The sequence below is a fragment of the Dicentrarchus labrax genome, unplaced genomic scaffold (assembly GCF_905237075.1).
Source record: "Dicentrarchus labrax unplaced genomic scaffold, dlabrax2021, whole genome shotgun sequence".
NCBI lineage: Eukaryota > Metazoa > Chordata > Actinopteri > Moronidae > Dicentrarchus > Dicentrarchus labrax.
In genome coordinates, this window is record NW_026136713.1 from 2,283,390 (window position 1) to 2,355,478 (window position 72,089).

At 41.1% G+C, this 72,089-nt stretch overlaps 3 long non-coding RNA genes across 3 annotated transcripts; all 3 read left to right on the plus strand.

The window, feature by feature from the left end:
• Positions 1–259: 259 nt before the first annotated feature.
• Positions 260–1,321, plus strand: LOC127375286 (uncharacterized). Its single transcript, XR_007887357.1, has 2 exons — positions 260–543; positions 1,248–1,321. It is a non-coding gene; the product is annotated as an uncharacterized LOC127375286 (long non-coding RNA).
• A 41,647-nt stretch (positions 1,322–42,968) lies between these two features.
• LOC127375281 (uncharacterized) lies at positions 42,969–46,936 on the plus strand. The gene is made up of 2 exons (XR_007887347.1): positions 42,969–43,121; positions 43,424–46,936. It is a non-coding gene; the product is annotated as an uncharacterized LOC127375281 (long non-coding RNA).
• Positions 46,937–47,523: 587 nt separating this feature from the next.
• On the plus strand, positions 47,524–50,057 carry LOC127375289 (uncharacterized). The gene is made up of 2 exons (XR_007887361.1): positions 47,524–48,495; positions 49,762–50,057. It is a non-coding gene; the product is annotated as an uncharacterized LOC127375289 (long non-coding RNA).
• The last annotated feature ends 22,032 nt before the right edge of the window (positions 50,058–72,089 follow it).

A 72,089-nucleotide genomic window follows, 5' to 3' on the forward strand; every position in this document is an offset into this window, starting at 1 on the left:
ATGCACTTTATCAATTCTTATTTCCTTATGTATTTGTCAATTTTATTTATATTATTATATATTATTATATTATATCATTTAATGATTGTTGAATATGTGTGAATTTTATCTTAATGAGTTTTTTTAATTTACCGTTATTTTTATTAATGTTTCCTGCGGAAATCACTTTGCTTTACGTCACCTTTTCTGTACCTCCTAAGCTTCCGTAGCTCCGACTGACCCTCACAGTGCCGCCGTGCATGTTGAGGGTAAGTTGTGTGGAGAAATGCTGCTGCGCTATTTTATTGTTTTCTTTGGAAAATGAACCGTTTATGTTGTACACGCTAATACAATATGGTTACCGTTAATGCTGCTACGTTATCCAGCTGTTTTGTGCTGTTTTGACTGTTAATATAAGTTTTGTAGAAGTTTTCAACTCACTTTCTGGGCGCCATTTGTAACGCAGCAGACCGCCCGTGTCTTGTAAACAAAGTACCACTTCAGACACCGTAGTATCCATTTCTTAGTGTAAACGCTGTTATTTTGCCTGTTTAGGGAACAGAGGTGCAGAAAAGGACCAGAAGGCAATTAATGTGTATTACTGTCTTCTGCAGGTATGTGCTTTTCCTTGCTAAATGTGATAATTTAGTTGTCTCTGTTTAGTCGTTCTTATCCACACACTGTTTAAATTTGCCCACCAGGAGTCACTGTTATCCCTTTTTATATTGTGTCTCATGGTTTTGAGGGACTTGTTGTTTAAAGTTATATGTTTCCTGTATTTAAAAGCTTTTGGCAAGTAATGTGACACTGAGCTGAGTATATACTGTAATATTAAATGAATGTATTTGTATGTAACTTAAGAAAAAAAAGGATGAAACCTGACTGCGCGTGCATGTTGGGGGAACAGAGGTGCAGAAAAGGACCAGAAGGCAATTAATGTGTATTACTGTCTTCTGCAGGTATGTGCTTTTCCTTGCTAAATGTGATAATTTAGTTGTCTCTGTTTAGTCGTTCTTATCCACACACTGTTTAAATTTGCCCACCAGGAGTCACTGTTATCCCTTTTTTATATTGTGTCTCATGGTTTTGAGGAGACTTGTTGTTTAAAGTTATATGTTTCCCTGTCAATTTAAAAAGCTTTTGGCAAGTAATGTGCACACTGAGCTGAGTATATACTGTAATATTAAATGAATGTATTTGTATGTAACTTGAGAAAAAAAAAGGAATGAAACCTGACAGTGCCGCCGTGCATGTTGAGGGGAACAGAGGTGCAGAAAAGGACCAGAAGGCAATTAATGTGTATTACTGTCTTCTGCAGGAGCAAATAAATGCTGGAAAACAAGTCACTGAGTCGTCTCTTTACATGCCCTACCCACATCCGTTACACAGGCATATAATATGTTCAACTTCACTGGGCTGTGTAGACTGTAGGTCACTGCTCACTGCTGTACCTGGAAAGACAAGCATAAAACACAGTGTTGGTTCTCATAGTTAAGGTATAAACACTAACATTATGTGATAGATAGAGGTTTTTATAGCAGTATTTACCTGAGGAAAACGTCACAGAAAGCTGTAATCCTGATTGTTGTTGTTGTTCATTTCTCTGTGATTTCAGGTCAGACTCCCGCTCTAACATGTCCGCTGGTGAAGTTTTGGGTTTAGAAGCAGTTATTGAATTAATATTGACGGTAGAAATGCAGCTAAACTCAGTAGCAGTGAGGAGCTACCTGCCGGGGCCGGAGCGTCATCCGCGTCATAATGCCGACCAATCAGAGCAGACTGGGCTTTTCGGAAGGGGGGCCTTAAAGAGACAGGAGCTAAAACAGATCGATTTAGACAGAGGTGTTCAGCTATAGGCTTTATAAGAAAAATAATGTGTTTTTTGAAGATTAAAACATCTAAACCTATTGCAGTAGAGCCACAAAATACAATTATGAACCTGAAAAGGAGCATAATATGTCTCCTTTAACTCTCTTTCGGCCTGCTCATCTATCTTTATCTGCCCCGATCTTGCTGATCTTGTTACACTTTTCTCATCACGTTCCTTTCTTTATATTGCTGCTACAAACGTAACAACATTATTTTCCATTTCCAGCCTCTGCCTCTAATAGGTAGGTCAATTGTATCAATCTGTATCAAGTATTTATGAAAATGTTTTCAACCTCTCCAGAATTAAGACACTGATGCATGTGCTCCAAATTAATTTTTTTATGCTGGAATGAACAGGTTTACATGCCATTGTATGACCATGACTAAAGGAAAGTGTTTCTAGTTGTTCTGAAGAGAAAAAAAGTTAAAAAGTTAAACTGTCAGATATAGCCCTAAGGCCTGCTACATGCTTCTAACCCCGGGCTCCACAAACATGCGCATGCACCCGCAAACCTCATCAACTGTGTAATCAGGGAAAACACGTGGACAGCAAAGTTTCACTCTGAAGTCGAGGATCTATTTTCAGAAATTCAATTCAATTTTAATTAGTGTGTAATCACCTGGAAATAAGAACTGATGTGTATTTCCTACCTTAGAATGAGATGTTTTACAGTAGTAGTACAGTAGCCCAGAAGGGACAAACCAAACAATTCCTCACAGAGTTTCGCGTCCGCTGTAGATTCACCTATATGCTTGAAAGACTGCGCTGTATTCAAGTGGTTGCAATCTGCAACTTCACCACTAGATGCCTCTGAATCCTACACACTGGTCCTTTAAGCCTAATTTATAGACATGTCCACTAGATGTAATATGATGAGCAAGAAAGTCTGCATGAGGATGCGGTGGAGTGGATGGATGGTTCAGTCAAACACAGGACTTTCACCCAAGAGACCGCTGTTTATGTCCCATTGGAAACCAAGTTACATAGCTATGTTTACTTATGTAAATTACTTAAGTTATGTACCTTACTGTCTTTTCCTAAAACTTAATCAAGTAGTTGTTGTACCTAATCTTAACCAAACACAATGTTTTACAGCTTCACACCCAAAGGATAATTCCAACTAGGATTTTCACTAAACAACGACAAATCATGTCTACTTACCAGCTTTACTGAGAGTTTTCAGCTATATGATGCATTTTGTGTAAAGCATTCCTAAATACTCCACTTGCTTTGGCACATATTACATCTCCCAGAGTTCCTTACCACTCAGACAGGTTTAAGTGCTTGCTGGAAGGAGCTGGGAAAACTGACTTGAAGGAGACCAAAGTACCTTAATGTAACTGTTTAAATGGTTAGGATTCAAGGTTATTATATTAGGATCATTTGAGATGAGCCAGGCATGTGCAGAATTGATCACCGGTGATTTCCACACAATACATGCCAATTAGATATGTGTCCAACTTGATGCCAACTTGCTCTGACGTCGTGCACATGTGGGCAATGATAAACTCACAAGCGAGATCGACGCAGCCACAGCTTTTAAAGCCACGCTCTCCACTGACTGCAAGACCCAGGGCATAATGGAAAACGCCTGGCTCAAACTGTTTTTGTGTTAGTTTTGATCACAAACACCACGATTTCCAAATTAGGGCCTGTGCAGCGAAGGTTTTCTTAACCAAAGTGAATTGCATGCTCTGGTCCTCATGACAGGCGGCACACATGTCAATGGTGGCAAAAGTGGACGTATCATATGGGTCTGGCACAAAAAAAGCCTGTTGGACCCAAACCCAACAGCAAGTCAGCCATTTTGGATATAACGGCCATCTTTGGCAATTTGGACGCGTAATTTTTTAACGAACTACTTCTAGAGAATTGATCGGATCTACAACAAATTTGATCAGCTTACTCTAAACACCATCACAATGAAAAGTTATGAAAAGGGTTAGGGTTAGGGGCGTGTCTGTAGCATGAGAAACTTCAGTGTACACTGTAAAAAAAAACCTTGTTTTTACGGGAAAACGCTGGCAGCTGTGGTTACCAGAGAATTCCTGTAAAAAATACAGCAGCACAGTAGATAACTTTACTGACGAAATATGTAAATTGATTTACAGTGAATGAAATTACATCTGAATCACATTAAAAAACTGTTAATTCTACAAAAAAGTGTGTTCATTTCGCATAACGGTGTTGTATATACATAGACCATTTCCTGTATTTTTTACATGTAATAACTGCTTATTGTGCATCAATAAATTATACAATTAACAGGGAAATATCAAACAAAAAACAAATTTAAACTGGTATATCAACAGTAAAACTTTGCATTTTAAATGGAGCTGTTCTGTATATTATACTGTTAGATTCGAGTTACCCCCGTATAGGTGGTACTGGACCAGCTCTCCGTTATAAAGGGTCCGAGCCTCTTGCCTATATAGTATTACCATATTAGGTTAAAAAGACTATTTAAGCTGGTGGCGAGGAGACACGCCGAGCTTCTAACTGCCTTCGTCCGAACGCCTACCCTCCTCACTCTAGTGCAGCACCTGACCGAATAGCCCTAGAGCCAAGTACCACACTAGTCAGGTTTTCGTTAGCAAGTTAATATTATTTTATCAATATAAACCAGTAGGCTAAGTATTACATTACAAGACTAAAAGAAACACAAGGCATACAAGGATTAGGAGTGAACAGAGTATTAGGTCTACTTTACATATATCAATAGTTTTCATTTCTTTTAGCCTATACTCTACAATAGGCTACAAATAGCCTAAATTCTAAAAACAAGAGGAGGGTTTTCAGGAGGGCTATAAGGGCTGGCTTGAGACCAATGGGGGTGTCGGTGAGAACACAGGGTGTCCAGTACAAGTTCCAAAGTTCAAAAAGGTTTTTATTTTCAAGGGTTGTGATTGAGTAATTGACATGGGCTAATTGGAGATGATTGAACTGAGTGGGAAAATGAATGGGGAGAGAAGGGGCATGGCTCTGGGCTGCAAGGTGAGGAGGGAAACAAAAATCTTCCAAACAAATGTTATTATAATTGTAGCCTATATGAATAGGCCTATAGGCAACTTCTCGGGTCCACGATGACTTTTTTTTTGTAATTACCTCAATTTGCATTGTTTCATCAATCATGTTAAAAGTACAGCAGAAACTTGTAAAGTGACTTACATATTTTTTTGTATTTTTCAAAACAACTGACTAAAACTATAGGTTTTACAATATTTGCATGTCAAATTAACAAAATTGTTTTGTTATGAGTATTAGTGTTTCTCAGTTTTTGTTACCAATATTTGTTGTTTTCACAAATAAATTTGATTATAAGCACGTGTTGTTGTTGTAAATATAACAAAAACATTCTGTTTAATAGTTTACAAAAGTTCACTGTGATTTAAACAAAAAATATGTTTTGGGGTTTACAATACTTTTCTGTAGGGATTTTACATAGTTTTTATGTAAATTTCACGGTCATTTTTTACAGTGTACTTTATCCAATGCGCACCAAAACTCAAACATCATGTTGCCCTGAACACATCTACATGCCAATATTCAGTCATAGTCATAGCGCTACCTACTGGTAACAGGACGTAAGCCTTGTACGGTATCTGACATGCATAGACTGCAAGGGCCGTTCATTGCTGCTTAAAATGTGATTTCAATATTTAACTCTAGATTGTAGCTGTTTCATCGCTAACGTTCAAATGAAGGTTTAATTTGTTAATAAACATATCTTGTGTGGTTGATAATAATAAAGTTTATATATATCCGAATGTGGTCTACAAACTACAGATGACAGCCTACAGATTATCGAACAGGATGCAAACATTTCTGTGACTTTCTATATATTCTTTAAAGGGAAAGTTATAGAATGAAAGTTTGACATAGTTCCCTTTATCCTACTTGTAAAAATTAAATAAAAATGTTTTAATGAGTCATAAAAATAAAAAATAAATACTAATTTGTGTGATGAATTGTTGAGAAAGAATTTAGCAGTCTCACAGCCTGAGGAAAGAAGGTGTCTTTATATCTAGTTGTACAGCACTGGTTGCCACACCTTTAAACAAACTTTTTATGTTAAAGACTTTTTTTTAATTCTGTTAAGTTTAAAGCCTTTATTCTATATAGATATCTATATAATATGTGATATATTTTATATGTACATATAACGGAATGTTTTCAGCTGAAACTTGGATTTTGTGACTTGGAATTGAGTTACCCTGCTGAGTGAAAAAAAAAACCTTCCTGATTAATAACTTTTTACTAGGTATTTTGTTTTTACAGTACATATAAAAAATACAAAATTAAATCACTTAAAATTAATAAAGCTACTTGATCAAGAATATTATTTTTGACTTAAATTAAGTTAGTTTAACCTAAACATTTTGATCAGTTTCAACATTTTTTGCACTTAAATTAACTTATCTGTTTTTACAATGTGTAAATAATAATAATAATTCACTGATTCATTTCAAACTGAAATACCAATCACAAACTGACTCAAACAGGATTTCTGCAGAGACATTGGACTCCTCTCAGTGCTCTGTGGGGCATAGAGACAAGACAGTTAGAGAGCAGGAAGATAAATCAAAGTTACTGAATCATAAGGACCCCGAACACCTGCATCAACACGAGCCGGAGAGCTCCAGAGAACACCCAGCTCTAGATTGTACAATCATTTGGAGCCTATTTGGAACCATTTAGGAAATTTGCATTACACTGGTTTTTAGTGCTTTCCCACAACTTCAAAGTGTCAACACAACTCACAGAACTTGTCTATCACCAGCTAATCCATATTGGCTTTTTTATTTTTTGTCCATGCAGTGCTTGCGTTTTATTCTGTTGCTTTTTGCCAAAATATTCTGCTGATTTTCTCTCTCGCAACACAACGAGAACATGTCACATGTGGTGGTCCACAGGGGACGCTGGTCACATTCATGCTTGAATATATGATAACGGAAAAAACTAAATGTGACCTCTTTGTAAAAAATGAGGCAGGTGAAATGCAAAAAAAAAAAAACAGGCTACTCATAATTATCAGGGGCATTATTTGCCCTCTCATTTTTAATTTCACTGGCATTTTACGGACTTTCAAGGGCAGATTCAATCACCCAAACCACCTTCAGAGTGGGTTAGAGACACATTTGGCTACATTAACAACAAAGTGTAAATGTTATCACTCCAACCCGTATATACTGTCATAACTGCATGGTTCAGAAAAATTTGTTTGTAAAAATGAATCCAAATTATCAGCCAAAATTACAAAGTTGGGATTCGGCAGAGAGGAGTGCCATCCACATTATTTGAAAGGATACTGATGTGCCAATATCTCCTTGAACAAATGGAGCGTGGATGGAGCTGAGGCTGGCTGAATGAAGCCTTGTTACTGTAAAAGGGGTAGCAAACAGGTACCACATGGAAAGAAAACACAATCAGTAGAAGCTGCTAACCTTAAACCAACCAAAGCCACCACAAAACTAGGAAAACAGGGCACACCAAAACAAAGCCAAAACAGCTACACCAAAAAAGAAGCAGCGAGGTAGACTGTGGTTAGTATCATTCTCCACCAGTGAACACAATACAGATCATTAAAAGTTACCTAGCACACTGCTAACCATCTTGGAATGGGAATGGTCTGTGAGAAGAACAGGTGAGAAAAAAATCACAAATTCATCCAAATAATGTATTTGTATTCAAAGCACAACACATATATACAGCCGAGGTATGTAATTAACACGAGAGGTTTGCCAGGAAACAGCCTGTTGAGGGATGAGATTTGAGATTTTAAACAAGGGAACCTTTAGAACACAGAGACAGGAAATAAATGAAGAGGTGGCAAGTGCAGCAGCTCTGCTTTTGTTCTTTCTGACTGCTCGCTGAGATGCATCAGTGCTTGATGGGAGCCATTTATGGGACTGTTAACTTTGTCAGCTAAACAATGACTCCTCCTTAATTGACAGAATCCATTGTGGTTACATCTATCCCTCTCTCTCTCCATCTTTGTTTATGTCTCTCTATCTGTCTCACTCAGTCCCTCCCGCCCCTGCAGGGTGCCGTGTTCCCAACTGTGTGTGAGATCTACCATTAGACTTTGTCAGGAGTGTGTGTGTGTGTGTGTGTGTGTGTGTGTGTGTGTGTGTAGGTATAAATAGATCCTCTTACCAAGCTGAATTGATTAATTGCATGTTGAGGCCCAAAGAGTGGCGTTTTGAGAGGCCACTGCTGGAAGAGAAAAGAGCCATTAGGATTTCACTTTCATGTTCATTGACTCACTTGGGGTGGGTGCAAATCCAACACAAAAGAAAAATCACGGATAAACGTACACATTCGCACACATGCATGCTCACACAATGTAATGGAGATGCCTGGCAACTGCAGCACTGAGAGGTTTGGAGAGAGGAAATAAAAGAGGCCACCTGCCTCAATTAGTTTGAGGATGGAGGGGTAGATGGAGGGAGGCAGTGAGTGTGTGAGGGAGAGATGAAAAGAGAGAGAGAGTGGGTGGAGAGAGGCTGGAGGGAGACAGAGATTGAGTGAGAGAGCTCCAGCGGAACAGAGAGACAGAGGCGGGGGGGGGATGAGGTAAAGGGAGATGTTTGTGGGCGGTAGAGAGCGTACACAGGGAGCGGCTGATTGGGTCTCTTGAAGGCCGATACTGTTGGCTCCAGATTTGGAGCGAAGCCACTGATTTCCAGTAGTGTGATACTCCATGCCATTTTCTTTCCTCTCTGTTATTCGATCTGACTGAGAGCCATGGTGAAAGCGGAAAAAAACCTCATTCACATTCACAGCTAACCTGTTACTTGACCTTGTTTATCAATCAGTGCTTGTTGTTGTTAATGTTTTCCTGAGAACATACAGTATTTCCCTAATGCAGAACACCTGAATATGAATGTAAGGAACATTTTAGCTATGTTGCTATGGCAACAGCAAAGCATGCAGTAGATGCAGTGACCAGCGGCTACTTTAAACTTGCTATATTTTTGTTTCAATTTGTCATTATTTTCGGCTTTATTGCTGAAACCTCAATGAATGATGTCTAGTTGTATTTGATTTAAAATTATTTAAAACTACGTATTTGATTTTTCACCCAGAATTGTTCATATCAACTCCATCAGGAGATTTTGACTATGGCAACAGCATGCAGCCTGCCATCAGAACGCATTCTGCTTCTGAGGGCTGATTATGTATTACAGCTTATTACAGACAGCTATGGCAGGGCCTCACTGATTACTGTACAAAAGCACAACTTCATAACCTTACTCAGTGATTTCGGTGAAACTGGATTATATTTTATAGAGGAAATATGTTCTGGTTTTGCCTCTGATGACCTCCAGCTGCTCAGCTTAAACTCTCTTTGATTTACAGAGTTTCCTGAAGGACAGATAGCTTTAACTACTTGCTAAAGTCACTGACCGCTAGTTAACTGCTGCTAACTGTATCTGCCGTTAGTAGGCACCAGGATCGAACAGTCGGACAGGGAATAACGGTATAGCACCATGGTCATTCACAGAGTTTCCTGATGGAAAGATTGATAAGTAGCAAACCGCTAACTGCAGTTAGCAGCTGTTTCTTTTCATAAGAAGATGAAACCACATTGTCATCACTATCTAGTAGCTGTAGGTCGGACAGAACCAGAGGAATCATACTGGCACTATTGTCCCTGCACAAAAGCAAACCAAGATATTGTAACATAGGACTAGAAAGAGAAAGGGGGACAAAAGAGAGAGAAAGACACACAACTGTGGTTTTGTTGTTAGCACACAAGAGCTACAGGTATTCTGGCTCTGCCTCCTTCAGATGGTTTGCTTTTTAATAACTGCCAGTTTGACTCTGCTGCAGACTCCCTACTGGGCGAGCTATATTCAAAATTATACACCTATACACCTGCTCCTCCTCTTTTTCACACACACACATACACACACAGATTAAAGCAGTTAAGTGACAGCACTGTGTTACAGAGAGGCAGCGAGGGAGTTAAAGTAAGAAGATAGAGAGATGGAGGGTAGGATCCAATGTCGGGGGGGGGGGCTTTTCTTTTCTTTGTTTGCTTACTTGCTTCTATCCTTGTGAGAACCAGTTTGAGCTGGAGACTCTCACAATGAGGACATTTTGCCAGTTCTCATTTTTTGGTGGGTCAAATGCGGGATTAAGTCTGTGGTTGTTTGTAGACAGCGGAGCTGTACATATGAGGCCTTGTCTCCTTCCCTTCAGAAGAAGCCATTTGCTGCCATTCACAGGAAAAACAGCTTCTACAGGGAGAACATCCATTGCAGTAAACAAGCACCGACATTTCTTTTGTCAAACTTTCTGTTTAATTCTGCCTTCATTGTGTCAGAGTTAAGTTTTCCATATCAGCGCACACATTCAGGGACTTCTCATTAGACCACAGAACATCCCAGGCTCTTTGATGAGTAAAGCCAGAGGGAGTGCAGTTTACAATGTAACTATTTAAAAATGTAGTGTGCAAGTGAGTGTGCTACAAAATGGTTTGGGAAATGTAAACTACATAGACATAACTCTAATACGTTACACTTCCACTCGCATCAGTGCTCATTTAGGGACATACAATATTGTTCATCAGCCTAACAGTGGCCCAACCCAACAGACGCATGCAACGATTGCTTATTTTGTCCTGTGTGGTCGTAACAATTTCCATCTGGTTGTCTGTGGCCGACAGAATCTGGCATGTGGAACGGTGAAGTCAGTTTCTGGCACAACCTCCCAAATCACCTCTGTGGGTCATGAAAGTCATGAAAGACGAGCTATGATTGGTCAGGGTGCAATGTCTATGCCATGTCTTCCTTACCATGCGAGACGGTACAAAATCAAGAGGTCATGTGAGAAGGCTTCAATCTATTTGTGGCTGAACTACAGTGATACTGGACAAATCAGCTTCCTTTGAGAAAGTACTGGCAGCCAGCAGGGCTGGTTAAAAAAACACAAGGTTGGTTAAATAACAGTGGTGGCTTCCATAGAGATTAGCGTAGATGCTGCTTGCATCAATTATATCAGAACTGGAGGGTATTTCTTCAAAGAACAGCACTGAAGGCTTTTCTCAATGGAAAAGATCTTCTCACTCTTCTTTCATCTGGCTTGGTAGAGTTTGACTATGTTAAATGGTTTGTTGATCTGATTGGTTGAAGTTGGATGGTGATAGATGGATGGTTCATCCAATCACCTGCCCAGAATTTTCTGAAAATGCCTTCTCTTTTCCAAACATTTTCCAGTGACAACCTTCCAGATGGTTCTGTGTAACAGTCCCTCTGGGGCAGTCAGGTAATGCCTGTCTGTCAAGTCCTGGCAAGTATTTATGACTCTATGATGAGCTACTGGATGGTACTCATCTTTAAAGGCAAAGCCTGCATCAATCAAACTTTTTACAGTTGATTCTTGGTGCCTTCAACTGGAAGAAAATGACACATTTTTCTATTGTTTTGTAGAAGTTAGCATCAGTAGCCATAGCCACACTGACTAGATAAGAGGCCTTTCGCCATGTGATTTGTACTGTAATTGGCACAGTAGTTGGACCATGGCTGACAACGTTTGCACAGTTAACAGTCCACAAAAACAAAGTCTGCATTTAAAGTACAGTTCAAGTCCCCAGAAATCTTGCTCTGTCCATTATATTGTTGTTTTGAGAACTGACTTGTGTGAATGTATCCCAGCATACATTGCATATCAATTGAGTTCTGTAGAATTTTATCAAATCCAAATCCAGAATCTTTTTGAATGGTAAATGGTGAATGGACTGCACTTATATAGTGCCTTTGTACTCTAATGACCACTCAAAGCCCTTTATACATATCACATTCACCCACATCCAGAGGCTGCCACGCAAGGCGCTCATCAGAAATGGTTACTAAATCTAAAGGATGGAATTTTTCTGTATTATTTGCTAATAAAAATGAGCAAGAGGTAAATAGTTTAATACAGGCTTGTATCCATGTCGCGTTGTTCAGTTGTTCTCATTGAGAAGAGAGCATATACCTACACATCCAGAAAAAGCACAGCACCTAGCGTCTTTTTTCAGAAAACTTTTTGTACAGCCACTACACAACAATGACCTCTCATCACAAAATGTCCCGCCAAAGTTCCTAAACACAAGAATCAAGTGAATAAAGGTGATTAAATGTTTTCAACAGAAGGTCCCCACAAATACTGTAAGAGAAAAGTATTTGTGTGTGTGTGTGTGTGTGTGTGTGTGTGTGTTTCTTGTCCAACTCTTTCTAGTGTCAGTCCTATTAATGGGCCAGAGGGTTTAAGGGTTAGGGGAGAGTTGAGACGCCCGGATCAAGCAATCAAGACTGGGCAAGAGTGAAACACAGGCCTCCTGTTCTCTGCTGCACAGCTGGTCAATGGGCTCTGGGAATTGGAGTTGATTTACACAAACACACACACACACACACACACACACACACACACACACACAGTGGGGGCTTTGGTCACAAGCCTAATTCACACAGGGACATGGACTCTGCGTCCCTATCTCTAACTGAGACATATTACCCTTTGTTCCACAACTTAAAGATGCCATAGCATATACACCCACTGACCTCAGGAGCCTCCAGCTATCTGCAGCAGTTCCCAAACCCCAGGAATAAGTTGGGTCTTTAAGGGTGTTCCAGGGGCCCTTGAGAGGGATCCAAAGAGGCTACAGCTAAAACAGTTAATTTAATTTCACAGAAATATAATTCATGAGGACTAATCACAAATTAGAGAAAAACTGAAACTGACTATTGTAGTCTAGGATGTATTATCACCTTTTCCACTGGTCCATGTTTATTTGTTGGTTTGATTTACATTTTGAGACTGATGTAGGCCATACTCTGTATGCTTTCATTTCCCTTATGCTAAACGTGAGCTCCTTAATGAGTAATTTACCAAGAAGAAAATTGACGCCCCATGGTGGAAGTAATTATTATGCAGACAGTAGAACGATATTATTAGAAACGAGGATTATACTTCATACTTGGTGAATTGGCATGGACGAGGGCCCTTCAAATGAAACTGGAATGAGGGGAATTAATCACTGAGAAGTGTCTGAGCTTAATATCAATTATCAGAAATTAAATGTTTCAATTTATGCATCAGACCCAATTTAGGCCCATTTCAGCACTGGCTTCTCTGCAGTTGTCACTGTCAAAATTAGTGCGATCTTTGGTATTATCATCGATGTTACCACCATCATCATCACTGGCACCATCTTTCTACACCACGTTCATCATTGTCATCCTTGTGTAGGACCTTGCCTCTTGCTAATAGTCAAATTTCAGATAGCCAACTCACGTTTGAAATGTTTATTACAGCAGTATAGCATAGTTCAATTTTGGCGTCTAGACTCCGACCTCATCACTCCCCGCAGATATGTTACATAGAGATATTGGGGAGTGATGCACAAATACCTTAACCCTCAGTCGGAGCCTACAGGTGGATGCTGGGGTGGTGGTGGGGCTTACAGAGCAGCAGCAGCAGCAATACGGCTGCAGGGCAACAGCAACAGAGCAGAGGGACAGCTGGGAAATTATGCAGTTTAAATAGACCGCCAGATTGGAAGGGAGCGCTTGGTTAGTGATTATGGAATAAGGCATGTCATGTGTGTAATCAGCGCAGCTCGAGTTGACTGCCTGAACTAGCTCGCAGGCTTCGCTCCATTAGTGTTAGTAATTCCTTGTGATTCTGATTTCATATTGATGATAATTCATTCGAGTCTCTGTGATTATTACTATCACTGTAATTATCATTATAATCCTCTTCGAGATATTTGGCAGATGATTTTGGGGACTCATAAACAGCATTGTTTGTCATTACACTGAACTGCATAAATTAAATCTGATCCTGGGAGCTTTTTAAACAGCCAGCACTGTAAATCTATAACTTGACCATTTCCATGCCCCGAATATACCAGAAAATGTAAAAGATTTCCTGTTTCCTGCAATTGTATATTTTATACTTTTTCACAGCAGCCATGAAATTTTGACATGAAATAAGGTAAACACAAGTGTTATTAATGATATAATTTATAATGTTGTTTTATTTAGTGTTTAGTTTAGAACCTTAATTACTATGATTGGTAACACCTGAGTTTATCCTACCATTTCAAGTGAAAATGGCTACTGTGAAAAAGGTCTACTGAATAATCTTGATGTTATCTTTAAGTCAGAGTAAATCAGGTTTTACAGCAAAAAAATAATTCTGTAGAAATTAGATTTTCGAGACGATGCACCTTCCCAGTATTTGCTTGTGGTGCTAAAGTTTCACTGTTAAATATCCAGGATGAATACCCAAAGGCAAAAAAGGTTGGACACAAAGGTTTTTCTAGGAGGCTGACATGTCTCAATTTCAGCAATTAATTATACATATACAGTACATATTGTCACAATGAATCACAACCTGTATAACAAGTATAAATTACTGTATTAGTATAATTTTATAACATGTTGGTATAATATTAATATATGAATTGTATAATGTTAGTATATAAATATATCATTCCCTACAGTATAATAGTATACTATAAAGGCTACCACTAGTATAATATTAATTCTAGTTGGACAATACAGCAGTTTCAGAAATATACAACAAACATTTATCTTCTTTTTAGGTTTTGGTCCTTCATTGAGAAAACTGTGTAAAAAGTGACATTCACAAGCACACACACATGTTTCAGCAAAAGGCACCAGATATAGTTAAATATCTAGCTAGCAAAACCTAATCCTTCCTTTTCTTATCTCTATTATCTTCTGTCTCACGGCTTCAGACTAACAATTTAACTTTATTGAAGATCTTTAGGGGAGGATGTGGGCTGCTGCCTAATGATGGTGGGCTGACAGGGCATCTCCCTTGCTCTTCTTTTTGTATAATGGATGCTCAAGCAGCCCACAGAGCAGATGACCCATTCTGAGTAGCCCAAGCCTTCTGGCATTTACCCAAATTCCAGATGACTGATGCTTCACTGTCAAAAAATCTATCATAAGTAGTGAAAGCGTTATGAAGATTCAAGAGATTTTTTAGTATTTTATTTTTTGCAAACAAGATTACGTTTGATTAAAAATAGAAGATGAACTTTAAGAAATAAATCATTAGGTAACTTAAATCAATCATCAATCATAAATTATTACAACTTAAAAAGTAAAACTAGAGATTTCCTTCCTTTTTTCCAAATGGTTTGGGCAACCATAAAACACCCAGTATTACTATTTACACTTCTCTTATCATGATTATTGTTTCTTTGTTTCATGAATATTCCATCTTTATCTGTAGCATGAATTAACATTTTCCTCTCCTTCTTTTCCTCTCCAGCAGCTGAAATTCCAGATTCATAGAAATGTACAATTTACATAGAATTTTATGATGACAAATGTACAACACACATTTACCATATAAATGCATTATTATGATATATTTGCTAATGATCTTCTCAGATGCTTTTAAATATAATGTAGATATTAATTATGTAAGATGGAAGTATATTGATCCAAATAGATGGTTGACTGAATTTCAATGAATATTGATTATGGGAAATCTGGCAATACAGAAGATGAAAGTCCTGAGAGTGTCTTGTGGAATATGACAAAGAAATTTTGAAAGTGGTAGGTTATATGTTGATATTAAAAATGAATACTTTGTATTTTCTGAAGTTAGCACCAGAGGAGTCCCATCTTTTAGCATAGTGGTTCCTTGGTTCCTTGAGGGACCAGGTTGGCATAGCTAATCATTGTCAAAACTTTATTTTGGATTAGTAAAATCTTGCATTAACAAAATTAGTGGGGCATGTGTATTACAATACTCAATATGAAGACAAACTAAGCTGTAATAAAAAGTTAAAATTGAGCAGTGATTTTATCAATAAACTCTATTTAAGATACCAACCGACTTAATAGACTTTTTTGTAATGCGCAACCTCAGTTGCACTTTGTGTTAACTGCTAATTAGCATTTATTGGCATACTAGCCCACTAAACTAAGATGATGAGAATGAACATATCTGCTAAACATCTTTTTTTACGGTTTTAACCAATCCCAATTTGAGATGGCAGGGTTTTATTTTCTCTGTGCATTTTTTATTGTATTGTATTATATTGAACTGTATTTTATTGTGTACACATTGAGCTCTGTGTGTTGTACTAAGAAAGATGTAAATTTGATGAGTGAACTGTTGCAGGGTTTCCACTGCTGCAGTTGGCAGTCCTCTGTGTTGGGAAGCAGCAGGCTCTCATGTTGCCATGAAACATTTATTCAGATTAAATTCACGTCTCTTGTCGGTTCATCAGCCCCCTGATTTGGTTCATTCACTTTCCCATCCATCTGTCCGTCCACTGGACTGCATTTTCATCACATCATTACATATGACACAGCACCTCTTCCACCGTACCACCACTGCTATTACTACCATTTTCCTCCATCACATTCAATCATATTCCATTACATCCCATTGCTGACCCTGTGTAGCCGAGTTCCACTTTCCTCTTCTTGCCAGCTGAAATGCCACCCATGGTCCCCCTGTGGGTGCATTATCCCTCCAAGAATAGGACACACAGCTGTTGGCACAGACTCTACATCGTTTTGAATATGTCTCTCTATCTGTCCCTCTTACCTTTCCTACATCCCATTTTTTTCAGTGAGCTGTGGGACACCATATTGTGCTGCATCATAACGATGACGGATATGTTATCAGGTCATCAGATTTGGTTTGTTCCTGAGAGATGAGACCCACAAGAAAGAGGGGGAGGACACACACAAACACAGCCTCCACAATAAGCTCCTGCTGCTGGACTGCTACTGCATTTGTGTGTGTCTGGAAACAAGCATACATTCAGACAATGCAGTATTTAGTAAAATGTATCTGCTGTTCTTCATGACATCATGTCAGAGAGATGGGTAAAACATTTAAAGCCCTGACATGCGCGCATATACACACGCATTTCCCTCAACGTCCTCTCGCATGGCACTTTCAGAGCATACATAATCAAGGATGACTTGACATTGCTTGGAGGAGTAGTGTGCATGTATGCTTGTGTGTGACTTTTCAAGAGAGACACAATTTGAGGAGGGCAGAACAACATACCGATCCTAAAGATCCTAAAAAGTAAGTAGCCCTTAAATACATTCTTCATGTCTTAAGGAGTGTGGGACTATAATACCGGCGGGATAAATGACTCTTGCGCCCGATGCAAATCTAAAATGGGTTGGTCTGAAGTAGCTACATTACTCATAGGTGTAGTTTGGGTGTAACGTGCAATAAACCAATCAGAGCGTCATCTCACATTCCCTTTAAAAGCAGGCGCGCTTGTTCCATGGCGGATTGCTATTATAATGGCAGATTTGCCAGGCGCACGCCAGGAGCGGTTCACAGCCGAGGAGACCAACGTTCTCGTCAGGGCCGCAAAAGACCGAGAAGTGGCATTGTATGGGGATGGGAGAAACCCACCCAAATTAGCTTTGGTTAAACAGGCATGGGAGGAAATTGCCACAATTGTTTCTACGGCTGGCATCCCAGGACATTGCACCAGTGCCGCAAGCACTACAACGACATCAGAAGACGGGGGAAGTCCAAGCTTGCTGGCAACAATCGGACACGCCGTATAAATGGAGGTGGATCTGCCTCTACTCAGGACCTGACGCCAGCATTTCGGGGCTTGGAAATCGGCACCCAACCCAATACACTAGCTGTCCAACCCCAAGGTACACTTACAAATCAAGTTCACATACATAGAGATTTCTCATGAAAATCTCTTTAATCATTATTGACATGAAATAAATGTAACGCAGCTTCGCAGGAAGAAGACCCTGGCCTTGGGAGCAGTGCGCACAGGCCAGCTGAGGAGGGAGCAGTGCAAACACCAAGGTGCAGAGGATCCAGACCCACTACACGCCAGGGCAGTGTCGTCAGACCGGAGGACCACCCGTTCCTGCAGGTCCAGCAAACCGGGTTTGACATGCTGGAGCGGGAGCTGTCTGGGATGCAACAAAGTATTAATGCCCGTCTTGACCGGGTGGCAATGTTGCTGCGGCCTCTCAGGCAGCAGATAGGTTACAGCTGCATTAAAAAAGTGTCAGGAAGAATAGGGGTTTGGTACTTCCTCAGTTGGGGAAGAAGAGGGACAGGAGGGGGGACTATAGGGTTTAGTTTGATTTTATTTTTCATTTCCATGTATACATCTATATTCAATGTACAAGAGATGGAAGTGTATCTCCTAGATGAGACAGCGGCCAGCTGCTCTAACTGGTTACATCATTATTTTATGGGAGAAATAGAAGGGAAATGACAGCTGCAGTTCTTAGATACTTGATCAATGATTTGACAGAACACAAGAAGGTACTTAATTTTCTGAGAAACCATAAGATAGACATAGCTCTACTACAGGAGACCCACCTAACGGATGCAGAGCATGCCAAACTGATACGTCAATGGCAGGGGCAGATCTTTTATTCCTCCTTCACATCCCAATCTCGAGGTGTGGCCACGTTAATTGGTAAAAATGTGCCTCTACAGGTGGATAATGTTGAGAGAGACAAACAGGGAAGATACCTGATACTTAAAGGCTCCATAGCAGGTGAATCTATCACACTAGTTAACGTTTATGGCCCAAATTATGATTGCCCTCAATTCTTCCAGAGTTTGTTTTTCACATATATTTGCCCTGCCAGTGAACTCATTATAGGTGGAGATATGAATTTAGTTTTGGATCCACCCAAAGATAGGTCATCCTCAAACTCCAAAACTCGTTCTCAGGCAGCTAAGACACTCAAAAAAGAAATGGCAGATTTCAAACTTGTAGATATATGGAGAGAAAGACATAAATTACTGCGCGAGTATTCTTTCTACTCGCATGCTCATAAAAGCTATTCTAGAATTGATATTTTTCTTACTCATGCTGACAGAATCCATCTTATATCCTCATGTGAATATTTGGCCATGACTCACTCGGACCACGCCCCTCTCATGCTCCTGATGGCTCAAAAGACCACCACGTAATAGCAGACTATGGCGATTCCCCACACACCTGCTTATTGATACAGATTATATTACACTTATTAGAAACAAGATAGACAGTTTTCTTAGCATTAACAAAGGGCCCGCCTCACCCACCGCTGTTTGGGAATCCTTAAAAGCCTACTTGAGAGGTGAAACCATAAGTTATGCATCATGGGGAAAAAAAACAATATATGCTGAAAACCAATACACTTGAATCAGAGATTAGGAAACTTGAAAAGGAACATTCTCAGACTCAAAGTGAAACGACTTCTCATCTGCTAAATAACAAAAGGACTGAATACAACACGCTAACCACTTGGGTGGTTGAAAATGCCATGGCCAGAACTAAACAACAGTACTATGAATAAAAGTGGTAAGTTATTAGCCTGGCAGATCCGAAAAGAGGAAAGCTCAAGATGCATTCCCTAATTTAAAACCAAAGATGATGCCACGATAATCCATAATCCCAGATTTATTAATGAAACCTTTAAGGATTTCAATCTAGACTTATACTCCTCTCAGGGTGTAGATACTTACAAAATGAATAACTTCTTGGGGAGTCTGGCCGTTCTGGGGATGGCGGCGGAGACACGGGACAGTCTAGAGGCAGACATTACTAAGCAGGAAGTTTTAGATGCAATTGGGAAGCTTTCAGCAGGAAAATCGCCAGGGCCAGATGGATTTCCTATGGATTTTTATAAAGCCTTTACATCTAGCCTAATCTCACCGATGATGGAAATGTTTAAGCATGCAATTGAAATCCACCAATTACCTAAAACTTTAGAACAGGCTCTGATTACTTACCAGGCAAAGACCCAAAACTCTGTGGCTCCTATAGGCCCATAGCCCTCTTGTCATCAGAATATAAGCTATTTACCAAGGTTATAGCTACCAGACTGGAGAAAGTGATCCCTAGTCTTATAAATAAAGACCAGACTGGCTTCATTCAAAACCGCTTTTCCTCAGATAACATTCGTAGGTTTCTTGATATTATTCACTGTGCCGAACAAATTAACATGAGACGACCACCCACCTAGAGCCGAAGGATCTGTCCTAGGTTTCTGCCTTTTAACAGGCAGTTTTTCCTTGCCCTTGTCGCCAAGTGCTTGCTGGTAGTGTTGGGTCTCTGTAAATAATGTTATAAGGAGTACGGTCTAGACCTGCTCTATTTTGAAAAGTGTCCTGAGATAACTTCTGTTATGATATGGCGCTATACAAATAAAATTGAATTGAATGGAATTGAATCCAGTTTTGTTGAGACATTTCAGCCTGAACCAAAGTGAGAGACAGAGAGACATCACCATCCCCGGAGCCACACCATGGGTATCGTAATAAAATGAGACGGGATAGAGGGAGAAAGCAGAAGGAAAAGCGAGGAGAGCAAAGGGAGGGAGTGGCAGATACAAATTCATGCTGACCCCCCAGGCACTTTGAGAGAAAAATTACATTGGTGAACCATTTTCCCCACTTTTCCCCTCATTCATTACAGCTCTCTGCAGGATAACAACAAATGAATGGCTGCTGTAGGAAATCTATGTTCCACTAAGTGTGTCAACATGGCCCCCACTATTCAACGGCCAATCCTTCTCTCTATAGCCATGCACCGAGCCAAAATACACCATAATGCACTTCATTTCACCCAGTGTAATCCTCATCGGCAATCGTTAACCGCTACAGAGAAATGAATTTTCCACAATGATCGAGTTATGAGGCAGATATTTCTCAAGTGCAAACACACGGCTGTGCACAACATTAGCCTGCTGATATATGTGGCCATAGTGCTCTTTTATGGCCTTTACTAGGATTTCAATATCCTCCAGTTACTACATCCTCTTTCTGTTATGGGGGTTTCTCACTGACTACAGCCGATCAATATTGTGTTATTGTTATTCTTTTTCAATCAAATGTCAGAGCAATCATCTTTACAGTGTGGAGCATTTGTTTGGTTAACAGTATGTGTAAATGCACACAGCAGGCAGATTACCTCACAGGCTTTGAGACCGAGGACAAAACAAGTATTCACAGGAGAACTCTCCAGAGTTATACTGTCCTGTCACAGAGGCCAAATTCAGAAATGTGTTTTTACCTTCTCTCCTGCACAGTTGCTTAGACTAATGAGAGTATGATTGGCAGGACATCTATGTTACTACTTTTGAGAAGAGGGCAATTTTTCTTCACCCTCTTCCATCATGGAATGTGTATTATGATGGTACGTGAATCTTGCATTTGTGTGGGATGTGTATACTGAAGTGATTGAAAAAAAAGTGACATTACAGTGACATTGCACATACTGCACATACTTTCTGGGTGTATATAAATGAAGCGAAGCCTGCAAGCTAGTGCAGGCAGTCAACTCGAGCTATATACACACATGACATGCCTTATTCCATAATCACTAACCAAGCGCACCCTTTCAATCTGGCGGTCTATTTAAGCTGCAAAATTTCCCAGCTCTCCCTCTGCTGTGTCAATGCTGCTTTTATCTTTGAGGTCAGAGCCTAGATGCCAAAATCTAAATATGCTATAATACTTTAATAAACATTTCAAACGTGAGTTGTCTGACTGTATATACAGTTGGTTTTTTTTTATCACAGCTCACTATGGCTGTTCCTGACTGCTCCATTACTCCTTGACAGAGTTGAAACTGATCCAATGACAGAAAATAAACACAACTTTCACAAAAAATATCCTGTTCTGTTGATTTTTGATGAACAATCACAGTCAGCGCACAACATCTGTAACAAATATGTTGTCAAGCATTACACATGGCAATGTTTCCTGTGAATCCCTTGTATGTTTGAAGCAATTTGAATCCAGCATGGGAATGGTGGACCCTGACACTAACACAGTAAACTACTACAATAAAGAAAGGTAATATAAACACATGTGTATGAGCCATGTCTTGATTTGCGTTATGGGTATGTGCAGTGCTAATAAATGGCCATTGTAGTTTTGTGTGCAAATGTAGCAGCATACATGTGCTATCTGTCATTCAGTGCTGCTGTTGTGTATTTAGCGCCACAGGTGGCCGTTATGAGGCGGGCCAGTATAAAAGCCACCACCCTCTGTCGTCACTGGTGCGTCACTCCCGGGTCATAGGTTGTTGACCCGAGGTATGGCTGCCCGCTGTTTCACCACATTGGTCGCTCTGTCCTTTCTGTGTGCTCACGGCATTTGTGTTTGTTTGTAGGGCAGCTGCTCCGTGTGTCCCGTATGTGCGGCGTAGTTTGTGCGTGGTAAGTGTCCTCCCTTTCTTGCCATTGTAGCTGATACTGTCTGAGGGCTAACGTTAGTGTGGTCACAGGTAAATGCCAGCAGTGGCCGGTCCCCTCTCTCCCTCCCTCCTCCGGTGCGAATGGGTGGGTGTCACTAAACAGGTATGTGTGTCAGTATAGTAATCAACCGCAGTATTTACGGTTAAACGTAGTGACGCTAATGGTATGTTTTCTATCATTAGAGTGTAACGTGCGATCAGCTGATTGGGGTGGCAGCTGCTTTGTCCTATTTTAAACACTGCTGCTTTGCTTTGCCTAGTGTCGACGCTGCTTGTCTGAGACGGTCTCCACGCCGCTTGGCTGCGGGGCTGCTCTTGCTCCACTCTGTTTGGCTTCATCTGGCGGTCGCTGCGGCCTGGCGACTACGGCCCACGCCGTGCCCCGGAGCAGCTCTGTCAGACTCACGCCTGTGTGTTTTAACTGGGGCCTGGCCTCCATGTGTGCGTGTGTGGATGAGTGTTAGGTTATTTGAGTAATCCTGTTATTTTGGATTGATTACTTATTTAAATTTGTTTTGTTTTCTTTAGATTATTTTTCATTTCTTAAATCAAATCAAATCAAATCAAGTTTATTTGTATAGCCCTTTACAATAGCCGAAAGGTACCCAAAGTGCTTTACAACAGAGCCATGAAACAGTACATAACACATATATAACATACAAATACAATTTAAAGTGCTGCAGCACTGCAGGGTATTAAAAGCCTTCCAGAAATGCACAGAAAGGAGCAGATAAAAAGAGTATACCTAAGAGACAGTACTGTCCTATTCAGAATTAAAAGCTAATCTAAAAAAAGTGGGTCTTAAGCTTCGATTTAAAAAGGCCGAGATCAGTAGTGGTACGAATGTCAGGGGGCAGTTTGTTCCACAGTCTAGGAGCAGCGACAGCAAAAGAACGATCGCCCCACTGTTTAAGTCTGGACCTAGGGACTTCTAACAGAAGCTGACCTGAAGAGCGCAAGGCTCTGCCACAATTGCGAAAAGTTAAAATCTCTGACAAGTAAGAGGGGGCCGAGCCGTTAATGGTGTTAAAAACAAACAACAAAAGTTTAAAATCAATTCTAAAACGGACTGGAAGCCAGTGGAGTGACGACAGCACAGGAGTAATATGTTCGCGTCTGGACGTGTTAGTTAAAAATCGGGCTGCAGCGTTCTGCACAAGTTGGAGACGAGAAATTGAGGACTGACTGAGGCCGACGTAAAGGGCATTACAGTAGTCCAGTCTTGAGCTGATAAAAGCATGGATTGCCTTCTCAAGATCCTGCCGACTGAGAAAAGACTTCACTTTGGCCAAAAGACGGAGCTGAAAAAAGCTCGTACTGACAACCGAGCTAATCTGTTTGTCAAATTTGAGCCCAGTATCAAATGTTACCCCAAGATTTTTGACATGTGATTTAAAAAGAGGGGCCAGAGTGCCAGAATTTGTGGTGAGAGCATTCGACTTAGCTGGTGAACCAAACAAAATGCATTCAGTTTTGCTGTCATTTAGGTGCAAAAAGTTCTGTGACAGCCACTGTTTTATATCTGTGATGCAGTCCAGCAGTTTAGTAAGTGCAGTGTTTTCGTTTGGTGTCATGGGCAAATATATCTGCAAATCATCGGCATAAAAGTGAAAAGACAGGTTGTGTTTTTTTATAATTGATCCCAGAGGTAGCATATACAATGAAAACAGAATAGGGCCGAGAATAGATCCCTGTGGCACCCCACAGGGCAGCGATGCATTTGAGGAGCAGTGGTCACCAATTGAGACAGAGAAACTCCTGTTTGCCAGGTATGACCTAAACCACTGGAGAGCGGTGCCACGGATGCCAACGTGCTGCTCTAAGCGAGATACAAGGACTGCATGGTCGACTGTATCAAAGGCTGCTGTGAGGTCCAGCAGCACAAGCACAGCAGGATTCCCAGCATCCACAGACAAGGCAATATCATTGTGCACCTTTAACAGTGCTGACTCGGTGCTATGTCGGGATCTAAAACCAGACTGAAATTTATCAAGAATAGAATTGATCTCCAAAAATGTCTGTAATTGAATAAAAACAACTTTTTCTAAAACCTTGGAAAGAAAAGGCAAGTGGGAGACAGGTCTAAAATTGGAGAGCACAGAGGGGTCAAGATGCGGTTTTTTTTAGGAGGGGCCTAACCATAGCGTGTTTGAAGGCAGCTGGAACAGACCCTGAGCTAAGACAAGTGTTTATAAAAACAAGCAGACTTGACCCAACAGAACTCAGAACCTCCTTCAAAAACTTGGCTGGAATAATATCTAAGGGACAGTTTGTGGGTTTCATGCCACTAACCACCTTAGTAAAAGAAGACAGAGAAATGGTCTCAAACCGCTCGAAGGCAGCAGTCTGTGCCGGAGGAGCACAGACATCATCAAGAGACATATTCATATTACAGATATTCTGCCTGACAGATGCCACTTTATCAGTGAAAAAAAAACACAAACTCTTCACAGGTTGCAGTGGAGGCATCAGACAGGACAGTAGGGCGTGGATTAACGACAGAATCAATAGTATTAAATAGCAGTCTTGGATGATGAGAGCTGTTAGCTATAATGGAAGACAAATATTTTGACTTGGCTTCCTTTAGAGCTCTCTGATAGGCAGCCAAACTGTCCCTTAACCAGCCCAGGGATACATGTAGTTTATCCTTTTTCCACCGCCGTTCAGCCTGTCTGCATTGTTGTCTGAGCAGACGGGTGTGATCATTTAACCAGGGGTCTGACTTGGTTTTGGTAGTTTTATGCTGAAAAGGGGCAACAGAGTCAAGAATCGCAGAACATGTTGAATAGAAAGTGGAGAGTAGGCTGTCCGGACAAAGTGGAGGAACCAGCCCACAGTCATCAAGCAGCTGAGAGTTTCTGAAGGCAGCAGCAAACTCCTCAGCCGTTGATGGAGTAAAGATGCGGCGTCTGCGAGCTGGGGAAACTGGCTTATTGGCAGGTGGGGGGGCAGCAAAGTCGAAAACAACAGGGAGGTGATCCGAGATAGCAGTGTCGATTATTTCTCTGAGGGAAACTGAAAGCCCATGAGAAATGACAAGGTCAAGAGTGTGCCCATGCTCATGTGTTGGTGCATTAACAGATTGAATGAGATCAAAAGAACCTAGAAGGCCTTTGAATTCATTGGCCAGTTGATTTGCTGCACAACAAACATGAATATTAAAGTCTCCACAGATCAACAGTTTATCAAACTTTGGGATAAACTCAGACAAAAACTCAGAGAACTCTTGGAGAAAGTCCTTATTAAATCTGGGTGGGCGATAAACTGTGGCACACAGCACAGGGCGGGTAAAGTCGATCACGAGCAGCTGCAATTCGAAGCTGGAGTAATTATTAGCGGTTATCATCCGGCATCTGAAGCTCTCCTTAAATATAGCGGCCAGACCGCCCCCGCGACCGGCAGCTCGCGGGGTGCTGAAGAAGGAACAGCCGGGAGGGAGGAGCTCCGAAAAGGCGCTGTTCTCACCTGGTTTCAACCAGGTCTCTGTCAACAGGAGGAAATCCAGATCATGTGTTGTAAAAAAGTCATTTAAAATAAATGTCTTATTTGTAAGAGATCTGGTATTTATCAGGGCCGTGTGAACTGAGCATCGGTCAGTCTGGCAAGAGAAGCGACTGAGCGAGCGAAGATTTCCCGGCACACAGCCCCGCTGGGAGATCCGCACTGGCCGACAACACGGGAGCAGTGTCCCGGTGTCCTGAAGAACCGGCCGGAGCCACCGATATCTGTACTCCGTGGAACTCCGCAAATCGTAGCCACTGTAGTCTGTGAAGGATCCAGCTGGTAGACGACAGGGATCGTGGAGGGAGGAAGCCAGAGACATTTTCAGTTTAATGAGGACTCCCCCTCGCTTCCCGCGTTTTCTGCGGCGACTGTTACGAGGTAACCAGCAGGAAAGACGCCGTAGATGTAGCGGTATAGACTCCAGGAAAGGCGGAAGCGTCTTTGAGTGTCCAGCAAAGCCGCAAATTGGCAGTTTTTCCAGAGATTCACGAATATTAAGAAGTGTCAGGCGATCATACACCTGCAGCGGTGACACACTCCGTACAACAAACAGCAGATACAGGAAAAACAGTAGCACTTTCAGCAGAGGGAGACGGTCAGCCAAACACAGGGGCGCCATCTTAGGAAAATGCTGGTAGTATTGTGGGCAGTTATTGATATTGGTTAAGATTATTCGCACTTTTGTTTTGTGATTGGCCCATTCATTTGTTTATTTCTCTTTTTAGTTGCTGGAGACTGGTGGTGGCGGCGCTGGTGACCTGGTGGTGGTATCCCCTTCTGTCTGCTGTGTCCGGGGAAGCAGGTTTCACTTCACTGAGTGTGTGTCACATATGTCGGGTGTTTTTGAGTTGATTTCTTATTTTGGGTGAATCCCCCCCCTGCACTAAGCCCCTGTCCATACACTCGGCTCCAGCCCCCCCTCCTTTTTGTTTGATTCCCCTGTTTTGATTTTCTTTTGTATGAATGAAATTGAAATATTTTTAACTAATTATTTAACAATAAAATTGTATATTTTTCTATAAATACCTGAACCACATCTCTCACCTTACTGAGTAAACTTACCTGTGTACTTTCCAAATTAATTCTCTGGCTGAAATTCCCAGGGTGGCGTTGTCGGTTCCTTTCCCTAATTTGGTTGTTGGTCAAATTATTAGGTTTATTTTCACCTTATCCTCGCCACAACACACACATAGCATAAACGTTTTAAACTGTGCACAATAAAAGTAGAAGAGAATGCGCAACTGTGCAACTCACAGACTGACAAAAAACTGGTTGTGAAAGAGACTGAATTTGATGGGGCTGCAATGGGGGAACCAGAAGCAGGCATTGCGAACACCGCTCTATTTAATTAACACTCAAAGCTTTGTTCGACAATTTACAAAAGGAAAGAAAAGCTGAATTACACAAAGATTTTTTTTACCAATGTAAGTTAATGGTTGTCATTCAATTTAAAAGTCGCCCTGTTGATGATGGTGACAATGATAAAGAGGAGGTTGTTGTTGAGCTTCACAGCATTTCAAATGTGTCAAATACATCTAGCAAAGTAACAAAAGAGTGGTAAATCATCTTATACTTCATCCGCACATGTCAAAGCAGAGGCAGACAAGACTGGAGTTGGAGGAGCAGGCAGAGAATTTAAGGAGGAAAAAGGAGCAGCTTGAGCTGGACACTAAAATAGCAGCTTCTACTGCTAAGCTCGCTGTACATCAGGCTTGTAACGGCAGCAATGTTTCAAATGCAAAATTGGATGGACTCTTATTTTAAAACTGGTGCTCAACAGAAAGACATGCCTCTCATGCATCTCTCAACCCATGCAAGAAAAAATATGAGCTTCAATATAGGCAGGCTGCACAGCACTTAAAGCACCCATGTAACAACAATAAGCCGGATGATACTAACACTCAACAAGATATGCAAACGCTACCCAAGACAACTTTGGACTCTCTGGAGCAGCATAAAAACTCAAAAGTCATACAATCCTATCTACCTCTACAAAGCAACACTCAAGCACCAGGAGATCTCTACAGCTTGTTGCAATGAAAAAATGAAATAACAACACTCCTTGTTCAAATGCAAACCTCCCAGTTTCTACCTCACAGGGAAATTCAATTTTTTGATGGAGCTCCTCTACAGTTCAAATCATTTATGAAGGCTTTTGAGCATTGCATGGAAGCAAAAACAAACTATAAAGGGGACTGTTTGTATTATCTCAAGCAGTTTACTAGGGGACAACAAGGAGATCTTGTATGCAGCTGTCTTCATATAACTCCGAAGAGAGGTTATTCTATTGCCAAACAGCTACTCAAGGAACATTTTGGAAATGGACCAGCAGTCCACATGGAAACACATGGCCATGTGTAAAGTCTGAGGACATTAAAGGACTTCAAGCATATGCATTCTGCTTACGAATGTTCGAATGCAATGCAGAATCAACAATACTGGAAGAGCTAAATATGCCGGCAAATATGAAAATTGTGATTCAGAATCTTCCATATAAGCTCAGAGAAAAATGGACAATAAAAGCATGGGAAATCTTGAACAAAGACAACAGGGCAGAATTGCTTCTGATCCAGTCTTTGGTGACATACAGGATACTCCCCCACAAAAAGGAGGAATCCAGATTTCTTGTCTGTATTATGCATGTGGCCATACATTGGATCAATGTCCACAACTGGAAAAGAAGGCACACAGGAAAAAATTAAACTTTTTAAGGGAGAAAGGTCTTTGTTTCAATTGCTTGTGCACAGGGCATGTAAGCAAATATTGCAACAGCTGAATTACTTGCAAACAATGCAACCAAACTAATCCCAGCATTTTGCATATTGCAAAAAAGGAAAGGGTTGTCCACGGAAAGACTGAACTGCCAAAGAAAAAATGTGAGAGTTGCACAACTACTTGTGGTCATACAGGGGCTGGCAATGGCATTCTTCCGATTTTGCCTGTTCATATGAAATGCACAAAAGGAAATAATGTAGTTATCCTGGATCCAGGAAGCACAGGTACCTTCTGTTCTGAAAAATTGGGGAACAGATTGAACACTGAAGGGCGAAGAGCTAAAATTAATTTATGCACCATGGGTTATAATAAGACGGTACCAAGCTGCATCATTAATGGCCTAGAAATCTCAGAACTTGAACTATGAGCTTCCTGATGTGTTTACTCAGAAAGAGATGCCTGTGTCAACAGACAACATTAACAGTGAAGAGTAGTTGGCTGTATCTCAAAGGTATTGAGATTCCTCATATAAAGGCTGATTTTGACTTGTTAATTGGCACCAATACCTCCAAGTTGATGGAACCTTGATAGATTATTAACAGTCATGGAACTGGACCATAGGCTGTCAGAACCTTACTGGGGTGGGGGATTAACGGTCCATTTAAAGGAAACAGCGTCAAGCAGAGCGGGAGTGGCTACCCTGAATTTATGGTTAACAGGACTATTGTCGACAGGCTACAGGAAGTGTCACAATATTAGTTTGAACCATGTGAGGGAAAGGTATGGTATATATCTCACCATGGAGAGTATAATTCTAGGAAGGGAACCACACGAGTTGTATTTGTCTGTGGAGCAGGCTTTAAAGCTGTCTCTGTTCTGCAAGGCCCAAATCTGACCAGCTCATTGGTAGGAGTCCTTATGCGGTTCAGACAAGAATCTGTGGCAATAATGGCTGATACAAGCCATGTTCCACCAAGTCAAGGTGGCGGAAGAACATGTGAACTTTACCTTACGTACCTTACCTCTGTTCTCTCTATGTCTCTCTCTGTCTCTCTCTCCCTCTCTCTCTTTCTCTCTCTTCCCAACTGGTCTGTCCAAGGTTTCTGCCTCTTAAAAGGAGGTTTTTCCTTGCTGCCTTTGCCAAGTGCTTGCTCATGGTGGTACTGTTGGGTCTCTGTAAATATTGCTATAAGGAGTTCGGTCTAGACCTGCTCTATTTGAAAAGTGTCCTGAAATCAAATCCAGCAGAGGACCCCAAACTTCCTTTTCCCTGGCTGGGGGATCCCGAGGAGTTCCCAGGCCAGTGTGGAGATATAATCTCTCCACCTGGCCCTCGGTCTGCCCCGTGGCCTCCTTCCAGCTGGACGTGCCAGGAACACCTCCATCGGGAGGCGCCCTGGAGGCATCCTCACCAGATGCCCAAACCAACTCAGCTGGCTCCTTTGTACGTAAAGGAGAAGCGGCTCTACTCCGAATCCCTGGCGGATGACCTTGTTTCTCACCCTATCCCTAATGGAGACGCCGGCCACCCTCCTGAGGAAACCCATCTTGTTCTTTCGGTCATGACCCATTGCTCATGACCATAGGTGAGGGTAGGAACAAAGATCGACCGGTAGATCGAGAGCTTCGCCCTTCGGCTCAACTCTCTTTTCATAACAACAGTGCGATAAAGGGACCGCAATACCACACCTGTTGCCCTGATTCTCCGACCAATCTCCTGCTCCATTCTACCCTTGCTCGTGAACAACACCCCGAGGTACTTGAACTCCTTCACTTGGGGTAAGGACTCACTCCCTACCCGGAGTAGACAATCCACCGGTTTCCTGCTGAGAACCATGGCCTCGGATTTAGAGGTGCTGATCCTCATACCAGCTGCTTGACACTTAGCTGTGAACCGATCCAGTGAGTGCTAAAGTTCACAGGTCGATGATGTCATCAGGACCACATCATCCGCAAAAAGCAGCAATGTAATCCTCTGCCCACCGAACTGCAACCCCTCCCCCAGGATTGGTGACAAAGCGCAGCCCTGGCGGAGGCCAACACCCACCGGAAACAAGTCTGACTTACAACCAAGAATCCGGACACAACTCTCGCTTTGGAAATACAGGGATTGGATGGCCCTGAGAAGTGACCCCCTCACCCCATATATCCCAGCACTTCCAACAGGATATTCTGGGGAACCCGGTCATATGCCTTCTTCAAATGCACAAAGCACATGTAGACCGGATGGGCATATTCCCAGGCCCCTTCCAAGACACCTGCGAGAGTGAAAAGTTGGTCTGTCTGTCACGATCAGGACGGAACCTGCACTGTTCCTCTTTGATCAGAGGTTCGAAAATCAACTGAACCCTCCTTTTCCAGCTCCTTAGAGTAAACTTTCTCAGGGAGGCTGAGTAGAGTGATGCCTCTTTAGTTTGCACACACCCTCTGGTTCCCCTTATAGGGGAACCTTCACCCCAGTCCGCCACTCCCTGACTTCCATGCAATGTTGAAAAGGTGTGTCAACCAAGACAGCCCCTCAACACCCAGAGCCTTCAGCATTTCTGGGCGAATCTTATCAATCCCTGGGGCTTTGCCACTGTGGAGCTGTTTGACTACCTCGTAGGGAAATTGATGTAGATCCCCCATTATCCTCCAGCCCTGCCTGTATCACAGATGGCGGGTTTGTTGGACTAGTTGGGTTCAGGAGTTCCCCAAAGTGTTCCTTCCACCGCCCAATTACCTCCTCAGTTGAGGTCAGCAGCAACCCATCCCCGCTGTACACAGCTTGAATGGTTCCCCGCTTCCCCCTCCTTAGGTGTCGGATGGTTTTCCAGAAGCGCCTGGGTGCCGTCTGAAAGTCCTTCTCCATGACTTCTTCAAACTCCTCCCACACCCGCTGTTTTGCTTCCCTCACAGCTGCGGCTGCAGTCCTTCGGGCCTGTCGGTACCCTGCAACCGCCTCGGAAGTCTCCCGGGATAACATATCCCTGAAGGCCTCCTTCTTCAGTCGGACGGTTTCCCTGACCACCCGTGTCCACCACCGTGTTGGAGGGTTGACGCCCCTTGAGGCACCCTTAAGACCACAGCTCAAAGCCGCAGCATTCAGCAATACAAGCTTTGAACACCAACCACTCTGGTTCAATGTCCCCAGCCTCCACAGAGATGCCGGAGAAGCTCCACCAGAGGTGGGATTTGAAGGTATCTCGGACAGGGGCCTCCTCTAGACGTTCCCAGTTCACCCGTACTACACGTTTGGGTTTAACAGGTCTGTCAAGTGGCTTCCCACGCCACCTAACCTAACTCACCACCAGATGTTGATCAGTTGACTCCGCCCCTCTCTTTCCAATCCAATCCAATCCAACTTTATTTGTTAAGCACTTTAAAACAACCAAAGTTGACCAAAGTGCTGTACAGGAGAATAAATAAGACATCATAAATAAAAGACATAACAGCTCACATGAGGCGCAAAATTACATATAATTCAACAATAAAATGAAAAGACATAAAACATGAGTAAAAATAATAACCATGCAATAAAAAGCAATCAAAATAAGAAATTAAATCAAGTAAATAAAGTCGACATCTTACTAGGTGTGAAAGGCCACAGAGAAGAGATGGGTTTTAAGACTGGTTTTAAAAACAGACAGAGAAGAGGCCTGTTTAACGTTCAGAGGCAGATCATTCCATAATTTAGGAGCAGACACAGCAAAGGCACGGTCCCCTCTGAGCTTCCGCTTAGTTTTAGACACACTCAGGAGCAGCTGATCAACTGACCTGAGGGGGCGGACGGGTATATAGGGGTGTAGAAGCTCAGATAGGTAGGGCGGGGCAAGACCATTCAGGGATTTAAAAGCAAATAAAATAATTTTAAAATGGATCCTAAATTGAATAGGCAGCCAGTGGAGTGAGGCTAAAATGGGGGAAATGTGCTCATGTTTACGTGTGCCAGTTAAAAGACGTGCAGCAGCATTCTGTACCATCTGGAGACAGGCGATGGAGGACACACTAACCCCCACATACAGTGCATTACAGTAATCCAGCCGAGTGGTAACAAAGGCGTGGATTACCATCTCAAAGTGCTGCCTTGATAGAATTGGCTTTATTTTGGCCAGCTGCCTCAAATGGAAAAAGCTTGATTTGACAACAGCCTTGATCTGACTGTCAAACTTAAGCTCAGGGTCCACTTTAACCCCTAGGTTTGTGATGCTAGGTTTAATATACTGGGCCAAGGAACCCAGATCTACAGGGGGGGTCCCAGTGGTGCCACCAAAAACCATCACTTCTGTCTTTTTATCATTGAAATTTAAAAAGTTCAGAGCCATCCAGGCCTTTATGTCGTTGAGGCACTTAAGTAGCAGTCTGACAGAGTATTCATTTTTCTTTTTAAGAGGCACATAAATCTGACTGTCGTCTGCATAACAGTGGAATGAAAAGCCGTGCTTCCTAAGTATGGAACCAAGTGAGAGCAAATAGAGAGAGAAAAGGAGAGGGCCAAGAACTGAGCCCTGTGGGACCCCACACGAGAGAGGAGCAGAGGAGGATACAGAGTCACCTAGGCTGACACAGAAAGTTCGATCAGCCAAGTACAACCTGAACCACGCCAGTGCTATGCCCCTGATGCCCACCCACTGCTTCAAACGTGAGATCAGTATTTCATGATCCACTGTGTCAAGTACAGCAGTTAAATCTAAAAGCACAAGGATAACACAGTCACCAGAGTCAGTAGCTAAAAAGATATCATTGAAAACTCTTCAGAGATATGATTCTGTGCTGTGCACGGTTTTAAAACCGGATTGGAAAACCTCTAGAATATTATGTTCTTCCAGAAAGGCCATTAATTGACTGTGCACAATCTTCTCCAGGATTTTTGAAAGGAAAGGCAGTCTGGAGATGAAATTAGCAAGAACTGCAGGATCTAGAGCAGGTTTTTTAATCAGAGGTTGTACAACTGCATGTTTAAAATTTTCAGGGACCACACCTGAGGTCAGACTGCTATTTATGACTGCAATAACAGATGGTCCTACAGTGGGGAAAACCTCCTTAAATAGTCGAGGGGGGACGGCATCATTTGGAGAACCTGAGGGCTTCAAATGACCAACAACCTCCTGTAAAAAGGAAAAAGTCACAGGCTCAAACTGCTCAAAAACAGCAGAGCAGGGGACAGAGATTGAGGGGTCATAAACTGAAGGTGAGATTTGAGCCCTAACTGAAGTGACCTTATCAATAAAAAAGTGAAGGAAGTTTTCACACACAGCAGGGGACGCCTCCATACAGGCAGTCTGTGGTGCATTCAGAAGTGAGTCAATAGTGTTAAACAAAACATGAGGCCTGTGACAGTTTGACAGGATAATATCTGAGAAATGTTTTCTTTTAGCATCTTTCACAGTTTTTTGATAATGACGCCAGCAGTCCCTTAACATTTGAAAAGACACCTGCAGTTTGTCCTTCTTCCACTTGCGCTCAGCTCTACGGCACTCACGTCTGACAGCATGAGTCGTGTCATTTAGCCAGGGCTCAGATTTAGTTTTAGGCTGCCTGGATTTTAATGGAGCCATAGTGTCTAAAACAGTTTGGCAGGTGGTGTGAAACCATGAGCTAAGCTCCTCTGTACTGCATATAGACTCAGGAAAGACGGAGTTCTGACTGAAAGCAACCGAGAACTGAACAGCAGTGGAAGGGTTAATAACGCGACAGCGTCGAGCAGCAGCGCGAGGTTTAACTGTATGACAGGCAAGAGCAGCCTCAAATAATACAGGCATATGGTCAGAAAACACTGCGTCACATATCTCTAGGTTAAAAACGGGCAAACCATATGATAAGACAAGATCAAGTGTGTGTCCGTGTTCTTGTGTGGGTCCAGACACAGATTGCACAAGATTAAAAGAATCAATGAGGTTTAAAAAACCCTTTGCCATTGGCTTATCAGGACAACACACATGAACATTAACAATAAGAACACGGTCATATTTAGGCATGATTTCAGCCAGGAAATCAGAGAAGTAATTTAAAAAGTCCTTATTGTACTTGGGAGGCCGATAGACCACAGCACACAACACTGTGTGAGAGCAACCAAGCTCAAATAAGCTCAGTTCAAAGCTGGTGAAAGAGGATGACAGCAATAGCTGCTTACATTTACAATGACTCTTATAGACGGTCGCTATTCCTCCTCCTTGGCCCGACATCCGCGGGGAGTTAAAGTAGCAGCAATCATGGGGTAAAGGTTCAGTTAAAGTGCTGGATTCACCAACACTCAGCCATGTCTCAGTCACACAGAAGAAATCCAATCCTCGGGACGTGAAGAAGTCCTTTAACACAAAAGTCTTGTTCGCTAGTGATCCTGCACTTACCAGGCCAATCCTGGCAGGAACCGGCAGGGCTGCGGTGTTGGCTTACCGGGGAGCCCGACACAGAGGCTGTAAGTTGTGGTGATTCACCCCGTGCCAGTGGGGATGAGGAGAGCAGGGGGTGACGTTGGAGTCCGGTATCTGCTCGATGATTGCAGGGATGCAGGGTTTAAGCCTCCTCTTCTTCATCCTCCGTTTAACCCCCGCTCTGCAGCCTCGCCGTCTCCTCCTCAGCTCATCCGGTATGGAGGGTCTCTCTCCAGTCAGGATGCTCGGGTACCTCAGGGCGATCATCTGGTTGCGGGTGTAAACACTGCGACTCTCCGTCGCCATGGAGACCAGCGTAAACAAAAAATAAAAAGTGCTCAAAAACGCAGAAAAAAGTATTTAGGCGACGCAAAAAAAGTAATAAGAAAGTAAGAAAACAGTTAAAAATAGCAAAAAAAACACAGGCTAAAAACACTGAAAACACACTAAAACTACAACAATGATAGGAGCTGCAATGAGAGGCTGCCGTTGTCGCCGGCGCCATTCTGGAACCTCTCTTAACCCAAGTGTAATACATGTGGCCTCAGGTCTGATGATACAATCACAAAATCGATCATAGACTTTTGGCCTGGGTTGCTCTGGTACCACGTACACTTATAAGCATCCATATGTACGAACATGGTGTTCTTTATGGACAATCCATGACTAGCACAGAGGTCCAGTAACAAAACACCACTCGGGTTAAAATGGGGGAGGCCGTTCCTCCCAGTCACGCCCCTCCAAGTGTCTCCATAATTGCCCACATGTGCCTCCCAGGAGAACTGCGGAGTCCCCTACTGGAGCCCTATACAGGACTTCACGATTAAAAGTTGTGCTATTTGTGACGATACATCGAACAACGCGTCTGTGGCTTGCCGTTGAATTTTTAACATTGCAGCATGAAACAGAAAGTTGTGATAACTTTAGTGTTCTTTGTCCAATCTCCACAAAACTTTGAGGGCCTATTTATCGCTACTTGTCTTGTTTTTATGTGCATATATTTGGTGTTGAGGTTATCCAAAATTAATGGAAAGTAATAGTTACATTACTTTAATATTGTGATGCTTGGATTAGATTACTGACTACTAGGGGTGTAACAAAAACCGATTTGAATCAGAAAATTGATTTTGATTTAAAAGATGCGAGTGCATCGGTACACGGACTAATAAATCGGTCTTAATGTAGCTTGAACCGGCCGATGGCCCGATTAAACAGTTATAAATCGGCTTATGCTGCTGATGCAGCAGCAGCTGCTGAAAACTGCATCTCTCTCTGACCGTCTGTTGCTCCCTCCCTTAAAACTCTCGCGAGACTTGTTGCAGTTACGTCAGCGCTGTGAGTTTGTGAAAGTTTAAAAAATGACTGACTCAGGCAGGATTCACAACGCTCCGGCAATAACTGCCTCAATAACCCGGTTCATTGTTAAAGACATGAGACCATACTCTGTCATGGAGAATGATGGCTTTCGGGACATGATAAAAACATTAGAGCCCCGATACACCATACTGACTCGACAGCATTTCACTAACAAGTGCGTACCAGAGTTGTACAACAAAGTTAAGGATGAAGTCAAAGTAGACAAAGTGTCTACTTTCAACAAGAAATCCATTGCATCATACCCTCTCGAATTGAGCTGTGCCACATCGAATCGAAATCCTTCTGAATCGAACTGAATCGACAACAATGCTATCTTTTACACTAAAGTATGTAGATATATTACTGACAGATCCATCCAAGTGAACAGTGAACAGTAAACAGCATTTGGCACTGTTGAATGGTGCACTGGGAGAACTGAGGGGTTTGCAGCTAAGATATGGAGTGGTCTTGACTTCTGCCAGTCAGTTTCATTCCAAAGCCTGCAGGCACACCTCAAGTGCCTTGACCGGGGTGTCTTTACAGTATGTGTGTGTGTCTTCTGAGTTGATATTGTTTTTGCTGACAGAAATGTTCCTAACATGAATACAGTACGAGCAACACACTAAAGTATTTTATTGTTAAATGACACGTTTTTCCCCTTATGCACTCATCTCCTAAAGTACCAATTCACATTCATTACCTTTAATTCGCTCACATGTTGGATATATATTTATGAGATACAACAGCATCCAGCATTTAGGATGGATGAGGTTACACAGGGTTGTATGAGAGAGAAAGAGAGAGAGAGAGCGCCAGAGAGAGAGAGAGAGAAAGAGACTAAGAATGTGTGAGAGGGAGAGAGAGAGAGAGGAGGGGGGGAGAGACTAAGAATGTGTGAGAGGGAGAGAGACAGAGAGAGACTAAGAATGTGTGAGAGGGAGAGAGACAGAGAGAGACTAAGAATGTGTGAGAGGGAGAGAGTCAGATAGAGAAAGTGGTTTTAAAATGGACGCATCAAGCTGCTCCAAGCCACAGAGAAAGAGAGGAAAGGTCACCACCATCCTTTTAAATTACACTTTGCCTAGTGGGTAGCGCTCACTTTGTGTGACCACAGAGTTCAGTGGAGTGGGCAGAAGGTTCACATTCGGGTTGGAGAGTGTTCAATCTCAACCTCTATTCCTGTCTCTTTCTTTCACTTCGTCTTTTATCTTTGTTGTGACGTATGCTTGGTCTCTGATGTGATTACAGTGGAAGAATACATTCATAATCCCTCACATGCCATCCGTATCGCCCTCAGTGCACATTCCTCACTAACAATTCGTTTCAAATATGCTACACTGGGATGACAGGATGGATACTAATGCTACTAATATGCTATTGTTTCCCGGGAGGTTAATATTGCAGCCATCAAATAAATATCAGTGTTATCAGCAATTATAAAATAAAAAAGCATTTTGGACAGAGAAAGAAAGTGCTATAAATAAGACGCGGCTTTTTTTTTAAACTAACAATATATACCAGTGGTTCCCAACCTGGGGGTCATTAAGTTTAGATAGTTTAAACTGTTTGTATGATTGTTACTCACTGACAGAAATGGGCTCCCATCAGGAAAAAGGTTGAAAACCACTGATATATGCAGTATGCACTATATATACATATATGTGTGCGGTGCCATCTGTTTCTCTTTTAGTCCACAGTCCCCACCATGTAGCCCAGTGATTTGCACTTTGTAGTGGACACCTCTATGGCCAAATGACTGATGGCAGTTCCATATTATCCTTTTAATTATGCACATTGATTCCCTCGGCGGCTTCTGCCTTGTTTACTCCCTGGCTGTAATGCATTTGTGTCCGCTGCTGCATTGATGAATGTATCCTAATCTTAATCTGTGCACGGCAACATCCATTTGACTAATGCAGGACTCTGGGATAAATCACTTGGGTCCTGCTCCAAGCCAGCTGACTACTGTCTCCCTCTCTCTTCAAGTCTGCCAAATACTTGTTCGCTCTCTGTCGACTACTTTCTTCCATATCCCTCTCTGTCTCAACTACTCCTTCTGTCTCTGCAAAACTTCACTTGCTCTCCCTCAAACTTTGACTCTTCCCATTTTATTTTGCATGCTCTTGCTCTCCCTGTAGCTTTTCATTTTTTGGTTCATTTGCATAGTACTTTAAAGTGATAGAGTCTCTCTGTCAGCAGAACTACATCCAAATTTCAACTCTGTGTCTGTTGCTAAACATAAAACAAATATTCAGGCACAAAGGTGTTTGTTATCTACCTTGGCACTGTTGAGTGTTGACTGGCCACTGGCCAAAAATGTGCTTATTCAACCAAGCAGAAAACAAATTCACATATTCTCAAGGTGCCTTGTTCCTTAATTCAGCACCATCATTACAAGACAGCACAACACTGTATGGTTAATTCATATTTCAGTTGCTTGCATATGGTTTAGAAGTTCAGCCTGCTCATCTGCCTGCTTCTGTTACACTGAATGTATCATTCAGTCCTCAAATAAGAGAGTCCAAGTCCAAGGGGAGGGAGCTCCAAAGTTTAGAAGCCACGACCTCAGTCTTAATATTGAGTCTGGAGAGAGGAATAATCAATAAGCACTGGATCAAACGACCTCAGAGACCTGCTGGTGATAGCATTACAGTAGCCAGACCATGATTGCAAGAATTTTTAAATGGATTCTGAATTTAATGGGAAGTTACTGTAAAGAAATCAAGATAGGTGTCAAATGAGACTTCTTAAAAGCTTTGCAGCAGCATTCTGAACCACTTAGAAAAACAATAGGAAGTCTTGCCTTGACAATTAAAGAGGGAGTTACATTAGTCTAGACATTGCCTGGTCAATGGTGACAACTAGATTTTGTGGTTTTACAGAAGAGAAAAAAGAACCGAGACATTTCGTGACCTTAGGGACAACGCTGGCATGGGGCAGAAATACAATCTGCTGTTTAATCAGTATTAAGCTGTATGGTAGAGTTTAGACGGTAATGTAACACAGACATTTTGAGGCCTTAATGTATGTATCTTGAGCTAATGGAAGTATAAAGAAGTAAAAAATAGTAGGACCCAGGACAGAACCTTGGGGCACACCCAGTGCTGTAGTACTCAAGTCCCATCTCTGACTCAAGATGTTTTTTCTATTGTCTCTGACTTGTCTTGGACTCGTTGGCCATTGGTCCAAGTCCAGCTATATATGTTTTTTTAAAGTAATTTCCTCCTTCAAAACTAAACCAGTGATCAGTCTTCAGAAACAAGTATTGGTTTGATTCAAACTCCGTCTTGAACAAGCATTGACATTGGCCACCTGGAAACCATGGTAAGCAATCAATGTCACTTGAAATCGTATGCCTAGCTGCCAAAACTCCTCTCCCTGGCAATGGTAAAAGTATTTATTTTCCTGTATTTGACTGTTTTTCCTCATTTAAACTCTGTCTTGACTTGGTCTCAAACCTCCGTGGATTTGACTTGGATTCAAACCTCCTTGAACTACTCAGTCTTGACCTGGTCTTGGACTTGACAAAAGTAGTTTTGACTACAGCACTGGGCACACCACAATAAAGAGCTGAAGAGGAGGAGGTATTCCTCTGAAGGTCATTAGGTCTTTGAAGCTTTGACATCCATTACCAACATGCCAAAATGTGAGCAGGCAAACAGATGTTGACACACTTGTGTTTCACTTCCTAAATAGCTTGCTGTGTCAGTTGAGCAAGCAACATTTTGCTTGATTTTAAATTGGTTGATTTGATATTATAGCTATTCAGCAGACTAGACATCCAATAGAAAGAAGGAGGTGCAGCATGTCTGGGGGACACTGCAGACCAACAGGTACAAGAGTGAATGATGAGAATTGCCCCAATCTTAGACAAGGACAAACTCCCTTTGTTGGCTCAACCGTCGGAAACATGCAACCAGGGTCTTCAAGTCACAAGTAGTCAGCACTGAACACAAACCATTACAAGCACCTTAAGATCAGTGCTACTGCTACACCCTAAAGACCTGAGAGGAAGACTTGAGTGGTGTATCACATCATCGTTACATCACATGTGACAGAGGGAAACCCTATATCAGTGAAATAGTAAAAACCCTGGACCGGAATGAACACTAAAAAAAAGACAATATCAGCTGTCTGGAACACAAGACCAAAATCTCTCACAGCATCCACTGGGAAGAGGTCAAAGGTCATTGACCAGGAGTTCAAACAGGACATCTGAGACCATGAGACCTGAACAGAGACTACCATTTCCCCCATGACCATGACAACCGGGCAACCTCCATCTATTTACGAAGACTCGAAAGTCTAAAAAGAAGCTTTTTTTCAGTTCTATAGCTGTTTTTCACAGCAGTTCAGAACTCCTTTCTTTCCTTCTTGCCTTTCTACCCTAATCTGGATGAATATAAAAATTATATTTACTTAACAGGGACATGTCCACACTACTGTTTTCAGACCTTTTTGTTCTTTCTGCAGTTAAATGCCAAGACAACAGGACTGAATCTCATTCTTCCTCCTATTCCAGTTTGCAAACAACAAAACATTATAGCAATCTTAGCATGGTTGAATGGATCAGCAGACACTCCTGAATGCTAAGCTTTGTCTCAGCAGGGTAAAGCTCTGTTTGGCTGATCTCACAGTGCAGGTATTGTCACAGACTTATCTTTGTGTTTCTGCTGTCAGACCACTGCTGTCTTATTACAGCATTTGATTTCAGGGTCATTTAAGTGCTACTTCAAAAAATGGTGAAGAGTAATTTTTGGGACTATTTTGCCATAAATGATGAGTGATCACAGAAAGATGGATGCAACAGAATATTCTTCTTAATACAAACTTTTTTAGGTATTTAAAAAAAATCTAATTGTAAAAATCAGTTGCAATTGTTTTTGTGTAATCAATAAGATAATTGCACTGTTTGTAATGTTCCAAGTAACCTTACCAAAAAGGTTCAGGTCCTGAGGGTAAAAGTGAGACGTTCGAATCGCAGCCGTCTACATGGTCTGCATCTTCAAAACTAGAAACAAGGAAGTGAGTTTGGCCACATATGGCTCAGTGTTTTATGGATTAAACTACAATAATTTGCAGAAAAGTTTGGTGATAGCAAGGTTGTGCTGAATTCATGGGGATTTGTTGAATTTGCATTAATCGATCTGATCGCAACTTCCTGGAGGGATTGATATTATATTTGATATTATATTCAATGTTATATAGCTGTGCTATACTATATATTATGTTACTTTACTTACTCCCTATCTCCTCACACCAGTGGTTCTCAATTATTTTCTGTCATGCCCCCTCTAGGGGACAGAAATTTTTTCACGCCCCTCCTGAATTTTAATACTATTGAGAACCTGATCATATTTATTTGTACAAACCACTGTATGAGTTGCTGGCACCAGCATTCTGCATACAATCACCTGATTATCAAAATGGATTAATAAAATGAGCTGAGATAACATCTGCAGCAACTTAAAACAATTTCCAAGTTCAGTTTATTAACTCAATTTGTAACATTTAAACAAGACTGCTCAGTGATTCACTGGGATGTGCATTTTATAGACTAACACAGTAACATTCAAAACTGTTTTTAACTGTAAACATTGGTCACTTGTCAGCTTCATCAGATTATTCCTTTTCAAAAAGGTATATGACTTTTTAACATTTGTTTTTTTTGTGCGAAATTTGCAACAATATTACTTATATTTAACGTTTGTCTGTTAGATGTTCTGTGAGTTGTTCTCAGAGGTCGTCTGAAATGTCAAATATACGTCTCCCGATCGTGTCAAGAAAAAGAAAGAGAGACAGTATTCAGTGTCTCAGCACTTTTCTCACCTATGACTGTGACGATGTCCAATGCTGCCGGAGTATTAGCTCCTCTGCTATTGTGTGAGGTTTTTTTGCACCTTGCGATGTGGCGGTGTTTGTATGAGGCTAACGGTGCATTTTTATTTACTGATGCCGTGCTCACTAAATGACCGGCCTGTTGGCGATACGCATTGAGTTTTCGATGGAAAAAGTCCAGTGGCTTATTGACTGAAGGTCTCTAGGTGCCGTCTTAATTTGTTTGGTTTCATGCTGTAATCTCCAACCATATTCACGGTAAACCCAAAGGCTATGTAGGCTTCATCGTATTCATAGTCTTATTAGGTTTATGCTGGTTACCGTCACTTGCTGTTCTTTTTGCATCACATTCTATATTATATTATGTTACAGCTCTACATCTCTATATAATTCTAAGTACCATAACTAAACCATAGCAGGTGTACACTGTTAATGTAGACTTGCTGACCTTGCTGCTATTCATCCCACTACTGTCACTTTACCTTGTAATTATTGTTATATTATCATATACCTGTTATTATTTATTTATTTAACTTAGCTATTGCTGTGCTTGTGCTGCTGCAGTAACCACATGTAACCCATGTTAAAATATGACATAAATAAGAATAAATAGTTTATATAAATATATATATAAATAAGTTTGGAAGTTAAAAGTGATTCATTTAATGTAAGTTAATTCATCAGTTAATTAAAAATGTTAATACAACAATAATTTAATGTTTAAGATTAAAAGTATACTGACAGAAAATTCATGTCGCTGCCCCTTTAAGGGACTAGTGACGCGAGACGCAGCACCTCAGTGACGCTGCAGCACCTCAGTGACGCTGCAGCACCTCAGTGACGCTGCAGCACCTCAGTGACGCTGCAGCACCTAGTGCGCTGCAGCACCTCAGTGACGCTGCGCACCTAGTGCGCTGCGCACCTCAGTGACGCGAGACGCGCACCTCGTGCGCTGCAGCCCTCGTGCGCTGCAGACCTCAGTGGCTGCGCACCTGTGCGCTGCAGCACCTGTGCGCGGACGCGCACCTGTGCGCTGCGCACCTGTGCGCTGCGCACTCAGTGCGCTGCAGCACCTCAGTGACGCTGCAGCACCTCAGTGACGCTGCAGCAGAGACCTGAGGGAGAGAGTAGGAGAAATCGGAGAGAACGAGCGGTGGTTAATAAGAAAAGAGTGAAAAAGTTGATTTTGCAGTTGAGAAACATAACTTACCTGTTCAGGAACTGACGGGGATTTTATGAGAACTAAGCCACACCGGTTTTGGTGAGTTTTGTGTTGTTTTCTCGCATTTTTGCCGTGTTGTACCTTTTTTTTCTCTGGCGGAGAGCTAACGCTAAAAACATAGCTGTTTACAAGGAAATGCTTCGTCATAAACTGTTTACCAGTTAATATTTTGGGTTTATGAAGACTGTGAATGTTATAAAAGTGAATATATGCTGTGCCGCCATTTTTTGAGGTGAAAAAGCACCGTAGCAGTAACGGTACAACTCAGAGACTGTGAAACATTTATTTGTGCAATTTGAGGATTTAAAAGAGATTTATTGTGCTTATGACCTGTTACACAGGTCAGGTTTTTTGATTGGTTTGAAGCTCGGTTGGAGCGAGGATTGGTCTGCGGGCGTGCACATACACAGATGGGATTCAAGATGGCGAGCCAGACCCAGACCTTCAACTCATCTTCTCCATCCATCAGTGAGGAAATCTTCTGCGTATGGTGACTCGCTGCCAGAGTGGTAGGAGTATCAGGAATTGGTTTTGAACTGAACTGAGAGCTGATTGGATTATTAGTTTTGGACTGAATCGAACTGAAACTTTTCATGGAACTGAATAATTGAACTCACATTTGAACTTGAACTTGAATTTAAGGTGTCATACTTTTATTTTCGTATTGAGTTCATATTTTTGAATGTGATTTGAAATGATTGTGGTCCACTTTGATTCGATTGTGTAATTGAAGGTATTCTCTTACCTGTAAAAGGGAGAAAAGAGTTTACTCAGGAAGAAAAATAGGAATTCTAAATTAAGTGCAACCTAGGAAAAAGAGACTGGTCTAACTTAACTTAGATTAGCTTGACTAAAATAACTTAGGTGAACTAAAGAACAAAAATAGTGAAATACATTTTTCATTTACCATACTTACCTCAATATCAAGAACCTACAAGGTATTTTTGTTTTGAGTTCTGTATTTTATATGTGTTTAGCATTCAGTAAATTGCCGGCCTTTTGTATTTGAAGCAACGGTCTCTGGTGTAATTATTTTTTACTCCCCACTCCTTAGAACCTAGAACTGGTCCAGTGGCGCAGTAAGTGGTGTGATACCGGTGCTACACACATTTCCCCACTGGGGATCAATAAAGGTCTAATCTTATCTTAATCATATATAATGATAAGTCTTGTTTGAAATAGATTGACAGTTTTAACCCCACTGTGACTAAATAGCAATTACTTTTAGACAAAAAAAATCTGACGATGGCTGACAAAAGTCCAGCGACAAGGCTTGTTGATTGTAAGCTTTGCTGCTCAGCTGTGTGCCTCCTCCATAAAACACATGATAAACACTGCCTGGAGGACAGACTGTTACATCCATCACTGTGGCTGATGGCTGATTTGTAGCTAATTAGTCCTCATTAGCTAGTTGTGTTAACAAACAGCAGAACACTTTGACAAAGGCAGTGACAAAACAGCTACTGTACAAATATATGATTTGTACACAGCTTGTTTTTCATTGCTGTACAAAACCTTTACTGACCAACGTTAGAGCAGATACTGTTGCTCGGAAAGAACCTTGTAATCTAGTGCTATATATGTGAAAACAGAGACAGTGTTCAATTGTTAGACATCCAATTAATTAATTCCAATCAAATACTGAGCTTTTAGTCACTGCACAGCAGGTTAGCTGAACATGTGAGAAATTGCAATTTGTCTTTAGGCAAGCATTCAGTTTGACATAATAATAAATAAAATGTCCAATTATAAAGAAACAATGAATAAATATTTACTTGGGTTCCAATTGTGCATGTCTTTCAATAATATTCCTCTGGAATATTAACAATAGTTAACTAATCAAACTAAACTTTACCTTAGTTCCCTTTAATACTATCAAATTACATAGTAAGTAGCCAGGAAACTTTGATGGAAATAAAAAAAAGAAAATTGACTGTACTTGTATAGCATCTTTCTAGTCGTTTACTGACATTGCCGGTAAACCTGTGTGTCTTATTTGTGAAGCTAATGTGGCTGTAATTAAGGAATTTAATGTAAGACGGCACTACGAGACAAAACATCAGGATAAGCTGAAAAACCTGAATGCAGAGCAGAAGATACAGAAAGTAGAAGAGGTTAAAGAAGAATATGACATTTCAGCAGACGTTTTTCACCAGAGCAAAATCACAAAGTGAAGCCGTTGTGAAACCAAGTGTTATTGTGGCAGAGGAGATCGCCAAATCAGCCCGGCCATTTACCGAGGGAGAGTTTCTGAAGAGCTGCATGACAATGACAGGAAAAGAAAACGTATGTCAAAGTGTAAGCGACATGAAACTGCCCTGGGACAAACTTGTTGGACTTACAACAGATGGAGCACCGGTGATCTGCGGTGAAAAAAAGTGGACTAGTGGGAAGGATGCAAGTAAAGATGCAGGAGGAGAACTGTACTGGTGAGTTAACAGCATATCACTGCATCATACACCAAGAAACGCTGTGTGGTAAAGTCGTGCTCCAGGGACGTGACTGCATGATCACTGACATGTATGATGCGGTGAAGGCATTTCAATTGAAGCTGCTCTTATGAGAGACACAAATGCACCAGTGCAACTTGCCTTACTTTCCCTGTTGCCAAGTAATGTTGAACCAAGTCGGCGCAACGGTGTTCCCAAATGCGCACTTTGCTGATAAATTGAGCGCACGGCGCTTTGGTGACTTTGAAGCACAAAAGAATAATTTCAAGCTGCTCTGCAACCCATTTGCCGTCGATGTGGAACTGCACCTGTACAGATGCAGATGGAGCTGATTGAGCTGCAGTATAATGGGACACTAAAGGCAAAGTACGACAGTGCAGGGCCCGCACAGTTTATTCTCTCCATTCCTGAAGCAATGCCCCAGCTCTGTCTACATGCGGCTCGAACCTTGTGCATGTTTGGTAGCACATATCTGTGTGAGAAGCTGTTCTCAGTGATGAAGATTAACAAAACAGCACACAGGAGTCGTATCACTGATAAACACCTGCAGTGAGAATCTCCACAACACAGGACCTCACACCAAACCTAAACGAACTTGTTGCCAAAAAAAGATGCCAAGCATCCAGCTCTGACAAGATGGCATAAGAGCAAAGAAAACTGAATGTTTTGATTTGTTGTTATTTTAACTTTTGCTGAAAAGCATAAATTTTATTTATATTTCCAGGGCTTGTTCTGCAGCATGTTCATATTTTGAATTTCTATAATTTTTACAGGAGATATTTTTATGGAGAGCAAAATATTTTAAGTTATTTCAAGTTTAAGTTTATTTATTCTGGAATAATATTCCTGTCTGATTTTATTCATATTTATGTTCTAAAACATTTAGTTTTAGTGTGTTCAATAAATGTTTATCCTGTTCGGCCCGCGACCTAAAGCGTGCTTTGAGTTTTGGCCCCCTGTGCAATTGAGTTTGACACCCCTGTACTAGAGTGACCATGTACAATTTGCCAAATCCTCACAATTTCAGGAGAGTTTTTTGCATGCCTCACTTGTACATAGATTAAATGAATGCAGATGCATTGCACTGTACACTGTGTTTCCAGGACGGTCTTCTTTCAGGTGACTGGAAAGAGAGATGCTTTTGGTCATCACTGTATTGTAACCGTGGCCCCTTCAGCAATAGACTGCTGAAAAAAAATCTCACCCAAATTCCAAAAACATGTTCCTGAAACTATGAAATGTCATTTATGGGTTTATAGAATTGTTGATTGTATTGTATAAATATCTAAATTACACATAGATTAGTTTTGGGGTGTTACATTCGGCTGTGACACTTTTGTAGCTGTGAGCTATTTCACATTAAGATCTACTTGTAAATAATATAATAAAAATGTGAATGCAAAAGTCTAGTTACTGAGTGATGAAGTTACACCATTGGTTGACGCAGTGTTGAATTTCCCCATTGGACATTGTTCTCTCAGAATGAATAGGCAGGAACATTAGTTACGTACTGTAACATACCGGGTATAGCCATCCAACAGCTTGTTCACACCACCTGCGTGGTGTGTGCATGGCAGAATGTCTTGAGTTTTAGTGGTCACACTGCTTTGTCTCTCTCTAGCTCACGTGCGTCTCAGCTGTGTCTGCAGCAACGCTTCACTAGACAGTTAACGTCCTATTTTTACCACGTCTCCCAGCAAAACAGGACAGTGAAAGGATCTGTTGGTAGTCATATCCACATATTTCCCTACAGTTTAAACTTCCTTATCAAGGTAAAAGCACTGCACATTGTGAAATAATTTCCAGAAGTTAACCGGTTGAAGGGTAGTATTTTTCATCTGCACTCTCTCTCTCTCTCTCTCTCTCTCTCTCTCTCGGCTAAACAAATATTTATATATATATATATATATATATATATATATATGGCATTGTAAATTAAATGGACATTATACAGGGAAAAGTGTATAGGAAAAAATAGGGCTGGCAGTAGCAGCTCTGCAGCAGCCAAGCACTTGGTGTGAGCAATCACACACATCAGACGCACTGTAGATGCCACATTGTTTTGTATGGACTTCACCCTCTCAGGCTATTGCTTGTGGGTTAATGCCCTAATGGTTCCATCCAGTCCATAACCAATGTGTCACAGCACAATGGCACAGAAACAGCACAATACCGGATTTTCACTATGAGGGAATGGAGCTGGAAAACTGAAAACATCTGAGTAGGAGAGAAAACAGCTCTCCATGAGCTGAGAGGGAAGAAGGCGAGCGCACAGTTAAAGCACTCTGACAGCACTCCACGAGTCACAGAAACAAGAGACATCCGGCAGATAGAATGCAATGAAAGAGCAGAGAGAGTTAATAGAAAATAAGTAAGAAGTATTGTTCTTGCAACTGCCTTTTATAACATTTTTGACTGTAATGTAGCTTAACCTCTTCATGAGACTTATGAACAAAAATTATGAAACCACATTTCATTGCTGGACAACAGAACAACTTTTTCGGTTCAATACTTTTGCCTTTGTGTGTCAGAATACTTAAAGGAGTCATATTATGCCCTTTTTCAGGTTCATAATTGTATTTTGTGGCTCTCCTACAATAGGTTTAGATGTTTTAATGTTCAAAAAACACATTATTTTTCTCATACTGCCTATAGCTGAGCACCTCTTTTCAGCCTCTGTCTGAATCGCTAGGTTTTAGCTCCTGTCTCTTTAAGACCCCCCTCCCAAAAAGCCCAGTCTGCTCTGATTGGTCGGCATTATGACGCGGATGACGCTCCGGCCCCTCCCACTTCCACCTCAGCCTTGTTTAGCTGCATTTCTACCGTCAATATTAATTCAATTACTGCTTCTAAACCCAAAACTTCACCAGCAGACATGTTAGAGCGGGAGTCTGACCTGAAATCACAGAGAAATGAACAACAACAACAATCAGGATTACAGCTTTCTGTGACGTTTTCCTCAGGTAAATACTGCTATATTAATTATAATAATATATATAAATATATATATATAAACCTCTATCACATAATGTTAGTGTTTATACTAGGGATGGGGCCGATCCGATCCCGTATCGGTATCGGGACCGATACCAGCGTAATTCTCATATCGGAATTTCCCGATCCAACCTGCGCAGATTTCTGATATCCATGAGCCATGTCTGCGTTAACGTTGTCTGCTGAAATGACTCCACAAGTGATTCCTGCCGGCCAGTCTGCTAGCTGGCTGCAAACTGTGGAATGGATTTCCTGAACGGAGGCACGGCTCAATGAGACACAGAGTTATGAGAAACGCCCCGCTCAGGAAATCCATTCTGCAGTTTGCAGCCAGCTAGCAGGATAGCATTGAGCAGCATTGTGGCTAGCCAACATGTCCGCTGTGTGGAAATACTTTACACTGGAAACACCGCAGAGCAAGACAGCAAAATGCAATGTTTGCAAAGCTGTAATTCAGAGACGCGGAAGCGCCCTCGCGTCGTACAACACTACGAACGCAATCAAACATTTAAAAAAAACACCACACGAAACAGCACGAGGATTTGTTAGGCGAGCTGTCAGGAATCACTTCTGGAGTCATTCCAAAAACAAGGTAAACTCCAGGTAGACAACGGGAAAGCGTGTGTAAGATGTTTACAGTTATTGCACTTTTCTTATATTTCAGATAATTGACATTTTAAAACCTTGATTTGTTGATGCTACAAGAGCCAGTGCTTGTGTTCAGATGCACACTGTTTTATTGATAGTGTGTGTGTGTGTGTGTGTGTGTGTGTGTGTAAGATGTTTACACTTATTGCACTTTCTTATATTTCAAGACTCAAATATTTGACATTTTGGGAATTTAATAAATATTGACATGACAATAAATTTGAAACCCTTACAGTTGCATATTTGTTTTCAGAATGGGATTCTTCCTGTTAACAGGATTTCCTGTTTTTCTGACTTCCTTTTCTGACCTTATGCTTACCTCAAGTTGCCTTTTGGGACATACATACATACATACGTACATATCATACTTGCCTGTTGAGAGGAGTTTATTTCAGCCTCATATAAAATCAACAATAATGATAATAATAATGTTAAAGCAAACACAGCTCTGGTATCGGAATAGTATCGGTATCGGCCGATATCCAAATTCAGGTATCGGGATCGGATCGGAAGTGAAAAAACGGTGCATCCCTAGTTTATACCTTAACTATGAGAACCAACACTGTGTTTTATGCGTGTCTTTACAGGTACAACAGTGAGCAGTGACCTACAGTCTACACAGCCCAGTGAAGTTAAACATATTATATGCCTGCAATACTTTATCCTGTACAACATGTCAACATAACTGAAGGAATTACTCATCTAATAAAGTGACTTGTTCATGTGGTTTAAAAACTGCTAAGTAACCAACTGTTAACTGTACTGTGTCCATATTTCATAGTCTGATATTTTAACTTGAAAGTATTATTACCAAAGTTCACCTTCAGATATTTGTAAAAGCTGCAATTATGTTTGAACCCCATTAAAAATACTGTATACTGAATATTCTATCATTTATATTATATATTATGATGTCATTTATCTTGTGAAATAACATGTTATTTATATAAAACCACACTTATTACTGAATTTAAAAATGACCAAAACTCTTCTTAAAAGTAAACACACTTTACTTATGTTTCATTAATATTCCAGTTACACATGTTGTAAGTAACAAAGCTATAACTTTTATGTAAGCTGTGCAGATCATGTCCTCCATCAAGGTTTATGGTTTCTAGTATACTGAAGTGTGAGCTGGTAATGGTGCTCTGCAGTCAGTGTTCATCTTCATCAGTCTTCCTTTGGATACCCAGACTGTCCTGATGCTGCAGCTGTCTCTGTCCTCTGATGGGTCCAGGAACACCTGAGCTTCATCAGCTCACCTGTAAAACATGGAGGATTCAGTGTTACTTGTAAAGCAGCACATAATATACAGTATAATATAATATACAGTATAATATAATACAGTATAATATAATATACAGTATAATATAATATACAGTATAATATAATACAGTATAATATAATATACAGTATAATATAATATACAGTATAAAATAATATACAGTATAATATAATATACAGTATAATATAAATACAAGTACAACAGCTCATTGTGGCTCATCAGTAGTCCTCAGTTATAAATACTAAAATAATAAAGCAGTGTCTCTGGTGGTTCCTGGTTGCAGCTAACTGTAGTGATGTGTTGTTGAAACAGTCTGAGGTTACCAACACAATGTCTATCTAATGAGTAGATAGGCACAGGACATTTACTGACTGTAACTGATGTTGGAACAAGTTCCCGGTGCAATAACAGACATTCAGCAGTGAGCCTCAGTGTTTATAATACAATAGGAGATTATATGAGTATAAGATGTTACACTGGACCTGCACTTATATCGTCAGTAATAGCAGTACTTCAGTAACGCTAAATAAATGGATCAGAAAACTTTTATTAGTCAGTTTGACTCCACAAACAACCTACAGCAACCCCTGCTGCTCAGTAATAATCATAGTTACAGAATATTACTAAACTAATGAATCCCTGCAGTTTGACTGTTTCTCTCTCACTGTAGCTCTAGTGTTAACTCTGGTGCACGTAGATCAAGTTAATTTACACACCGTAACACACACACACACACACACACACACACAGAAAACATTGCAGCTAGCCCCAGCTGGTTAGCACATTAGCTACACAAACAGAAAAGAATCATTATAACTCACTCCCGGTATTTTGGTAGTTTCTAACTTCGGCTTAACGATCACACTGCCCCTCGTATTACAACATAAAGTCCGACAGACTCAGTAACCATAGTAACACAGTGACATCACAGAGCTGCTGTGTGCTAATCAAAGCTACAATGCTACCAAACTAATGACCTCCACTGCTGAATTTATACACGGTACAAGTACAGTGTCTTCTTCTGATCACAGCTGTATTAATTCAAACGGTGAACAGATACTGAGCTACCCAGCAGATTTGTAAGTTACCAGGTTAAAGACAATTAAAGCTAACTGACGTTATCTTCCCTGTTCTATGCAGCTCAACAAGCTAACAGCTGATGTTAGCGCTACAGTTTGTTCACTCGGAGGTTAACAGCAACACAAACATATTAATGACTGAGCACGTTTAACAAAATACAGACCAACATAAAGCCAATCCCCCCCCCGGCACCAAGCTTGGTAATTCACGGCATAAACTTCATGGGAATCTCTATAACAATATCAGCAGGGGAGAATATGGAGACATCTGCACCAGCTGGTTAATACATTAACTTCACCTTTAAGTTTCATGTTCATCTTGCACACATTTAACAAACATTTAACAAACATTTAACTAACAATATACGTTAGCATCACTGAGGCTCCTGTAGCTAACAGCGGTTAGCATGTGCTAGCAGTACACGAACAATGAAAAACAGCATCAATTGTTAAAAATCCTTCCAGGACTTCCTCTGCCGTCTCTCCAAGAAGTTGGTAAAACAGGGACTTCCTCTGCCGTCTCTCCACAGACAGTTGGTACAATCCCTCTTTCAGGAACAGTCTTTCAGTCAGTCCACTGTTGTACTGACTGAGGTTGTGAAAACAGTCTGACACGAAGTGGTTCAGACACATTCTGGTTTTTCTGACGGACATTGTCATCAAAAATAAAAATAAATCCAGTGGCTCATACATATGTAAATTAGTGTTGTGCTGTGCAGCCAATGACTGAACAGTTTGTCTGCTGAAGCCTTTGCCCAGACATTGGGCTGCTGGCTGCTGGCTGGGCTCGCTTGTTTTCTGCTAGCATGCTCTTTTATAGTAACAATGGCGGAGCTCCGATAGTCAACAGGAAGTACTGCAGTGGGTGGCAACATGGAACCGAACTGACGTCAAAAACTCTGAACATCTGAAACAGAGTGATTTGTCTCCTATATTCTGACTGAGGCAGCTCACAATAACATGACTGAGTCTTTTTTTTCACACTTGCCTGCTGATAGGCCCTCCAGAGTCCCAAATGTACATTATCAAATGATTAAAAAGTTGGTTTTGCATAATATGTCCCCTTTAATGCTGACTTAATTACGAGGAATCACATTGTACAGCCATTAAGTTCAGGAAATGTTTGCATGAAGATTGCTTGTCTCAGTTATTGGTGGAGAAAATACATTTTGGGGGGAGCAGTATAGAAAGCTCAACACAACTTAAAAGTAATGGCCAGTGTAATATAAGTGTGTGGTGATGATAACAGTAGAACTATAGCCAGATTGTTCATTTAAGTGTATATTTGATTGGTTTTTGGAGGTGAAGTAACCCTTTATACTTGATACTTTCTGGCAGATTTTTATTACAGATGATAGTTTTAAGGAGGTAATCGTTAACCTGTGGGAGATTGCATTTTGAAATAACCTTCCCTATACTGTCACCATGCAATTATTCTTCAGTCTGTGTTGTAGAGATAATAGAGAAGCAGATCAGAGACTGTCAGAGAGATAGAGACAGACTGACAGAGATAAGAGGGAGAGAGGGGGAGAGAGCCTCAGGTCAAGAGGATGCTGGGGGTCCAAGATCTGTCTTGAAATAGCATCATTACAAAAAATCAACATAATTATTTTCCACCATTAAACAGAGAGAAGTAAAAGCAACATGGGAGACAAAGTATGAAACATATTTAATTCAATTAAATTTTATTTGTATAGCGCCAATTCATAACAGAAGTTATCTCAGGACACTTTTCAAATAGAGCAGGTCTAGACCGAACTCTTTATAACATTATTTACAGAGACCCAACAGTACCACCATGAGCAATTCATCATTAATACATTGAAAACAGAGTGAGACATGGAGGGTAAAAGCAGCTGCAGGGGCCCCATGGGTTAGCTCACGGGCAGAACACCAATTCAACAAAGGCAGCAGTGTGTGATGTGTCAGTGTGAAGATGCTTCCATCTTAATCTTCAGTTTTTTGTTGTGTATTGTACGTGTCTCACTCTTTTTGATTTCATCCCAAACCCTGCTATATAAGCCAGTGAAAAGCGTGTAAAAGTGAAGTATTATTTTAAATATTTTTTAAACTAATCAGGATTTGCTAGATTTGAGTTTTTGGCGCTAAGTGACACAGCAGCAACCCCAGTGTTGTCAGAATTGACATGGGCATGCTTGATTACCTTTTTTCTTCTTTTGTTGTTGTTGTGTTATGAGACTTCAAATCAGAAGAGAAGAGCAGTTGCTTTGCTTGGACTTCCATACTACTTGAAGGAGGATCCTTCAAGTTTCGTCTGTCTGCGAGGTGTGTGACTTAATTTCATTGGCGTGGGAAACTAATTATGGTGAAAAACAACAACAAACATTGATATGTACACATGTTAAAGGTAGGCCAGATTTAGGGGACTCTATTTGCAGAATATGGCATAAATTAATTAGAATTTTCATAACTATGTTTTCATTTGTGTATAATCACCTGAAAATGGCTTAAAGTGAGCCTTTTATATCTGCAAAATAAAAAATCACCTGAGACTCTTTTCTCTGTTAAAATTATCTTCATTAAATACATTATACAAATAAATGTATACATTTATACACATTTACCAAATTGAAATAGTGAATTGGTAAATTGATGGTATATGCCTAATTTCTGACTTATCTTTATTATGTGCTTTAGCCTGGCAGTTCAGAAGAGGAGGTCACAAAAGGAGTGGGCTTCTGATTGTTTCAGAGGAAGGTGGAAGCAAGCAGGAGTTGCTGGCAAAAGAGGCTGTTGATGTTGCTGTTGTCCTGGAGGAGCACATCATTCTGCACCATCTAAGAGATGTTGCTAATGCCTTCTCAAGAATGATGGGTCTGCTTTACTGCCTCAACATAGAATACCCCAAAGGACTGAAATACACTTTCGAACTCATACAGAAAGTTTTCATGGGCATCGGAAGTGGCAACTGTTCGCCCAAAGTTAATGGCATTCGAAACAAACTGTTTCAAGGGCAAGTGTAGTGACAAGTTGGCCAGCTCCATCACATGTTAAGAAGAGTCAACACAAAAGAAAAAGGTCTGTATACTTGTTGTAAATGTGCAATATTGTCTGTTGTAGTAAGTATGTAGTATTTGTTCAATCAAGACATACTTAAGATCTACTTGAATTGCAGTTAAATTGCACAAACTTGTTTTAGCTTTTGTTTCACACCTACCTTCATACCATAAACATTCTTGCATGGTAAACCATAATATTAAGATTTTACAGTTTTATTATGTAAATGTTAACAGCTAAACATGTTAAATATCTGACACTTGTCATAATTCTGCATTGCCCCATGGTAGTAATATCATGGTAGTAATACCACCCAGTTTTGAAATTCAATAAAATGGCATTCTGAATCGTCTTTGATGTTGAAGAATAGTTTTTATGTTGTACTATAGATTTAAGTTGTGTGGGAAAAAGATGCAGTTCAGTTTTTATTGAATGAACTTAACATTGCAACTTAGATGAACTATTCCTGGAAAAAGTAGCCTGGCTGCCTTGAAAAAATAAGTTAATTCAGCTGTTTTATTACTATGTTTACACAACAAGAAATTCTTAGTTAATTGTACAACATGCTTAGTTTGAACAACTTTTTTTGTTAGGTTTGTACAACTCAAGATATTGTTTCAAGTTTGTTGGTTTTACTGGTCATTTTATGTTGTCTAAACTAGGATTTAGGTTTGTACTTGAAATATCTTGTTGGTATCACTAAAAAAAACTTGATTAAACTTAATGATGGGACTAATTTGACAGCTTCACCTTTGTCACCCCAACTATTTATTCTAAGTTTAAACTCAGATATATGTTAAAACAACATAAGTTACTTAGTTGGCCAAACTCAACAATTTAAGCTTTAAATTGTTGTCCAACTTAAAATTTGAAGGCAGCCGGGTTACAAATTATTTTAAGTTGAACGAGCCAATTTTTTTTTTTTACAGTGGAGAGCTATTTCATGATGGCGTCAGCTGCCTTATTTTCGCTTAAAACTACCTCTCGTACAACAATCAACTTGGAATGTCTCACAGGAACCCTGCGCAATGTGTGTGTGTACTCACTGTCAGTGTGTGTGTGGCGGGGTATTCCCAAGAAAGGGGTGTTTCTCCACCTCACTGAACAAGAATAATGAGTTGCTGGTCCGTCGAGGGAGGGAACAACTCCTATCGTCTCGCTCTTCTCCCTCCTGCCATTATTTGCCAATTACCAGCATGTAAAATATCTTATAGGTACCCACCACCAGCAAGCACACTCGTAATAGCTTTGTAATTTACTAATTTATTTCAAGGATTTGAGGTATTATTTAATGCACTACTTCAGCTCAGTAATTGGAAAGCAGAGGGTGTGTGTGCGTGCGTCTGGGTTGCATTCGCTATGATTAGCCAATTAGTTCAATTACCAAGCCTAGAAAATCCCAAGCTCCTCCCTTTAAATGTGGCTGTTCTTAAGTGTTGATCTAATGTTATTTGACTTTATATGGCAATCCGAGAGTGGCTCCCTGAATTATCTACTGTAAAAAGGCATTAGTAGGAGTGCTGAAGGGAGAATTTCCATTACAGTTGGGATTGGCTCCACCGTCAAGGCAACTTTCATTATCTTTTTGAGAGGTTTGCATCGGAAAATATCCTCTGGCACCACCGTGGCTTTTCAAAGAGTATGTTCTGCTTTCTGCCTGCGTAGATAAATAAAATCGAAATTATAATGAAACTTTGATCCAATGATATATTGTCTTAGGCTTGTGCTAAGGGATCCAGACCATTTGCACCATAATGAACCCTGAGACTTTCTCCTATTCTTTCCTATTCCAAATTCACTGATGGATGTTTTCATTATTCTTCTTTAACTTTGTTTTGAAACCCTGCTATCAAACATGATCAGAAATAGATTCTGATACAGTTTCAGTACAGTTAAGGCTGCCTCAATGTGTTTTTATTAATCCTGTATGGGTGTTTTGACTGGAGAGATTTTTGATCAGTTTTTTCTGTGGATGGTAGGCGTTAGTTTGGGTCTTCATGGAGATGCTGAGAACAATTAGCAAACTTTAAGCATTGAACTGTGGCCTTATATCCACCCTCCATGTAACTAATAACCACGTACAAAGCCATCCACACTTTAATCAACTTTACCACAAATACAGCATATGTACCTTTTGTGGGAGCATAAGTAAGAAATCTGAATAGAAGTTATGTGTACAAGAAAGCGACAAAACCAGACCTTTGATGTACAATATGTAATTTCTGCCACTAGGGGTTCTCTCACGTCAAAACAATAAAAAAAAGATATTTGATAACGTTGTGAAGTGGCTTGGGATCATGGGAGTTTTTGTCTTCATCACCATTGCTGTCATTGCAGTCGGCTTCTCCCAGTTAGGATTTCTTCAGTGTTCATGGTTCAGGAGGTTTCTACCAGGAGCCCACAGAGGTCTCCTCCTCTCCAAAACAACTGGACCTGCTGATTAAAACCACTAAACACACTGAATAAAGCGTTCCGCCTCCAAAAATCACTGCTTCTCCCACACTGTTGGACAGACAAAGGACGTCCCGGAGGGGCTGCGAGCCGAGCTGCTGCTAACATTAGCTCAGCTTGTTTCTCTGATAACTTAAGATCCAGATGTTGGATGACTAAAATCCTTTATCCGTATCAATGTATGACAGCTTCTGGCAGACAACCACAACGCTGATGCAGGCACAAAGGGCAAATGACACCATTGACAGGCGACCAGTGAAACGCAGCGTTACCTGAATAAAATGAACATTGTTGGAAATATAGAAAACATAGGTCTAGTGTTTATAAATATATTAATGCAGAAATTTAACATATTAGAGCTTTAAATGACAAAAAACTAAAACACTGCCATCACAAAAACCCTGCCATTACCTTTGGAGGTGTCACGCCTAGTCTCTCTCTCCTGCACTGCTCATAGCCACACTCCTTTCCCTTCACGCTTACCTGCAGTGGAAGTTTCCACCCCTGCTCAGCCACTCCTGCAGCCACACCCCCTCATCAGCGCAACTGCTTCCACCTGGTCACCACAGTATATAGAGCCTCACTCACCCTCTGCTCACTGCCAGATTGTTCCACTGCTATGCATGACTCTCCAGCCTGCGAATTAGGACTGATCCCCGGTTGCCGACCCTGCCTGTTTTCTGACCGTTGCTTTGGCCTGATCCCTGGACCTTTGGACACTGATCGCATTCCTGTACGGAGACGTCTGCGGTTTTGCCTGCAACCCTCTACCCCTTCAAAGAGGAGTCCGTCATCCCACTACCCCCTGCGTGAGTGTCTGCTTTCCCTGGTCCCTTCCCCTCTCCATAACTCCCCAAGAAGATTCACTGGCAACCCTTTGCTTCCCCCCTTCCCTACCTTTAGTTTCTCACTCCCTGCCTTTTCCCACCGAAGAAGGAAGACACCCTTTGTTCACTGTTTAGTTTCACCCGTGCTACTAATAAATTCACTCTCACTGACTTGTTGTTTCCCGTGTGCTGCTATAGGGTTCATTCTTCCCCCCGTTACAGGAGGAGTTCCTCTGTTGATGAATTCAGGAGTGGGTGGAGCAGAGACTGCTATTCCTTAAATGGTCATTCTCATTCTGAGGACTTGCGGAGCAAAGGCTTTGCTGAAGTTGGAGCATTTGGTCAATGTGCCAAGCATATCTGTGATGTGTTTTTAAGGGATCTCTATCATTTGAGTTGTCCTGCACATGTTGTCTTCAATTTAAGTAATCTTTCATTAGGGAAAATCTACATGCTAATTAACTTATTAGCGAAGCTGTTAATGCAACTTCTTCTGGTTCTGGTAATGGTCCATACAAAAATTGGGCCATATCATGTATCTGTGTGTATTTTTATAGGGAGAACATCAGTGTTTTAAAGCCAGTTAAATACATTCTTGACGCTAAATACAGATTCCATTTCCAATACACTGATCAGCCATAACATTGTGAGCACCTGGGCATCCTGGTGGTCATAATGTTCTTGGTGAATAAAATGAACACTTGGAAACGTTTGGGATAATGTAAGTACACAACTCAACATCTATAACATAGGTTAGTGTTTATAGACATTTTATTGTGGAAGTGTTAAATATTATAGCTATTATAACTAAACTTAATAAGGGAACACAGAGGGCTCCCAAAGTTTATCAGGGTTGGCTTTTAGGACTTTGTTATGTATATGATAATGTACCGTGCTGTATCAGTACTTTTCCTTTTCAGATATTCATGCAGTCAGACAGCAAGGCAAATATTTTTAAGTCTGGAATTTTATCATAATGTATATTGTGGTGAAACTGTAGGTGGGAGTATACATGGATTGTGTTAGACATTGCTTGCAGAATGTGTGGACTGTTGGTCAGCTGTTGATTTTCCTCATCACTGGGATGATTTCCTTGATTTTGGCTCTTTTTGTTCTGGCCCCCACCCATGTAATGCTTCTCATGTGCTGAAACACTAGCCTTGTCATTTCTTGATGCGTTAGAAGTGCTTGGTTTGTTGCAACCGATCTCCCTTCTACTGCAAATACAGCCAAATGGTTATCATGAAAATGAGATTGCAATCATGATTTTAATAGGATTCATCTTGAAGCAGAGTGGTGAAACTGTTTCTAATCTCATCACAAAAGATGAGTTGTGCACCGCAGCAGCTATTATATTGGAATCATTTGTTTCTCCCTATGCTTTATGAAGCGTCAGTTTTTCTGCAGTAAACAGTGTCAGAGCTGACTCCAACTGGTGTTATTGAATTTGAGCGATAATCTGAATATCAGACCTCCTTTGATGTGTTGCTACATTTACATCGTGTGAGAAAGGGACTGTCGATACAACTTGTTAAAAGCAATGACTGGGAAGAATTCAAGCCTTCACATTCATTTAAAGTTGTCAATACAGCCTGATTGATTTTCTTCCAGCAGACTTTGGTTGCTCCTGAGCAGCTGTTTAACACTTTAAGTTGTAATCCATGAGGTCTGTGTGTATTTTTAGCAATGAGAAACATACAACACACAAAACAGATTTCAAAAGGAAAAAGTCAGAGATGATGAAGAATAAGGAGGAGGTGAAGGGCTGTAGGAGGGTCCCTGAGGCATGGCGGCCAAAAGCCAGTTAGCCAGAACACCTCACAAAGGAGGGTCACCTCAGGACGGAGCAGGGAGGAGCATATTGGAGCATTAGCCGGAGGTCCAGTACAGGGCAACTTCCTGAACCACGAGAGAGACTGCGCCCACACCACAGTCCAGGAAGAAATCCTCTCTGTACAGGTGTAGGGCAGCAGTTCAGCCACAGAGGCCCAGACTAATCACACCACTTGAAGCCCATCCACAGAGGCTACACCCACGTAGGCCCCAGAATGATGAAGGTCCTGGGTAGGAGGGGGGGGTGGCGCAGGAGGAGGAGAAATATGAGAGAGCAAGGGGAAGGTGAAGACAGAAATAGGTAAGTAGAGGTGTGATATTGTGTCAATATCAAGTTTAGGACAATATGACATGATGAATAAAAAGATGATGATGATGATAAATAGTAAAATAAATATTGTCAAACTGTTGATAGTAAATACATTTATAACTGCAAGTAGCAGTAAAGTCATTAATCAATGTTTTATCATATGTTCAGAGCCCCCACCCTCCTCAGCAATACATTATGAAAAAAAGGGCCTCAGACCTTGTATGCTATCCAAATATATACGAATACAGCCTGAGGCATCACAGACCAAAACGTCAACAACACAACAATATAAGCTTCTTATCTGCAAGCTAACATGTCCTGTACATAAATAACATTGGAGTTATCTTTTTTCACCATATGTGATGTATCATACTACTGATATATTAGACATTAGACCAGGGGTTTTCAAAGTCTGACACTCCGGGCTACGCCCTCAGAAAAAATCAAGACAACTGTGCCTCCGCCAAAACTTCTGTATGAGTGGATACAGGAGAGTCAGTGTTCCAGGAATATAAGAACCAATATAAGAAGGACCTTCTGAGCCATAGTAATGTAAAATAGTATTGTCACCTCATGCAGTATCTTTGCCTCATATTTTACCTTCCACACCCCCCTCAAACTCTTCTGTTTCCCCCTGTGGAGGCACACCTCATACCTCCTCTAACCCACACCGGGTGGCTACCTTGTGATTGACAAGTCATTCTGCGCAAAGCACCAAACTCTCAAACTGTCAAACTAGGCAGCACTGATTAAATATGTAAAAATACTCTCCTCAAATCTTTTCAGACACATATTTTAGTGTACTGTGACTAGGCGAGCCACCATTGTTTCCTGCCATGACGGAGTTGAAACCAATGAGAGCCGCTCAGCTCGCAGTACTTCATCTCTGCTGGCTGCAAGAAACCAACATGGCAATGACCATAATACAAAACTTGAGGCTTACAAATAGGACGCGATGGGTGATCTCACAATATGTTCACACTTGATGTCATTAAGATTCCAGTTTTACATTGAACCACTGCGACATCTCTGGCTGAGTTGGCACTCTGGAAATGTATTATTTGAGCTCTGGTATCTGCCCCAGATGTGTGCCAGTATATGTTTGGTGTTGTATCTAAACAATTAAGGTTAATGGAAATGTAGAAAAATTCATGCATGCTAATAAAAACTCAAAAGACGACTTTTCAAACTAATTGCAGTGCTTTTCTTTCGTTTCTTTTTCAGGGGCAAGAATAGCATTAGAAAAATGTTTTTAATTAAGCAAATTAGTGATGGTGGCTCAGCAGTGTTCTTAGATAAAGGCATTGTTTGGTGTGTGGAGCAGAGAGATTATCTATTTGACTATACACTGTAATATTTTTCGAGAGATTCTGCTAGTTCACCTTGCTCACTAAATGCAAAGCACTGTTGAGAACTGCTGAAAGCAATTATTACAATTTAAACAGGTGAGTTATATAAAAAATCACCCCCGTACATGAATGGGGAAATTAACTGGAGACCAATAGGGTTTTTTGTACCAGGCTGTAAACATGTTTATTTCTGCTGTAAAGTTGTATATTTTAATATGGGGCCTAATGGAGACTGACTCACTCGGCCTCTCGTGGCTGTTAGAGGAACTGCAGTTTTTGTTCTGTGCGGGCTTAATTTTTCAGTCATGGAGGTTGCTGCTTGATCTACAGATCTAAAATGCTGCTGCTGTTACTATGTGGGTTGTAATTGGACGTGTGATATTGTCTGGGTCCAGTTTCAGGTGCTCACTGTGTTTCTTGTTAGTATTCTAAACAAATACTGTTAAATTTCCTTTTTTTCCATAAAAATAAGTGTGCCTTACAGATAAAAACTCTCATCATTCATTCATATCATTGATGCATAATGTTTCAGCTGCTGTTTCACACCTAATCTGGCCTGACCTTTGAACTCCATATGGAGAGGGCAAAAGACAAGTAAGTGTCTTTGAGGGATCATGATATATGTGCTTGTTATTGAGTGAATATCTCCAGTACGTCCTTCCAATTTAAAGCTGACATCATTTAGATTTTTTTGTATAAACTTAGTAGTTTGTGGAAGTCTCAGTGGAATACACATGCATACACACATACACACTCCACCCACACAGTCATGAACTCATATGAAATCCCCCTCTCATGTTAACAAACCCTCTGCATCCCACTGACAGTCCTAACAGGATTTGAAAATAGGTTTGCTCTTGGTAATGAAATGCACATAGCGGTAGCTTGTGTTGCCCAGGGCAGCTTCAAACATGTCAACAAGGATGTTTTGGAGTAGTTTCTCTCCTTGTTAGTAGGATAGGTCCACTGTTCCCACACCATTGCTGTAAATGCACAGGATGAGGAGGAAAGCCTTGCGAATACGATGCTTGTTCCAAATACATTTAACTTGTTTACACCTGGACGCTTTTAATGTTCAAAGAAGACATGATGTGAAATTTAAATTTCTAATTAAAGTCCCCATGAGAGATTGCTTTCTCATAATTACATGTTTCCTGTAAAAACAGGCAGCGAGCGAGGGACTCATTGTGGACATTGATTGGCGTATACAGTAGCTAATAGCATTGCATGTGCGTTACACCCCCACTGCTATGCAGGTAGAGCTGTATAAGCATCTACCTTCCAATGAACACAGCCAGAACAAACACAATCCTGGCACCCAGGGATTAGCGGTCCACTACTTATCAATCTTTCCATCAGGAAACTCTGTAAATGACCTTGGTACCTGTCGGTCTCAGAGCCTGTGTTGGCTCCTGGTCTGGTCCAGCTGTCGAGCCCAGTCCTGTTGCCTGCTAACACCAGATAGAAGTTTATTTGCAGTTACCTATACTAGTTAGCTACACTGTAATTGTAAGTACAGTAAGTGAGTTATTTTAGTTGAATGAACTTGTACTAGAAAATAATGTATCTATGGAATATGATCCAGTTTCAGCAAAATCAGTGAATGAAGTTATAAAGTTGTGCTTTTGTACAGAAATCAGTAAGGGCCGGCCTGGCCTCATAACCAAGAAAGCATTTAATTGGACGCAAAATTAGTATACGTCCCTGAGTGCAGGATGAGTCAATTTATCATTTTAAGGAAATTACAATCTCTAAAATACCATTAAGAATACCTGACAATACCTAGAAAATTACCATTGTTTTAACATTGTTGGGCCAGATACTGGCCAATAGATGACAAGACACAAGTGATAAAAACACTATAACATCAATTTTGACTTCATGGGACTTGAATCAACTTCGCTATTTGACAATATGAGCATAACACATTTTTTTATTATTGTGAATTTGTCAGTTATTTCTGTCAAGTCTGCTTTACTTCTACTAAGTCTTCCTGTTTCATTGTTACGTAATGTTAAATTCACATTTACATGATGTGTCATGAATTACCAAGTGCAGTACAGAGAAACAAAGTAGTATTTAGTCTCTCTTTTTTTCTCTCTTATTAGCAAAGAGTGGTAGTGTACAATACATTTAGCTTGCAGCTTATCATTTGTGACCGGCGCTGACATTGCTTTCGCCAGTTAAAATTACAAACTGTGCCGGCAGCAGGTCATATCAGCTAATTAACGCTAATTCAATGAGTAACTTGATGACAGGCTATTAACCTTGTCTTGGTTGGTTAAAATGCTGTCTGCATCCATGTGCTGTAGATAAATATGAAACCATAAAATGAATCAGAATCAGAATTTGTTTTATTGTATATTGTATATATTATATATTGTTATATTGGTGTATAACAACATAGAACGATATAAATAAAGGTGAAATAGAGATGGTATGAGCAGAAATGTGCAAAATAATGTCCAGGGAATGCACAAGTTCCTCATCCTAAACTACACATAAAAACAGCATCAAAAACACAAAAATAACTGTCAGGTCAGAATTTGTCAATTGCACTTCCACAATGAAAGTGACAGCTATTAATATTGATCTATATACTACAGTGCACTTTTGGAGTGTTTGTTTTGCACATTACTACCATGGTACCTCCATTACGGTTGAGGCAGACGACCACCCATCTAGAGCCGGAGGATCTGTCCTAGGTTTCTGCCTTTTAACAGGCAGTTTTTCCTTGCCCTTGTCGCCAAGTGCTTGCTCATGGTGGTACTGTTGGGTCTCTGTAATTAATGTTTTAAAGAGTTCGGTCTAGACCTGCTCTATTTGAAAAGTGTCCTGAGATAACTTCTATGAATTGGCGCTATACAAATAAAATTTAATTGAATTACCTATGAATGCATAGTGTCTACTGTAAAGTTCGAGCTGAGTTAGCATGGCTGTCATCCCAGCTCTCTTCTTCTCCTTCTGGGGCAGTCACACCGCTGTAGTCCCTTGCCCGGCAGATCTAGCTGGGTGGATCATCTAACGGTCCACTGCTCTTTAATCCAAACCCTGTGCTTCGTTTTCCAATGACTGTATTTTTGTCATATATAATATGTGTTTCAGACATAATGCCGGATTGACCGGTCGATTTGAACAATTTTTTGTGGCAAGAGCTTTGGGAAGGCCCTTTGCTGTTCTAGCAGGACTGTGTCGCTGTGCATAAACCCTTGGCCTCAACCCCACTGATCACCTTTGAGAAGAATTCAGTAGCCTTCTTGTCCAGCATCAGTGCTCACCTCACTGATCAATCACTTCACAAATGCTCTTTTGGCTAAATGAACACTTATTCCCACAGACACACTCCAACATCCTGTGAAAAGCCTTTCCTAGAAGAGTGGTGGCTGAAGAGACAGGGGGGTCCTAGACTGTTAGGACTTTCTTTTTATGAATACTCAGGAGTGATGATGTTGAATTTGCTCCCTGCTGGCCTGTCATGTGACCTGGTGCTGAGGATTTAAAGAGGAAGATTAATGAAAGGAAATTAAATTAAAGTGATTATGGAGTTGGAGAGGGAGGGGCTTCCTGTGCTGATTGAAAGCACAGCGCTTTAATTTGTCTCCACTTCCTCTCTGAAGTCAAGGGCCAAAGGTCAGAGGTGTGTGTGTAATGAGACAGAAACAGACAGCGACACAGAGGAGACATTGTTCCTTCACACAAACAACATGGAGGTCGGTCACTAGGAGATGAAGCAGAAATAGTTCCATGTCTTCGTGGAGAGGTTGGGCAGTCATCTGTCTTCAGCTCAAGACTACATGTGTTTCTGAAAGTGCTCCAGCCTTCTGTAAGATATGAACCTTTCCTAAAAATAAACAAAAATGTGTGCTGATGCTCTTTCATTTTGTGTTTTGATGATGCAGGGTTCAGCTTTGATTCTCTGCCCAAACCCCATTGGACCTGACACAACCTGACACGACACAAGCAGAAATTCGGGTCAGGCTCAGGCCCAAAACTGCTGCCGTAGATTGGGCTCGCACAAACTTTTTTGGGCTTGGAAAGTCACCCTCCTCAGAACCCATATGTGTGTCATTAATGTCAAGTCTCTCACTTGTAATATGATCTCACTTTTCAGACAAATGCCAATACTTTTCAACTTGGGTCTTACTCTTGTATTTGTGATCCATATGGTTCTGTGAGACAAGTGAGTTCTGTGCAAAATAACCATCACGCGTTATAATTAGTACTCTGTGTTAAAGGCTATTGAATAGGGGGATGATATTTGGTGGTCTGTGCACCCAGACAATGTCTTCTCAAAGATGGTGAAACAAATGTGTATTTGTAGCATTACTAAGAAGACAGTTTGGGAGTGGGGGAAAGAGGTCTTGGGGCTATCCCGACCTTTGAACTGCCAACCTCCCTTCCAGTGCCCATTCCTCCGAGGCTGTTTGAAGTCTGACAGCCACTGACAAGGGTCTCTTCATGCATTTGATGGGTAAAAAGAGAGAAGGACTCGGGGTAAACAGAATCAAAAGCATTCCATGGAGAAACAGAACATCATTGTCGCTTGGCCTCCACTCATTATCTAGACACAACCTACTCTCATCAAACCTCCTTCCATGGATTGCTAGGAAACCTTCCAGTAAACATGTGTTGGAAATCACAGAAATAATGTTTTGCTGTTTATGTATTCCCCGCAGGCAGAACGACAAAGGTAGGCAGAGAGGGGGGAGAGAGCGAGGGAGGCAGCAGAGCGTTCAGTTCTCTTGTCTCTGCTCGGGGTGTACGCCTGCCGGGGACAAAACGGGAGTCAGATCCCACCTTCAATCCCCACACCCAGATGCTCTGGGGAAAAAGGGCTGTCAGAAACAAAGTGTGAAGGTGTGAGGGCCGGGGCTGGCATGGTGAGGTAATGATTAGAATAAGTAAGGGACGAAGGCTGGAGGTGTGAGCGTGTGTGTTTGTGTGTCTGTGTGTGTGTGTGTGTGTGGGGGGGGGGGTTGGGAGCCTGAGGTTAGCTCGTTATGAGGAGGCTGTAAATTGAAAGTGGCGAAGCAGCCGACGTGACTTAAGAGTTACAAATCACTACAACACGCTCCAGTCAACCTGACAGACTGCTGCTCCCTGATGCATGCACACACACACACACACACACATACACACTGAGACAGCTAATTAGACTCCACACACAAGGTTAGTTCTTAATGACATCTGCAAAAGCTTTTTCTACACCTTACAATGTAAAGTATGTGTGTGTGGCGACGTGCACATCCCTGCCATCTAGGGTGGCCATTTCCTTCACATCAAAAAGGAGGACACTTTACATACACAGGGGCACGCAAGCAGATATTTGTTTGGTATGATCTGGTTTTAAATTTTAATGTTTTTCCACCAGATTACATAAAGGTGCATACACATACCACATAGCTGATAATAAATATACAAGATACAGCTCATGACAACGTGGCCTTCCAATTCAGATTACATAGGTCTAATAAACATCATCCAGAAACTGTTCTTAATGTTTTTATCTGGATAGATAAAGGGGGAAAAAATGCAGCACCTTCTGTATCAGGTGTATAGGCTTTGCCTATCTACATATGAGTATGAGCATTTTCAGAATTTCAGTCCAACAACCGACGGTAGCTTGTTATGTTCTCTGTAGCTGAGAGCTTGATTTACAGCCTGGTGGTAGCAACTGCATGAGCATGTTGTGAATCAACACATGGCTCATTTGAATATTAAAATTAGCCATGTGTTGATAGGTCACCACAGGAAACTGTAACCAATGAAATGACTTATTTTGACACACATTTTTAGCCAATAAGTATTAAACTAACAAGGTAATGTGTCAAAAGGCAACCGTTTTTGTTATTTTCTCAAAAGGAGGACAAATGAGTGTCCGACTTAAGGCTGTGCCTGCAGCTGGACAGGGCATTTAAAAGCCGGACTGTCCAGCCTAAAACCGGACAAATGGCCACCCTGCTGCCATCACTGTCACTTTTCTGCTTCACAGTGTGTGTTTGTGCGTTGATGTTCCAACTTTCCCCCTCTGAGACGGTAAGTTTGCCATTTCCCTGGCTGACAGCAGGTGTATGTGTAAGTGTGTTAATGCCCCACTTGTGTGTGTGTGTGTGTGTGTGTGTGTGTGTGTGTGTGTTCCTGCCGAGTCAAATGAGGAGAAGAAAGGGTGACATTCCTGCTAATGCGACTGGTTTTAAGTGTTGCTGGCTGCCTCATTGGTGAACTTCTGGTGGGTTTTTTTCAGCACATTCTGATGCAGAAGTTTGGTCTGAGTAAGTGTGCACCTCTTGGATATAAATTTAAATGAAAATTTCTAACCAGGCACATGTTTATCTTGGAACCCATATGCTATCATCTGATGACGCTTTAGCTGGCTCAGTCAGGATTTAGAGTTCATCATAGCACAGAGACAGCTCTGGTTAAAGTTAATAATGAACTTTTGATTGCTTCAGACAATGGACTTGTATTATTAGATCTTAGTGCTGCATTTGACACCATTGACCATAATATTCTTTTACAGAGACTTGAGCATCAAATTGGCATTGAAGGAACCACACTAAGCTGGTTTAAGTCATATTTATCAGATCATTCGCAGTTTGTACATGTTAACGATGAATCTTCAATAAATACTACAGTTAGTCATGGAGTTCCACAAGATTCTGTACTTGGACCAATACTATTTACTTTATATATGCTCCCTTTAGGCAACATTATTAGGAATCACTCGATTAACTTTCACTGTTATGCAGATGATACGCAGTTATATCTATCGATCAAGCCCGATGAAATTAATCAATTATCTAAATTACAAACGTCTTAAGGACATAAAATCCTGGATGAGCTGCAATTTTCTGATGTTAAACTCAGAGAAAAACGAAATTCTTGTTCTATGCCCCAAAAACCTTAGAGACTCACTGTCTAAAGATGTAGTTACTCTAGATCAGTGTTTTTCAACCAGTGTGCCGCGGCACACTAGTGTGCCGTGAGAGATCGTCAGGTGTGCCGTGGGAAATTATCCAATTTCACCTAATTGGTCTAAAAACATTTTTTGAAAACAAATAATTAATTATCTGCAAATAATATGCCATTGTCGAGTGTCTGCGCTGTAGTAGTGACTGGCAGCGTAATCATGTAATACTCTTCCATATCACTAGATGGCAGCAGGTAGCGAATTGCATTGTACGTTGAGACAAGAGAATTAGTGATGCATGAATGTGACAGGTGGCGGTGACAGCATTTTGGCTAGTGAGACTGCGGTGACAGTGATGGATACGTTTTTCAAGAGGAAAAATGCTAACTCCAAACTGGGCCCTGGACAAAATTCGGACCCAGATGAAAGCCCTAGTATGAGTGGAGGTCAAAAAGAAAGCAAAGACGGTGAGCTCGAGGCAATACAGCGAGAGTTACCTTTCATTTGGATTTACTTTCACCGGGGATGCAACAACACCGATTCCGTTGTGCTTGGTGTGTGGTGAAAAGCTATCCAACGGTGCTATGGTACCAAGCAAGCTTAAACGCCATCTCCAAACGAAACACCCTTTGTGCACTTTTTGTTTGAAAGAAGATATATAAAAGATGATGAATTATTTTTTTCTTTGTGTTTATTTGATTCATATTCAAGACACTTTGATAAGAATTACTAAATTGTTAATATAGGCTACAGAGTATAATTTTTTAACATTTTTGTTTGGTGGTGTGCCTCGTGATTTTTTCAATGAAAAAAATGTACCTTGGCTCAAAAAAGGTTGAAAACACTGCTCTAGATGGCATTACCTTGGCCTCTAGCACCACTGTCAGGAATCTTGGAGTTATCTTTGATCAGGATTTATCATTTAATTCCCACATAAAGCAAACCTCTAGGACTGCCTTCTTTCATGTACGTAATATTACAAAAATTAGACACATCCTACCTCAGACAGATGCAGAAAAACTAATCCATGAATTTGTTACTTCAACGCTGGATTACTGCAACTCTTTATTATCAGGTTGCCCCAATAAGTCCATTAAGACGCTCCAATTAATTCAGAACGCTGCAGCACGAGTACTGACAGGAAGTAGAAAAAGAGATCACATCTCTCCTGTATTAGCTTCTCTGCACTGGCTCCCCGTAAAATTTAGAATATAATTTAAAATCCTCCTCCTCACCTATAAAGCTCTTCATGGTCAGGCCCCTTCATATCTTAAAGAGCTCATAGTACCCTATTACCCCTCTAGAACACTACGTTCTCTGAATGCTGGGCTACTTGTGGTTCCTATAGTCTCTAAAAGTAGAACATGAGCCAGAGCCTTCAGTTACCAAGCTCCTCTCCTGTGGAACCAGCTTCCAGTTGTGGTTCGGGAGGCAGACACCCTCACCACATTCAAGAGTAGGCTTGAGACATTCCTCTTTGATAAAGCTTATAGTTAGGGCTGGATCAGGTGAGTCCTGAACCATCCCTTAGTTATGCTGCTTTAGGCCTAGACTATCGGGGGATTTCCCATGGTGCACTGAGCTCCTCTCTTCCTCTCTCTTTCTGCACTCATTCATGTCCCATTAATGCATGTTACTAACTTCACTTCTTCCCCGGAGTTCTTGTGCTTTCTTGTCTCGCAGGTTCTTATCGATCCTGGTGGAGCCTTCTGCCATGGTCCTGCTAGATTGCCATTGCCAATACTGTTGTTGCTGTGCACCTGTCTGTCTGTCTGTCTGTCTCTCTCTCTGTCCCTCTCTGTGTCTCTCTCTCTCTCTTTCACCCCAACTGGTCGAGACAGACGACCACCCACCTAGAGTCGAAGGATCTGTCCTAGGTTTCTGCCTTTTAACAGGCAGTTTTTCCTTGCCCTTGTCGCCAAGTGCTTGCTCATGGTGGTACTGTTGGGTCTCTGTAAATAATGTTATAAAGAGTTCGGTCTAGACCTGCTCTATTTGAAAAGTGTCCTGAGATAACTTCTGTTATGAATTGGCGCTATACAAATAAAATTGAATTGAATTTAATTGAATTGTGCGGTATGATTAGCAAGTTGATACACAAGAATGATCGATATTGGCTTTTCTGCCGATATCCGATATTCCGATATTGTCCAACTCTCAATTTCCGATACTGATATCACCCGATACCGATATATGCAGGATTTTTACACCAAAACTGTTAGGTAACAACATAACATATCTCCTATTGTGGAATTAACACATTATGTCTCATTTTATTGTGATGCCCCACTGGATGCATACATAAATGCAACATGGCTTTCCAAATGTAAACACTGTCTGTGCAAAATAAGAGAACAACTTCGCTAGCTATGCACGAATCGCTAGCTACGTGCTAATCGCTAGCTAAGCACTAGCTTTGGTTAATGTGTTTGTGTTAATATTAAAATCATTCAGCTTTAAATTGTTTGCTTGTTAGCCATGGTTAGCAACCAACCAGTCTAGCGTGTAGTTGTTGTTAAACTTAGGTGACCAGACATCCCCGATTTCTGGGGACAGTCCCCGTTTTGGGTGACCTGTCCCCAGTCAAAGCTGTCCCCGAAAATGTCCCAGATTTTGACACTGAATGGGGGAAAAATGCGTGCAGACTCAAACACAAGTTATTACGATAGCCATTTAACACATCACCAAAGAAGACGTCGTATGACGTACAGACGCAGCAGCGTCAACCTAGAGGCGGCAAAAAGGAAAGAAAAGGAGACCAGCGGCCTCGATAAATGGTATGTTGTGTATGAACTTATTTATTTTGTGTGAACTGGCAGTAGACTTGGCTGTGTGTGTGTGTGTGTGTGTGTGTGTGAAGTGATGTAACGTTAAAGTAACCTAACGTAACATTATAAAAGTCAGTGAACGTTAACATTAGCATGAGATTACCAGGTGATGACATTGTATGTGGCTCTGTTTTGGAAGAGGGGGAGGTGGAGGACTGCTTTGGTAGCATATGATTTTCCTGTAGGCATAGGGACCTGAGACTCTGTTAAAATAATAAATTAATGAATAATAGTGATAGTTGTGTGTGTGTGTTAGGCTAACTGCTGTATTTTGTGTCGGGCTGGCACCAGACAGTGCTGTGTGGGTAACCAATGACTGTAGTAGTTATAAATGCAGACCATGTGATTAGCTGATGCCCTCAGGCACTGTTTTGTATGTCACTGTTGTTAGTAAAGGTATAACTTGTAGAGTTAGAGAGACAAGTACAGGATAGACTGATAGTAAAGAGTGAAGGAGAGAATAGGAAAAGAGCAGGAGAATAGTGTGGAAAGGCAGAAATAAGGAAGTAAACAATAGAGTGAAGGAGAGAAGAGGAAGAAGAGTTTTTTATTTCATAATGATAATATTTAATGATGTTTCACCACCGCATTGATAATGTCCCCGATTTTCATTTCAGAAATCTGGTCACCTTACGGTAAACGTCCCATGATGCGTTCATGCAGGCTCGGAAATGCTGAAGCCTACAGAACAAACATCGGTTATAAAAACCTGATACCGATAATTCCCGATATTACATTTTTTAGTGAATAAAAAAGTAGGGAGGGCCGATATTATCGGACATCCCTAACTAGAAATCAACATTTTTGCTAATCTATAAGCAGACTAAAGCTAATTAGAAGCTAACCTGATCTAATCCCTAATCAGGGACTGATTACCTGCATGCAACCAAAACCTGCTCAAACATGATTGATATTATTACTCCGTCTACAAACAGAACCCAGAATGCTTCCAACGCCAACATCTTGTCCCTTGCCTACAGATTGAGCATTCATATGCATACATCTGGTTATAGAGATTAGACACA